Source organism: Wolffia australiana, chromosome 8, assembly GCF_029677425.1.
Source record: "Wolffia australiana isolate 7733 chromosome 8, ASM2967742v1".
Taxonomy (NCBI): Eukaryota; Viridiplantae; Streptophyta; class Magnoliopsida; order Alismatales; family Araceae; genus Wolffia; species Wolffia australiana.
In genome coordinates this window covers 1,702,836-1,774,924 of record NC_135842.1, presented here as the reverse complement: position 1 = coordinate 1,774,924, position 72,089 = coordinate 1,702,836, and the positions used below count along the sequence as shown (strand labels likewise).

The 72,089-nt window shown below is 40.5% G+C and overlaps 3 protein-coding genes across 8 annotated transcripts; 1 reads left to right on the top strand and 2 right to left on the bottom strand.

The window, feature by feature from the left end:
* Positions 1–1,449: 1,449 nt before the first annotated feature.
* ACI1 (ALC-interacting protein 1) lies at positions 1,450–3,224 on the bottom strand. The gene is made up of 2 exons (XM_078579821.1): positions 2,021–3,224; positions 1,450–1,933 (listed from the first exon to the last, which is right to left on the bottom strand). Exons 1-2 carry the CDS (start codon positions 2,478–2,480, stop codon positions 1,662–1,664), a joined length of 732 nt encoding a protein of 243 aa, XP_078435947.1. The 5' UTR covers positions 2,481–3,224; the 3' UTR covers positions 1,450–1,661.
* Positions 3,225–36,734: 33,510 nt separating this feature from the next.
* Positions 36,735–39,108, bottom strand: LOC144706938 (APETALA2-like protein 1). Of its 4 annotated transcripts, XM_078580030.1 has the most exons (10): positions 38,974–39,108; positions 38,294–38,820; positions 38,197–38,222; positions 38,081–38,111; positions 37,906–37,993; positions 37,691–37,836; positions 37,569–37,613; positions 37,284–37,482; positions 37,066–37,206; positions 36,735–37,007 (listed from the first exon to the last, which is right to left on the bottom strand). In XM_078580030.1, the coding sequence occupies exons 2-9, from the start codon at positions 38,650–38,652 to the stop codon at positions 37,066–37,068; spliced, it is 1,035 nt and encodes a 344-aa protein (XP_078436156.1). In that variant the 5' UTR covers positions 38,653–38,820; positions 38,974–39,108; the 3' UTR covers positions 36,735–37,007. The 4 variants fall into 4 exon arrangements, with proteins under 4 accessions (XP_078436156.1, XP_078436153.1, XP_078436154.1 ...); XM_078580027.1 differs by having other exon boundaries at positions 36,735–37,206; XM_078580028.1 differs by having other exon boundaries at positions 36,735–37,206; positions 38,951–39,096.
* A 1,947-nt stretch (positions 39,109–41,055) lies between these two features.
* Positions 41,056–50,794, top strand: LOC144706340 (uncharacterized). Of its 3 annotated transcripts, XM_078579247.1 has the most exons (15): positions 41,056–41,212; positions 41,678–41,777; positions 41,909–42,036; positions 42,115–42,268; positions 42,378–42,487; positions 42,959–43,042; positions 43,121–43,169; positions 43,276–43,367; positions 44,361–44,496; positions 44,815–44,897; positions 44,977–45,335; positions 45,399–46,460; positions 46,690–46,812; positions 46,876–47,445; positions 50,473–50,794. In XM_078579247.1, coding segments are annotated over exons 1-14 (2,943 nt in total). In that variant the 5' UTR covers positions 41,056–41,210; the 3' UTR covers positions 47,337–47,445; positions 50,473–50,794. The 3 variants fall into 3 exon arrangements, with proteins under 3 accessions (XP_078435373.1, XP_078435372.1, XP_078435371.1); XM_078579246.1 differs by having other exon boundaries at positions 44,977–46,460; positions 46,690–46,776; XM_078579245.1 differs by having other exon boundaries at positions 44,977–46,460.
* The last annotated feature ends 21,295 nt before the right edge of the window (positions 50,795–72,089 follow it).

Here is a 72,089-nt window from a genome sequence, read left to right as displayed (position 1 = left end):
AAATATAGATAGAAAAACAGATTTATACAGAGGTAGATAGATAGATAAATATGTGGATAAGTAGATAGACATGTAGATTGATACAGAGGTAGATAGATAAATAAATAGGCGGAAAAGTAGATAGACATGTAGATTGATACAGAGGTAGAGTGATAAATAAATAGGCGGAAAAGTAGATAGACATGTAGATTGATACAGAGGTAGATAGATAGATAAATATGTGGAAAAGTAGATAGACATGTAGATTGATACAGAGGTAGATAGATAAATATGTAGATTGATACAGAGGTAGATAGATAGAGATACATGGAAATATAGATAGAAAAACAGATTTATACAGAGGTAGATAGATAGAGGAATATGTGGATAAGTAGATAGACATGTAGATTGATACAGAGGTAGATAGATAAATAAATTGGCGGAAAAGTAGATAGACATGTAGATTGATACAGAGGTAGAAAGATAAATAAATAGGCGGAAAAGTAGATAGACATGTAGATTGATACAGAGGTAAAGTGATAAATAAATAGGCGGAAATATAGATAGAAAAACAGATTTATACAGAGGTAGATAGATAGAGGAATATGTGGAAAAGTAGATAGACATGTAGATTGATACAGAGGTAGATAGATAAATAAATAGGCGGAAAAGTAGATAGACATGTAGATTGATACAGAGGTAAAGTGATAAATAAATAGGCGGAAATATAGATAGAAAAACAGATTTATACAGAGGTAGATAGATAGAGGAATATGTGGAAAAGTAGATAGACATGTAGATTGATACAGAGGTAGATAGATAAATATGTGGAAAAGTAGACAGACGTGTAGATTGATACAGAGGTAGATAGATATGTGGAAAGGTAGATATATATGTAGATTGATTCAATGGTAGATGGATAGATATGTGGAAAGATAGATAAATGGAAATCTATATTGATTCAGTGGTCGATATATACAGATGCAAATTGATACAGAGGTTGATAGACAGCTATATTGAAAGATATATAGATTTGTAGATTGATACAGAGGTGGATAGATAAGTATATATGCATATTAATACACAGGGAGATAGACAGAAATGTGGAAAGATAGATAAAAATGTGGAAAGGTAAATAGATATGTAGATTGATGCAGAAGTAGATAGATGGATATATATAGATAGTTGGAAAGATAGGTACATATGTAGACTGATATAGAGGTAGATAGAAAGGTAGATCGATAAATAAATAGAAAGAAAGATAGATATGTGGAATTAAACAAAGATAGATGGATAGACAGATAGATAGTTCGAAAAAAAGGATAGATAGATAGATAGTTACATAGATAAATAGGTAGATAGATAGATGCTTTGACACATGAAAAATCCAATAAATAAAATCAATTTTTTGGTAGTTCCATAATCACGAACTCCAAAGCGGATACCATGAATTAATACCACTTACTATGAAGACATTCCGGGCCAAGTGAATATCTTCAACGAACACAGAAAAAGATAGACATATAGATAGATCGTTGAGAATCAAGGAGTTCCTTCAATTTCCTTGGAACGAAGTTTGAATTTTTGCTGCTCCGTTTCATTAAATGCTGAGCACAGGGATCGATAACTCGTAATCAATCTATCATTCTCTTCGCGAGTACAGAAACTTCAGTTCGTCTTCTTCAAGCCAGAACTGAAGTTGCAGGTTTTATGAGCGAGACTACTTCTTGGAGAAGCGCGTCAAGAACGAGGAGGCCGAGCTCGGCGGCGATTTCATGGAGTTCATCCGTTTTGCTTGAAACCCAGTTTGAATTTTGCCGCTCCAACTCAACCATGCGGCTTGCCTCCACCCATGGATCTTCATAACAGAGAAAATCAGCAGTAACTCTCTCAGTTTCTTGGCATTCGCAGTTTCTTGAACTGTTCTTCCTCGGTGAAGCTTCGTCGTCCCCATCTATCAGAAAACGAGAACGAAGATGAAGCTCCTACAATGAAATCAAATAACTAAAAAAACGATAATCACCGGACGAGGAAGGAGTACCCGAGATGGGCGAGCTTGAATCAGTCTGATCTCCCCCGTCCAGATCCACCGGCGAAGAAAGAACCGAGACCGGGCTCGTATTCTGCACGCTAATCACTGATTCCGCCATTAATGTGCTAAACGACGAGCTTTCCTTCATCTTCTTCTTCTTTCTCTTCTCGGGTTTCTTCTCAAGAGAGCTTTGCATTCTTTGGCTGTCTTCTTCGTTCTTGTAGTCGCAGAGATTCAACACCAAGAATTCTCCGGTATCGATGAATTCTAGAGATCTTGGTAGGCCAATTTCAAGGCCCATCAGTCTGGCGATAAGTCCGGGCGGCGGTGGAGGGATGCTGATCTCGAGAGAGTTGTCCATGGCGTCGGATACGCGGCGGAGATCGAGAGCTCCGCAGAGTAGCCGGCGAAAGATCGCTGGGAAGCGGCAGGCGGCACCGCCGTGGGAACCGGACGAAGAAGGTCTCATTCGGGGAAGAAGAGTGAGAAGAAGTTTAAGATGAATAACGGTGGTGGAGAGTAGGAAGAACGTTAGAGAAGAAGAAAAAGAAGACGCTGAAGGAGAGCGTGTGTATTGAGGATGAAGATGAGGGGAGAAGAGTGACAATTATGAAGATGAAAATTATGAAGATGAAGGTGCGGAAGCAGAAGAAGAAGAACAAGAGCGATGATGACGAGGATGACAAGAAGAAGAAGAATGATGATGATGAGGATGACAAGAAGAAGAAGAAGAAGAAGAACGTTGATGAAGATGAAGAAGAAGAACGTTGATGAAGAAGAAGAAGAAGAACGTTATGAAGAAGAAGAAGAAGAAGAAGAAGAAGAAGAACGTTGATGAAGATGAAGAAGAAGAACGTTGATGAAGATGAAGAAAAAGAACGTTGATGAAGAACAAGGACGATGTCGATGAAGACTAACGTTGAAGAAGATGAAGAACGATGCTGAAGAGGAAGAAGAAAGTCGGAGATGAAGAAGAAGAAGAAGAAGAAGAACGATGATGATGATGATGAATTATAACGTTGATGGAGAAGAAGAAGAAGAAGAAGTAGAAGAATATGAAGAAGAAGAAGAAGAAGAAGAAGACAAAGAGGACGTCAAGAAGAAAAGAGAGATGGTCCGGGCCGTTTCGGCATTTTTTGAATAGGAAGCTTCTTTCCACTGCTTCCCGCCCTCCGCCGTAAATTGCAGAGAATTCTTTGATTGAAAATTCTTCCACGTCCCCGGAAATCCACAATTCTGACGATAAAAAAAACGACAATTATAAACATCATAAAAAACTGCTCAGACAGTCTTTAACTCCCCCACCTAACTTCTTCCTCTCCCATTCGCCCCCCTTCCTCATTCTCTTTCAGTCGTTCTGCCTCTGCCAGTCTTACGTCTTTATCATTCCCTTATCATTTTTTTTAACCGCACAGGTCCCTTCCATGCGGTCTATACATCCTCTCTTCATCCACCGCAGATGACTTGACTACGAAGGTGGACAAACGAGACGAACCATGGCGTCTGCATGAAGTTAGAAAGAGAGAGAAAGGGGTAGAGAGAGAGAGGGATAAAGAGAGAGAGAGAGAGAACGGGAGAGAAAGGGATAAAGAGAGAGAGAGAAGGATAGAGAGAGAGAGAGAGAAAGTGAGAGAAAGGGATAAAGAGAGAGGAATAAAGTGAGAGAGAGAGAGAGTGAAAGGGATAAAGAGAGAGAGAAAGGGATAAAGAGAGAGAGTGAAAGGATAAAAGAGAGAGAGAGCGGGATAAAGAGAGAGAGAAAGGGATAAATAGAGGGAGAGAAAGGGATCAAGAGAGAGAGGGAGAGAAAGGGATAAAGAGAGATAGAAAGAGAGAGAGAGATAAAGAGAGAGATGTGAAGAGAGAGAAAGCGACAGAGGGAGAGACAAAGAAAAATAGAGGGAGATGTATAGAGAGAGAACAAATGTGTGGGGAGAGACTGCGGGGGAAGGGGGGAGAGAGAGAGAGAGAGAGAGGGATGATGGAAGAGAGGGTAGAGGTAAAAAAAAGGACAAAGGACAGAGTGAGAGTGGAGAGGAGATATGAGCAGGATTTCACTGGAAAACGCAGATCGTGTTTTAAACCTCATCTCGTCAGGCCGTGTCGGATGTCACCTTCTCTTTGATGGGCAGATTTTAAATTCAAAAGGGAGAGCGGGGAGCGCGAGTGGGTTACGGGTCAGACGAAGATAGTTAGGAAAGAGGTTTTGCGCTGAATATTTGTGGATTTATTGATGGCGTCGAAGAAGTTGGAGTCTTTCCCCCCCCCCCCCCCTTCAGAAGGATAAAACGAACAGATGGCTAAGTGCATCCTCCTCCTCCTCCCGGCCCCCTCTCTCTCTCTCTCTATGTCTCTCTCTGTCTCTCCCTCTCTCTCCCTCTTTCTCTCTCTTCCTCTCTCTCTCTCTGTCTCTCCCTCTCTCTCTCTCTCTCTCTCTCTCTCTCTCTATCTTTCTCTCTCTCTCTCTATCTCCCTCTCTCTCTCTCTCTTTCTCTCTCTCTCTCTCCCGCTCTCTCTCTCTCCCGCTCTCTCTTCCTCCCTCCCTCTCTCTCCCCCTCCCTCCCTCTCTCTCCCTCTCTCTCTCTCCCTCTCTCTCTCTCCCTCTCTCTCTCTCTCTCTCTCTCTCTCTCCCTCTCCCTCCCTCCCTATCTCTCCCTCTCTCTCTCCTCTCTCTCTCTCCCTCTCTCTCTCCCTTCTCTCTCTCCTCTCTCTCCCCTCCGTCTCTCCCCTCTCTCTCCTTCTTTCTCTCTCTCCTCTCTCCCCTCCGTCTCTCTTCTCTCTCTCTCTCTCTCTCTCTCTCCTCTCTCTCTCCTCTTTACCTCTCTCTCTCGCCCTCTCTCTCCTCTCTCTCTCTCCCCTCTCTCTCCTCTTCTCTCTCTCTCCCGCTCTCTCCCTCTCTCTATCTCTCCCTCTCTCTATCTCTCCCTCTCTCTCTCCCTCCCTTTCTCTCATTTCTTTCCCTCCCTCCCTCTCTTTTTCTTCCTCCCTTCCACTCACTCTCTTTCTTTCTTTCTTTCTCCCTCTCTCTCCATATATATATATATAGTTTAAGAGAACATTGACTAAAAATCATTTCTCAGGAGTTGGAAAGATTGTTGTTGCCATTTAGAAATGCTCCCTTCAAGATCAAGCCTTTACCAGTCTGTACATTTTTCCCAGACATTGTGTTGCATCAAGCATGCATATTGAACAGAAAAGGGAAGAAATTAAGTGATGATGACGTTTAAACACAAGATTACGTTCCCTCTTTGATCTTTTTTATCCAGCTATCCAATGCTAGGAGCATACAATGAAGCATCCCCCACCCTATTTTTTTCTAACATACTTGTCAAATTAGTGAGGGTTGATTCCTCCAGAGTGAAGAGCATGTCTGCCCAGAATGCTGTCTCTCTGGATCAGAAGATCAAGATTGGGAGCCATTTTAGCTGTAGGATTGACTTGATCAAGGTGTCACACGGTCAAATCTTGAGCTAGGACTCTTCGCTCGGAATTGACGTGTGCCGGCCTCAGTGCTTGGGCAGAACACTAAGCAGCCTTGATCTCTTGCAGCGGAAGCTCTTGGGATTGCTTAAGATCGCATAGAAGGGGTTAGAGGAGATGGTGGTGCTAGGCACCATCAGTGAATAGGGTCATTGCATTAATATCATCAAGAATATATCGTAGATTACATGGGGAAAGACGAGGGGTGTTACAAGGAACGAGACGAGGCGCCTTGCGCCGAGGTAATGTCGCCACATCGCCTCAGGGCCGCCGCTCCGCGCGCGCGCGCCCACTCTGCCGCTCATCTGTGCGCCGGGCCGGGCGCCACGCGCACGCGGGCGTGACGATCACACACGCCGCCCCTGCCTTGACAATCACACACGCCACCAGCACCCGTGTCTACACTCTGGCGCGTAGTTTGCGCGACGCCGCCGCATTCGACGTCCCCGAGCTGGGCGCTGCGCGCCCAGCATTACCCGCAGGAACGCCACGGGTCCACTATGCCGTCTCGGTGCTCTCGGTGCACCACATGCCTTAGTCTCCTGGCGGGATGCCTCCCGGCCTCGCGCCCCGCACACGCTATGCGCGCGCCGCCCACGCGGCCGCTGCGCGGCATCCCGCACAGCTCTATGCACTGCGCCCGCGGCATGCCGCCCGGCCTGCGCGTCCCGCACCCGCGCACAGCGCTTCCCGCTCATGCGCGCAGCGCTCGATGCTGGCGGGTAGCGTTGGCGCCCACGCGTGGCGCTTGGCGTTGGCGCGCGCGCTGGTGCCGTTCAGCCCGCACGCCCAGCACGCGCGGGCCGTACCTGATCCGTCCCGCCTTGGGCATGGACGGGCACGTGCGCAATCTACCGTGAATCACCACCGGCAGTGGCAATGGCCTAATAGATCAGGTATTTGGATATCGCTATCCATAATGACTCAGTCCTTAGAAATGTCGTGAGCCAAATAAACGAACAAACCTTCCCAATAAGCACGCAGGCCTCTGGGCAAGGAATGCCGCCTAGTTAGGGGCCTAACACAAGGTCATAGTGATTTCTATCTGTTAGAGTTGATTTATCATGATCGGATGAATTATAGACCATCTGATCCCCTTGATCAAAGTAGGAAGACATATTATAATCATGATAAAGAAGTAACTGCGTAATCTATTCCTGCCATTGATTGCATGAATTGCGAGCGCATGCTCCAAGTTGTGCCACATGCCATTTCATGGCCATACATGCAGCCATCGAGTGCCACGTGATCATTCTTGAGGTGCCACCTGTCCACGTGTGTCACACAAGCATGCCACATCATCCCATGTATTATGTGCCCCATTTTTGCCAATTTCGGGCGTAAAATCTAGAAATTCTGATAAAATCCAAAAAGAGTTCCAGAAAATCAAAAGTTAATAACTTCCAATTTAAAACTATTTTTTGCCTTAAATTTTTTCCATCTTAATCCTTAACAACTCTTCTTTCTTCTTATGTCATAATTAAACTTGATTGTTCATTAAATTACTGTCAATGTAGTGCAAAATGAGTGTATGAGTGAAATGACAATGAATGCTGAATTTTCACAAAAACATCATAACATGCTTTAAAATGATATGAGCTATGCCTGGAAGACACTAATAATCATGCATTTATATGCAAAACTTGCATGGCCAACCAAATAGAGGCCTTAAACATTACCTGTACAAGTGGAATATAATATATATGTACATGTATTATATAGACACCAAGAGAATGTTGTTTCAAGACAGAACAACCAAGTGATTTTTTTTCAATTTATCATCTTATGGTACCATCACTAAGTATTTTTAGAAAACCAAATGTTGAAAAATGAAGCTGCATGCTAATGTTAATTTCCTTTCTATCATATAGTATATATCTCTAGATCTTCTCTGCGCATTGAACAATATGATAATACATTATGAACATTGAACTTAGTGCTTCTGATATAATTTATGGACTTTGATAATTACTTCCATTTGCCAATGTGGCCACCATAGAAACTTCCATAACATTGATACTTAGTTAATGTTTTAAGCCAAAATTTTTATTTAAATTCATTTAATATTTTTTAATAAATATATAATTAAGAAGCCATGGTAGCATCACCAATTGCCAATGTTATTTGACTTGTGTCAAAATGTGATAAACTGTGGGAATATCTTAAAACTGCCTTAGGAATTTAATAAATGAATAACTAATTCACATTAAATTTGATGGAGTTAGTATCTTAATCTTCATAAATAAATTTGATCGCTGGTCTTATTTTCACTAGATCAAATCTTCTATTCCAAATAGTTTTAGAATAAAAATTGGAAATAATGGAAATTAATTTATTCTAAAACTGATTTTTTTCAATACCAACGGGCATCATGAACCAGTTAAATAATTTTTTTGATGCTTTGGAGTATGTTTTTATAAATATGGATCAAAAATTAAATATTACGTAGAGGATAGTATGAATGGAAATATTTATTTCTATTTCGGATATATTTTTGATTTGTTATAAAACTTGGGTGTTTTCAATTTAAATTACTTTAAAATAAATGAAATAAATGAATAATAAAAAATATTACGCTTATGTCAAAAAATTTGTCCATCGGCCAAAAATACACATTATAAAATTAAAATTAATTAAAATAAAATTGAAATGTAAAAATGCCGTTTAAAATTTTAACCTGAAATGGTTAATGTGGCAATTGGGATTTTCAAAATAATGACAAAAACTTAAATATTACAAAGATGATAATACTTATGAAAACATTTATTTCTATTTTGGATATATTTCTGAATTATTATAGAATTGGGGGTTTTTAATTAAACGTATGAGATAATATTAATGAATCAAATGATTAAAAAAAAGGACACGTGAAAAAATTTTTCAGTCAGTCAAAATACAAAATATGAAATCAAAAATAAAAAAAATTAAATTGAGGGCTAAAATGTCATTTAAAATTTTAACCTGAAAAAAATTAATGTGATGGCCATGATTCATCCTCACCATGGATCAAGCACCCACTGGCCATTAAATGTTACCTATTAATGCATGGTATCACAAATATTTTCCTCAAAACTAATAAAGAATATGGGAGGATGCATATAAGTTTTATTCCTCATCTCGTTGTTTCCTTGGATGTAATTTCAGTTTCCGTTTCTGACAAAATCAGAGGGAAACTACAGTCACATCAGATTCAAAAAGTAAAACCAGTTTGATTGAGCACTCTCATGTAATTAAACTTTTTTACTCAAATATAAAATTTATTTCGAACGCTTTTATTACAAATATTATAAAATATAAATGAAATGGCATAGTCCCCTAGAAATAAAATAAATTATTTTTAATTCATCCAGAAGCTTGAATCAATTATTTTGATCACTCTATCTTTATAAAGTCTTTGACATCTTGTTAGTGTTAAGTGCATAGAATACAAAGTTATTACTAAATATTGGGTTCTTTTGGTAGTTTAATTTCCAGAAATAAGATTTTTAAGGTAAAGTGTACGAGGAACCATGCATTTTAGTGATTATAATATTATGAGAAATTATTGTTAAGGTAGTATTCATATGATAGAATAAATGGCCTTCGTAGATCTACAGATTTCAACCCTACACACAAAATTCCACTCTCCTCTATCTCAGTCAAGTGAGTTGGTTTCGAGAGCATTCCGCCAGTTTTTGGCAACTTTCACTCTCAACCCAATTCACCGCCTTCGTGCCCTTTACGCCCAGTCATTCCGAAGAACACTTGCCCCCCATTAAACTTGTATGTGTACTGAGTAGCAGAATCTGCGATGGATTGATAAGTTTTATCAGTCCTTGTAGGTTTATATTTAATATATGCATTATTTCTAAGAGTGGTTTCACTTAGCTAATCATTTTTTTATATCGATGAAATGAGGTCATTGATAAGAAGATCTCATCAATGTTTAATCATTTTATCTAATTTTGTTATTTGGATTTATGTGTAAATGTGCTTGGAAGGGATCTAATCCAAAAGAGAAACTAATCTGGTTAATATAAATGTCTTTTAATCATCATAAATGAAGAGTTTTAAAGGGGATTATTTAACATAAATAAAGAGTTTTTAATTAATATCGGTAAAAATGTGTTTTTTGAAAAACTGATGGATCAATGATATGTTTTACCTTCCAACTGATAAACTGATTTTGAGACATTAAAGTATACATATTTTATAGTCATTACATGCATTATTTTATTGATCATACCTCTATTTAAGTATAAATTCCCACTTAACACATATGTTTTTGAGTAAGCTAAAAATCACCCTTCTTAATGAAATTTGTACCTATTTTGTGAAGGTCATACATTCTCCTATAGAACATGTTTCAATATCACTATTTTAATGGAATTCAATGTCACTATCTCGCACAAGTGGGCATTGTACATTTTTCAGGGAAAAAATTTGATAAAAAATAAAGTTAAAAATGTTGTTGGCTAGAGACCAAGAGCCAGCATTTAAGATGGTGCTTGCAGCGTGCAAGACAGCTGCAAGAGGGTGAGGGGAGGGCACTCAAGTCTGTCTGCAGCCGGCAAACACCATCGCGTAGGAAGCTTCCCAAAGAGGTCTCAAAGGCCAAACAAGGAGCTGACAAAGATTGATATTCACTAGACCCAATGTGCACTGAGTCATGGCCCCCACTCACGTGCTAGAGGGGAAGTATTTTGTTTATTCAATTTATAGTTCAATCAAAATTTAAATATTTCTTTAGATTTCAAAGATTATCGATGTGGGATAATCTACAATGTATTTTTTTCTGCACCATACCAGATTAGGCTGACAAACAAAGAAAAGTATTATGACCTATTATGCTTCAATTTTAAGAATTAAAAAAGAAAATTAGGACTAGGCATTGAGCCGCTTTAAGAAATCGAATATGATCTCGGCTGTCTAATCTTCTTAAGGAAGATTTGACAGTGAGATGCATCTTTTATTATTAACTCTCTTTCTTTCTTTTTCAGGCTCTTGGTTGGTTGACACAGACGGAGGGGCCAAGCGGTGGGCGAATCAGTGCTCAAGTTGATGATGAGGCCGTTGACGAGGCTACAACGTGACAAGGATGAGTACACTGCTGTGATTAATTTGCAACCGTCAATACATTCTTATGGGAGTTGAATAGTTGGGGGGAAAATAAATCATCACCCTGATTGTCATCCCCGTCAGCCGAACGGCAGAGGCCAGCAATTGGGGGAGGGGGGGGGGGGACCGCAAACCAGTCCAACGGATCTTGGAGAGCCGTTGAATCAAGTCTAGCACATAGAAGGGTCCAAACAACCTCTCTTGACCCTTTAAGTGGTGATTTTGGAAACCATAAAAAGCATCTCTTATCACAGGAATTGAGGACGACGTGAGACTCTTCTAGTGATGAACGAGGTGAACAAGGAGTGTGGCACTTCTCTGACAATTTCAATTCCTCGGGATGGCACTGGGGAGAATGGATGAAGGCCAAGATCTGCACCATCATGGAGGAAGAAGAGCAAGAATGCACAACAATGTTTGGGGACAATGATCGGTGCCCCTACTCTTGCATGCCCAAATCAGGCAGACTCAGTACCTCCTCCTACACAATCTGGATGATAAACAAAAGTATAACAATATAGACTACATTTGATTAAATCAAGTATTAAGATCAATTTCACAGAGATTCATTATCGTGGTTTTGTTGCAACATTTTATCCAGCACCTAGTGTGCGTTCAAAGATTTCTCCTGATAAATCCAATTTCCTTCTCGATTTTACATAATTTTAAAAAATCCTAAAAATTGATTAAATATATAAACATATATAAGCTACCCCAAAGTATAGTACAATATAAATAATAATATAATTATCTTCTTAATCCTATCTAAGTTTTCTTAGCCTACCCCTATTTATATCTAATTGAATACATTCTGATAATTAGACAATCCCTATTCTCATATCTCTCTCTTTCTCTTTAATTTCTAAGCATATCTATATATACCTATATGCATATAGTCCCTTCTTTCCCCCATCATAAGTATTACTCCCTTCTTTTTATTATTATTATTCTTCTCTTCTTCTTACCTCTTACTAATTTATACACTTTTATCAATTAAATTCTTACACCTCATTAAAAAAAAATCGTATTCAGTATCTAACTAAATATTAATATCCATCATTATTACATCCATCTCATATCACTATCTCAACTCTCTCTTTCACTACTCTCTATCACTACTTACTAGTAGTTATTATTAAATATAATCTTAATTCTCTTTATCTATAACTCAAAAATTAAATCTAGCTCAAAAGGCCAGTCCTTGACGAGACAACCTCGCTCTGGCTATACATTTGAGTGAATTTTCTATAGTTAAGAAATTTATTTGATATAGGCAAACTAAAAGTACAGCGATACTAAAATTAACATCATAATTTGCCTCCATCACCAGCCTATTCCTATCCATTTCAGAGCCCTTAATTAAAGAAATACTTACTTCTTAGAGCATCAAATCATGTAAAAACAGTATAAAAAAGAAAGACATAGATTTCAGCTTCCCAATAAATGCGGAGACATGCTCGTAATATTGATTTTGATGTTTCATGAGGTATATATATTTCAGAGTCTATCATGTGATAAGAATGAAAAAGTGGGTGTTAAATACATGCAAAAAAATCATGCATCCCATCAGAATGGGAAGGCCCATATCATGCATATTCTTGAGTAGTCTTAAAATGGGAAGGCCCAAATCGGTTCTGGAGCTTCACGTCCACCATGTGCCTTGGATCCATAAAATATGGGCTGACAGTCCCAAGAAGGGTTGGATAATCCTCACCAGCATTCACCACTAGATGTGAGTATAGTGCATCCGTGAGGTCGGGCAAATAATGGGACAGAAATTCATCTTGGGACGAAAAATGGGATGAGTTTTTTGTCCTTGGATGAAAAAATCAGGACGGTTTTTTCATCCTTGGACAAAATATCCATCCCATATTGAGGCCTCAGACGAGGGACGGTAAGGGAAGGATGAAAAGTTTGGTGGCATTTGGATTTATGACAGGCTACATGATTCTGGTAGCATTCATCCCCGGAGTCTTCTGTTGGAATTCATTGGCAGTGGCCAACCATTGCATATATGGTCAGTGAACATGTCCATTAGATAACATCTGAATCAAGAGCAGCATTAAAAAGGAAAACAGATTAATGATTGGTGGAAGCAGGTGACAAAAGGTACTAGAAACATGTGACTTTCATTTTTTTTGCAAAGTTATTCTATTTCTTGTATTATTGGATTTATGCAGCTTTCTTGTAGTGTGTTTCAAATCTGTCACTTATTATGTGTCTTTTATTATTTCTATTTTTTCTTTTGTCATGTTGCTTGCTTATCAGGTGCAATTTTCATAGCAGATGAGCACTTGGACTTTATGAATCTGGATGATAGGATAATTGGAATGTTTTGGGTTCTCTCATTTACTATGGCGTAGAATGGATGTGATGTGATTGTTAATTGCCGATTTCACCCTGTAAAGGGATTGTCAATTCGTTGCACGCTGCAGAAGGAGCTTATGGCATCGTCAATTCAAATCATCGGTCATCGACTGTTGCACAGAGAGTCCGATAGGGAGAACGGAGAATATGAATTGTATACGATTGAACAAAAACTAGAAAACCCCTATTTCATGACCTATTTTTTTGTCCTGAATGAAGGACATGAGGAGTATAACTTAGACGGGACAACTTGGGCTAAGTCGGGATGCAGATGAACTTTATTCATATTAGATGAACCGTTGGATGGGATGGTTAGGGCGAAACTCCGAAAATTGAGACATATGATGGGTCGATCTTCATCTCGTCCCATCCATCATCCCCATCCCTATGATCCAGAACCATAGGTGTGAGGGGGGAATCGGATGGTGGATGCCGTTGCGAACTATGTAATGTATTATGCTCCCGCACCCATTCAGTCTATACTACTTGGTAGGATCTTCCCTAGAGGCCCAAGGCAGCCATCATTTCGAGAGGCTTGGCCTCGCAACTCTCTGCACATGCTTGACTCTTGCATCTGATGGCCCCCATGAGTGGTGTATCACGTGGAACACTAGAGGCGGGAGTGCACGACATCCCCCTTGACGTTGTACTCTTGATGAGCACAAACATACCACTTGCTCCACGTATCCCCAAAACTTTGGGGGACGCGAAGGGTATGAAAGTGGTTGAGGTCTCCATTGAGACATACAATAGATTCATCCAGTTGGAGTCCAGATGATGGAGGACCATCCAGTTGATCGAGTCCAGATTTGCCACCAGCCCCAACGTGGAGCATGAGCTGATGTGAAGAACCCGCACTTCCACTATCAGGTTTGAAGTGGCATTTGCACCATCTTGGAGCGTGCCGTGTTGTCTTTTGTTCTTTTCTTTTTCATCGTCTTTGGATTGTCAGGAGGCCCCTCCTGCGTGAGTATCGGCCTCCTGCACGTGTTTTTTTATTTTTAATTATGATTAGTTGCCATCTTTAGGGGGAGGAAATCCATATTGGACTCCTTCTCCCCCTAAAGATCCCTTTTAAGAGGGATCCCAATAGGCTTTCCCCTTCAAAGGAGGCCCAATTGGGCCTCCCACAACTGCCATTCCCTCTCTATAAAGAAGGGGGAGGAAATCCATATTGGGCTTCTTCTCCCCCTAAAGATTCCTTTTGAGGGGAAGCCCAATATGCTTTCCCCTTTAAAGGAGGCCCAATTGGGCCACCCATAGCTGCCATTCCCTCATTATAAAGATGGGGAGGGGTGGACGTGGGAAAGAAGGCTTGTATTTTGAACCAGTGTTGCAGTTATTGTAATGTTCTTTTTTTTTGGAAGGATTAGAGTTTATATCGCATTCTTCTCTAAGGAGAAGAAGAACGGCCCATTCAATGCATTTTGATTTGAAGAACCCAGATCTAGAGTTGGTAGAAGCAGTTGTTTTTTTTAATCGTGCCTTCTTCCCTCTCCTCCAGGAGGCGGATCTCGTTTTGACCAGTGTGATCAGCTACGGGGAATTATTGTCGGTGACTCTCTCCATCTCTCAAGCCAGAAACGTCATCAAGGTATTACACAGCTCTTCTTTTCTTAGTCAATAGAGAGACAACATCGCGCATCTTGTTCCTTGTTTGCACGATCATGACGATTTTAAATGTCATTGTTGATGCCTGATTCTGAAGTGCTGACGTTGGGATTCCGGGCCGTCGATCACGGCAGATTATTATAGTATTCATGGTCGATTGTCCCTGTTTCATAACTCATTCTGTTGACGTCCGGTCCAACAGACTTGTGGCGACAACTAGAGAAACTTTTGTCGAATTAGATCGCATGCACTAGCGAATTGAGTCAACTTCGTCATTTCTTTTTCTCATCACTTTGTGCGTTATTCAAATCTGCCGAAGAATGAATGTTTGAGCTCGTTGCTCTTAACCAGATTTGCCTACGTGCCTCTGACCACGTGGTGGTTCCTTCTTGGTGATTCTAGTCTTCCTTTCATGGTTATTTGTGGTGATTCCATTCTTGAAGATTCCATTCGTTCGCCCCTGATTTCACTTCGGAGACTCCTTTGGAAGATGCACTTGATCAGCACATTGAGGCCTGAAAGATTGCCTCGTGCAATTCTTCTTCTCCAACATCGCCTCCGCCAAACATCGCCAGTCGTGAAAGAAGCTCTACAGTGATTATTTTCTTTTATTCTCAAACCCCTGGGAATCTCGACCTCTTGTGCTTATCAGATCAACCATATGACGTGGAATAATGCCAAACTGACGAAGAATTTAGGACATCCCGGTTTCGATCATCGAACTGCCCTTCTGCAGCCAGAAGTCGCTCGGCCCCTTTCCAGCAATCGCCTTGCCCGAGACCATTGCAAGGGAATCATTGTGAGCAAAGGTTCTCAATCCTATCAACAAACGGAAGCGTAATTCTTATTTCAAACTCTCGCGTCAAGAGATGCAATCCTCTGGCAGCTTATGCGATGTAATACGAAGTTGCCGGGATCAATGGCGCGTATTACAGCACGAGAAAGGGGAATAAAACAATCCAGAAATGATATGAATGCAATTGTAAAATAACTCTTTGACGAAGATATGAGGCAGCGGTTAAGCCAGGTGAACGATTCACTAATGTTCCGAGAAGAAAATGAGTCACGGGCAAACTCTCAATGACCCGTTAGACCAACAAAATAATACCCAAGACGCAAGGGGTTGTCAGCCCAAGAGCGTCCACAATTTCGTTATCAATGATTAATCTTCTACCACAAGAAAATTCCTAACTCTCGACATAGGAGGTTATCCTATATGCAGCAAAGGAACATATAGCAGATGACGACACTGTAGAACATAATAATATTGACAACAAAGGGGAATTCGAATGGTACCTGGCAGAGGTATGGGCGAGAATCGTTTACCCACTGAAATATTGGCAACAAATGACCTGATGACGTTCGTCAAGGCACAGATGCACGGGTCGCAGAATGGAGCACATTGTTGATGTGCATAGGGAAGATGAGTGACATTGAGAAAAGCAGCAATGAACTGCACGACCCAAGGTGCAGTGCGGGTGCCCAGCGAGGGTGACACATGAGGTGTTGAGGTGCAGTGGTGGGTGAGTGGTGTGATACTCAGTGTGGAGATTGATGCAGTCGGACAGCGCTAGATGTGCGGCACGGTGAAGCATGGCACTGCGAACACGGTGCGGAGGGAGCGGGGAGGCACCTGGCATGGCGCGATGTTGCGGGCATACGGTGTTGAGCGTTAGCGCGTACACGCTGGAGGATTGCCAAAGGGCACTTGGGCGTGTGCATTGGTGGGACGGTGCAAGACCAGTTCGATGTTGGGAACATGGATTCCCAAGATCAGCATTTCTTGATCGGTTGGTAGCACTAGAGGCATGAGTGAAGGCGCAAGAGGCTTGGGGTGGGAAGTGATGGCGGTGGCACATCGGCTGTGGCTATAGTGGAGGCGACAGCGACGACAACGGAGTCGATGGACCAAGAACTCTGATGGGATGGCGAATTGGCGTGATTCAAGAGGAGTCTCGTGAAGACACCTCTTGGAAGAGAGAACCTTGGTTTCCTGATAAATTTTGAATCAAGAAAACTGTATTCTTGAAGGAAGGCGAGCACTAAGGACGATTGAGTGTGGGATCTACAACGGCACCTCCACCCACGGAGTGATCTCAATGCAAGGGATTGTTGCCGGTGACAGAAGGACCCACAAACTCTTTTGCATCCAGACTATGACTGCACTACACAATCTGGAAAGAAACTACTCTAAAGAATAAAAGAACTTCTCAAATCTCAAATTGACAACCTGTCTTCCCTTGGGCATGCCTTCCCTTCATATAGGGGGGGAAGACTGCCAAGTGGCCGACAACAATGGGAGAAAACGTCACGTTGACAAGCATTACAAAGATGAAAAAAGGAAATAATGGACGAGGCCCAAAACATAATGGATTTGCTCATCTACATCGATGGTGTGGACATTCCTAGACGAGGATCGTCTCTCGCTACCTTGACCATTCGAGCCCATTACAAGGACCAGTAGAAGAGATGGATAGGTGTCGACAGAATGTCGTGGGAGCGGAGGCAGATCCACGACACCAGTATAATCAAATTATCAACGGATGCAGTCTGGACCAAGTCGGGTGATGAACGATAATATTCGGCAATTGTTGTAGTCCAAAGGAAGCCTGATCCAAAGGAATAACCAAATCTGCGCAGGATGGTCACCGTAAAGATCAATCTCTGATTGTATGAGAAAAAAAGAGAGATGGATCGTCGGGAAATCAAAGGACGACCATTCGATGCCACACCAGGAAGTCGTTAAGTTTTCTGACCTCGTTAGTCAGCGAACTGGCAGCTAAACCTGTTGAGGAATCTTGAAAGTCTTGAAATCGTGAGACAAGAAGAAGAATAGAGAGGGGAGAAGGAGAGAAGAGAGAGTGAGAGAGAGGCAAGACGAGTGGCAAGATCGTTGTTATTTTCCCCCAAAATGTGTATTACAGTTGGTTGCGTATTTATATCACTCATATAGTCTAAATATAGTAGTTACCGTTTCTATAGATATATCCGCGAATACAACGGACATATATTTTCAAATATGATTTGATCTGGGCCGTTATAATAGGGTGGGTGCACCGATCGGGACCATTGATTTGCTCTCGGTGCACCCCTTTTACAACGTTAGATTTTAGATCTAATCTGAGCCGTGATAACAAATGGGTGCACCGATCACAACCATTGATCGGTGCTGTGGACCCATTAGTTATAACGGTTAGATTTTAATATGATCCTGACCGTTATAACTATCTTGGAGTGAATCCTGGCCGTCTATAGTGTATCCTATCCGTCTATGTTGAATCCTACGCTAGATTTGAACTTAAATTTAATCCTATTGTCTAAACCTCTAACGAGTATATTTTCTATTCCATTTTTACTATCTAATCTTCTTTAAGTCCTAACGCTGGGTCGTTGCCAAGTTTGAGACTCCTCCCTCAACAAAACCAAGAGTAGATTGTTTGGGGCGTTGGTTCCCCTTAGTGGTGAAATGGAGCGAAAACACATTGTCATTGTACGTACCAGTGACCTGAGAAATATTTCGAAGATGTGTAGGGCAATCAACACAGTCGATCGAAAATTTGAAGATGCCATGAGAAGTCCAGTAGACATAAATCGATCAAAAATTTTATAGCCCCCAATCAGAATATCAAATAAGATCTGATGAATGCTAGATAGATGTCGAGCTTCAGTACAGGTATTTTTTGAGAGGGGTTTACTCAGATTCAACCAAGACAATGATAAGGATTGTGAATTGTTCAAGGAAATCTGTGATCAATCGTGATGCTCAAAGGTAGAAAATAATGCCGCCTTCCTCAATAGGTGTTGAGCTTGGTTGGAGCCGAATCGCACGGGTTGACCGTAAATGAAAATAGCTAGTGCAAGATCAGACAAATCACTTGAGTTGTCGTTAAATGAGGCAGGCAATGGAGGGCCTCATGAACATATGAACAAGCAGAGAGACACCGATCGAGCTTCTCTAGCAGCTTCTCAGGTGTAACCGCTCCGATTAGATGAGATTCACTTCTTCAAGAAACAAACACATCAATAATTTCTTCTAGGGAAGTAAGAAAAGCTAGAACAATTCACAATCCTTTTTCAGCAAAACAAAAAAAAAATCTGCCAATTACTAATCAGACCTGGAATTTTCAAATGACCAAGCCCTCCTCCCACATCCACCCCTCCGCCTTCTTTATAGAGAGGGAATGGCAGTTGTGGGAGACCCAATATGGCCCCCTTTGAAGGGGAAAGCCTATGGGGCTTCCCTTTAATAGGGATCTTTAGGGGGAGAAGAAGCCCAATATGGATTTCCTCCCCCCTAAAGATGGCAACTAATCATAATTAAAAATAAAAAACACACACTGGAGGCCGGTACTCACGCACGAGGGGCCTACCGACAATCCAAAGATGATGAAAAAGAAAAGAACATAAAGACGGCGTGAATGCTGCTTCAAACCTGATAGTGGAAGTGTGGATTCTTCACGTCGGCCAGGGCTCCGCGTAGCACCTGGTGATGAATCTAGACTCGACCAACTGGATGGTCCTCCATCAAACAGTATCACTATTGTATCTTTTTCCTTTGTGTCATGGGTGTGGGAGAGTGGGGTTTGTGTGTAATTGAGATATTTACGCTCGCTCCACACATGTAAACTCTTTTAAACACTCAACTTACATAAATGAAATCCCTTGTGCTAGAGTCCAGAGCATGATTGGATCAATCTATGAGCACAACCCTTAGGTTGGTTGTACCTTGTACTGCATTTTTGCCAATAATAATAATAATATAATTTCTAAGTGATGAGATATAAATATCTAATAACTATATAACGGTGATAGGTGAGAGATGGAGAGTTATGGAAGTTGAGAAGGTGGTAGAGAATAATACAATGTAATTAATGTGTAATTAAGTATTATATGTGGCATTTAAAAGGTTTTGGAGAGACTTAGTTAGTAGGAATGAGAGATGAAAGAGAGATGAGGAAGAGAGACAATGGGTGATGATTTGGTAGTAGGAATGCAATAATTACTTACATTCAACTAAGATAAACACCTGCATTATCCATGGAAGCAAACACAAGGGGAAAAAAGACCCAAACCTACACACAAATGCTGATTTGCACCATTCATAGGCCGGTGATCCTAGGCTTGCTCCAATCACGATCCTTCACTTGGTCTTGCTTCCACAACACTCTATGCATCAAAAAATGAAGAAAATGAGCATTGCACCTCTCCCTCATCCTCTGGTGGCCTGCTTCTAAAGAGAGAACAAAAGGCCAAAAGGAGAGAGAAAATGTTGGTTCTTATAGGGGCTAGTTAAGGTTAGAGGGACTCTTTGGTCATTTTGAAAAGTTTTAGAATATTTTAAGTTAAAAATCATTATCATACTACATCAAATGAAAGAGAATATTACAAGGAAGCTGCCATCTTTCAGCTCAGTCGGAGCTGTGGATCAAAAGTTATTAAAGTTTCAAGTTGGAGCATTTTGGGGCATTTGATCAAATGTTCCACCTGATGTGACACGTGTCATGACCTAATTGGGCATGACAGTGTCCTCTTTTTTTTAATTATGGGGTGCATTGGATAATGGCATGTTCCTTGGATAATGTTGTCTACCTTTGTTACCTTGCGTAACACTTTATTATCCATTGGATAAGATGATGTACCTTTGATATTTTGCGGTGCGCTCTATTATCCAATGGATAATGCCACGTACAGTGAATATTTTGTGGCACACTCTATTTTCCATTGGATAATGGTGTGTACCTTTGATACTTTGCGAAGCACTCTATTACCCATTGGATAGAGCGATGTACCTTGGATATTTTGCGGATAACTCTATTATCCATTGGATAATACCATGTACCTTCCATAATTTGTGGTGCACTCTATTATCCATCGGATAATTCCATGCACCTTGGATATTTTGCGGAGCACTCTATTATCCATTGGATAATGTCAAGTACCTTTGATACTTTGTGGGGCACTCTATTATCCATTGGATAATGCCAAGTACCTTCTATACTTTGTGGAACACTATATTATCCATTGGATAATGTCATGACCTTCTATACTTTGTGGCACACTCTATTATCTATTGGATAATTGATGTACTGTTGGTTCATGTAATTTTTGGTAGAAAAAATATAAAAAATTGCACAAAACCCCCTGAAAAACTCAAATCTTCATATCTCTCTTATTTCAAGTCCTTTTTACTCCAAATTTTCTCCATTAAATCAAGAGTTCATGATGACACAAAAACGAGCATGACGGACAAGAACACGAAAAACACGAACATGATAAAAAAACGAACAAGATGAGCACGTGCTGACAAAAATCAAGACGGTGAAAATGCGGACGTTGCTTTACCCGGGGTATTTGAACCCGTGTATCTTCACTTGTGCCTTGGTGTGAAAGTCGGGTTGGACGCAAACCGGTGGCGTCGTTGATGATAGAGATGGTGGCTCTGAAGATGTCTTCAATGGGGTAGGCTGGTGCGCTCCATCAAGCGGGATGGTGGAGGTGTGCTGAAGGTGAGTGATAACATGCATTTTAAGTACCTTACATGATCATATTTACCTATTTATCTGCATTTAATTACTTATATTTGCATGTTATCAATCTTAAAATAATTAAATCTGTTCTTAGAATGATTTGTTGATTTTACTGCATTTTTATGGATTTTCTAACAATATATTCTAAAATAATATTATTTTTGAGATAGAAAATGATTTTTCTGGAATTTTTTGACATTTTATTTGGAAAGATATGATTTTTCTGAGTCAAAAATATATATATATATACGTATTTTTTGGGCTTTTATTTTATTTAATATGAATTTTTAAATGTTTTTGGTTTTTTTTTTGGCGCCGGGTGACGTGGCACACTCACAGCCACTCGTTTAAAAGAAAGAAAAAGAAGAAAGAAGAAGGTGACGTGGCGCGCTGTCGCGCCGCCACGTCGCTCTCCGAAAACAAAACGTGTTTTGCTTCTTTTTTCTTCTTCTTTGCTTTGTTTTCTTTGACTTTTCTTCAGGTACACGTGGACTTCGAAAAGCTCACACGCGAAAGACGAAAAGCACGGAATGCAGAGCGCTTTGACTTCTCAACGGGCACGGAAAACGACGCCGATGACGAGGAGAGAGAAAATATCAATGGCTAGGATTTCTTCAAATTGAAACGGCCATAACTTTTGATCTACAACTCCGATTTAGCTGAAATTTTCAGCGTTGCTTCGTCTCCCCCTCCTCTTTCTATCCATACCCTCAGATCTATAAATAGAGGCCTGGATCATTGTAAAATTCATCTTGAACTTGCTTCCTACTTGTGTAGGCTGATTGAAAGATAGTGAGTTTTGAGATCCATCAAGAGTGTTCTTGGTGTCCTGAGTGTGTGGGAAGAAGCATTGGAGAAGAGGAGGGGCTTACCGGCACTCGTAAATTGCCGTGATCCTGGCGGAACATAAGGATCTAAGGTAAGTGTCATCGCCTTACGTTGTCTCTTTCCCTTCACTATATTTAACATAATTAGAATTTATCATCATACTTGCACTCTCATTTCACTCGTGTTTCTCGTCTCTCCATCCGTGCCATCATACCCAACCATTATCCTCATTTATACTTTCGTTCATCTTCGTGTCCGTCACAATCATTTACTCTTTATTTTAGTTGAAATAACATATACATTTAGTACTTCTTAATCAATATCACTAGCTCATATCCTTGAATCGTGCTTTTGTCGATCTTCTCATAAGAACATCACGAGTTAAGAAAGTAATTCCTTAATCTTCGTTCCCTGTGGAGACGATCCGTACTCATCCCTAACTAAATATTTTTAAGTACGGTTAAATATATTTATTGAATAATCTCAATCACCAACGACAAATTTTAACCCTAAAAGTGAGATTATCAGTGAGCACGACATAGCTCGACAGACGGCAGAGTCGCGGTGCTGGAGTGTGATGTAGGAGATAGGTGAGGACGAAGAGGGAGAGGAGTAGTAGGGCAGCTCAAGCAAACGACTGAGTTTGGTAGCAGCAACCTTCTGGTGGATTGGCGCGTGCGAAGACGTGCAAAAATTGCAAGCGATAGCAAGCAACTCGGTGGTTGAGCGCGAGTCTGCACCGCGGTTGGCGATAGCAAGCCAGCGTGATGGCTCAACGGGCAGCAGGCGCGACTACTGGATAGCCGTCCGAGTAAGCAGAGTGTAGGTGCGAGTGGCCTTAGAGGCAAGAATGGGGGGCCGTAGGAACGCGTGAGCACTGTCGGGTGGGCGCTAGGGTGTCGTATAGCCACGTTCAGTGGTTCGCACCAGTGCAGGAAATATTGTGCGATCACGCAGGGTGACTAGGGCTCATGACGTGCGACCAAATAAGTTCAACGTAATTTTCCTTAGGATTTGAACGTAGGTTAAGGTCAAATAAGGGAATATAAATTAAATCTATTTTATGATTTTTAATACAGTTTTAAAGAATCAAAGAAATTTTCAACTCGAATACATTTGAAGCACGTGGATGGACTAATGACCACATGTGGTGTGATATTTTAAAGCTCTCACCCTATGACACCTTTCATTGGTGTAATTGTACCTTTTTTAGTATAAAACAACAAGGAATATTTTCAAAGCCAGAGGTAGTTGATCCTTATTTTCATGTCTAGGTGCTCTCTTATCTAGGAGTTTTCTTAAGGATTTTTAAGCTACTATTATAAGGAAATACAACCTTATGCATGAAGTACTCTTACATAGTAGAACCTATGGTTGACCTGCACAGGCCTATGTCAGATACACACCAATTCATGAGAATGGGGGTGGGGTCATAGGCTAGGTTTGACTGGAGGCAAAGTCTTCAGGTATACCTGAACATACCATCAAATGAGGAATAAGATACCCATTAGAGTTAAAAGTCTACAAAATTAATTGTCACCCTCTATTGCTAAGAGGTGCAATAAATGTGATTCATCATAAAAAGCCATTGCAATTGATTTAAAAAGGATACAAATTCTAATGTTGCAAGAGGAAACACATGCCACATCGAGCAATCATTGGGGAATATTTCTCCTTTTTTACATGAATGACACACATCAGTGTGTCATTCACTAGAAATGGAAGAAGAGGGAATATTGTGATGTGGCAAGTGTTGATGTGCCAACATGTCACAAGGATTAAATAATGATATTTACATAGTTATTTTTCTTTTATTCTGCACAAATACATTTGTCGGCACTTTCAAAGCTAACGATTGCAGAAGACGAGGCGATCATCCCAATCATTAAATATATTGGATATCTCACCTGCTGACAAAAATGAGGAGGCATAAGCACTGATGATGAGGAGAGAGAAACATTGGACGATTAGGACTGCTCTAACTTAAAAGCTTTATATCTGATGATCCATAAGGATGATTGAGCTGTAATTTTTAGGGAGGATTTATGTTGAAACCCTCTTTCCATCCATACCCTACTAAATATAGGCATGAATCATTATGAAATTTATCTGTAAACTTGCTTCCTACTCATGGGAGTTGATTGAAAGCTAGTGAGTTTCTGAGATACGTCAAGCTTGCTCTTGGTGCCTGAGTGTGTGGGAAGAGGCAACAGAGAAGAAGAGGAACTTACCTGCACTTGCAAATTTCCATGATCCTGGCAAAATGTAAGGATCTATGGTAAGTATCCTCGTCTAATGTTGATTCTTCTCGACATCATCATTAGCATAGATCAATTTCATAGTCACATTCAACAATCTCCTCATATACATATACTCAATATCCACATCTTACCATTTTATGTCATCATATTATTGTTATCTTACTCGTTTGACTCTCTCTTTACATCACTCATGTGCATTTTCTCTCAATTATTGTGATTTCATCCTTGCTCTCGCCCGATCTTCTAAAACCTAATTGTCATTTTCTACGATCTATTATCCAATATAATCATCTTAATTATAGTACCAATCATCAGTGTCTTACCTCACCTTTTCACTTCACTCGACTCCACATTTTCTACATAACTAATATGATCACATTAATCACTATTTTAAGAATATGAAATCCTTAAACATTGTTCCCTTTGGAGACAATCTGTACTCATCTCTAGCTAAATTTACTTAAGTGAGTACATGAATGTACTCATCCCTAATGAACCCATCATGCTCTTTAAGCCTTCTCACATTGGATGAAACATAATTGTCAAAGTATTGGTATTTCAGCATCATCATCAAATGACAAAGACTTGGCTTCATTTCAACATAATGAATCTATTAACATCATTAGCATAAAACACCTCATTAGTAGTGTGTGCTCATTGGTATGTCACAAACTCATAATATCGCATCTGACAGAGAAGAGTCACTCTATTGGTGCACTTGTTTGATGTTAATGGGTGTTGTTATGTTAATGATGTTGATGAAGTCATTCTGTTGCAATGAAAACAAGTCTTTGTAATTTGATGATGAAGATGATGAAATACCATTTCTTTGAGAGTGATGTTTCACCTAATGTAAGAAGGCTTAAGGAGCATGACGGGTTCATTTGGCTTATCCATCCCTATCTCTATGAATCTTTGTCTTTTTAACCCATATGCATTTCTTATGTCATGCCCACATTAGCACTCTATAAGGTCATGCCACCTTTCAAGATTAATCTAGTATTATTATATTCTCTCTTCTCGTTGGGTTTCCCCTTGGTGGTTGAAAACTCAAAATTATGGCATGTATTATTTGATTTTATAACATATAATATATAGCTTTTTACTCAGTGAATATATCTATTTAGTAATGTTAAAGGATCACCTCCATAGATATTAGTGATTAGTAATTTAATACTCTTTAAGCTGTAATAAAGGTGGCGAGAAGTGGTATTTATAATGTAAGAGATAGAGTAATGACAAAAATGGTGAGTTGAAAAGGTGACGGTTAGAATTTATTGAGCCTATGAATGGTTAGTGTGAAAGATGGAAGATTTGTGATAGTGATGTAGAAAAAGAATGAGAATGGGAGACGATAAAGATGGAGTGGAGAAATGATGATGAGATGAGAAGGGAGATAGAGAGAAAATATTATGAATATATAAAAAATTAATATTATATGTTGAAATTATTGGTATGATGATATGTAAGAGTTTATAAAGTGGATAATATCTTGGATGTGATTTGAATGAAGAAAAGAATGGATCTAAGATAGATAGGTGGTGAAGAAGAAGAAGAAAAAGGTGGTGATGAAGAAGGGGAGAATGTAACGAAAGGAAACAAACCTAGGTCCTCATGTTCTTCCAGGACCTCAGTAATTTTCAGATGTAGGTGAATGCCTGATGGAGGACCATCCAGTCAAGCACGTCCAGACTCGTCACCAACCACATCACGGAGTCCAAGCCGACGTGAAGAACCCACAATTCCGCTACCAGGTTTGAGAAGCTACATTCGCATCGTCTTGGTACGTATCGTGTCCCTTTGTGGTCTTTTCTTTTGACGGCTCAATCCTCATGTATGGACCCCTATTTGGTTGTGTTAGTTTCTTATCGTCGTCTTTGGATTGTAGGGAGGCCCCTCCTACGTGAGTACAGGCCTCCCCCTCGTATGTGTTTGTTTGCTTGGTGTTCTAATTGTATCTTTTAGGGGGGGTGTGGGGTAGAGTCCATGTTTGAATTCTCTTTTTTCCCTAAAAGAACCTTTTAAGGGAAGCCCAATAAGCTTCTCCTAAAGGGGCCCATTATCCACCCATAAATGCCTCTACTTTACTATAAGTAAAGGGGGGAGGGGTGGACTTGGGAGTCATGCTTGTTGTTTTTGAAGATCCAGATCTGAATGCTGGTTGTTGGAGTTTTTTTGAAGTTGTCTTTTTTGAGAGAATTAGAAGATTTTGTCTGTTCATGTCCTATAAATCTAGCGAGTATCAAGTTGCACCCCAGGGCAAAGGACAAGTCTCAAATGACACGTGATCAACCATTAAGTCTCCTACAGGCATCATGAAGCGAGTCAGACCGTTGATTCCTTCCCTCGTCCTCCACGGCTCTCTCGTTGCCTACCGAAAGGCTGAATCTTCACCAAACATCCTCAACATCTTAAGGCCCCTAGACGTTCTTCTGTCAGATTTGGTCAACGTTTGTTACCCGGAGTTCTTTACTTCTCGTTGGACTCGTACGTTTTCTGTTCTCGAAGACTCTCAACTCAGCCAAACCGTCAGCAAGACAATGATCCGATCAGACACCCGTTTTCTCATGATTGACACATGCGCCAGTCCGATGGCTCATCTGATTTGATAGAGTCATCTACTTACTGCTTGATGGCCGATCTCCATAAGTGATTACTCGGAAGTTGATTCCTATCGGCACCTCTATCTCATTACGATCAGAACGCGTGTCAGGGTGTTGGTCAACGGTGCTACTCCTCTGGTCGAATACTCTGCTCGAACAAATGAAGCTCTAAAGCATCCCACAATCAATACAAATTCAACTATTGAGATTGTCCCCCCCTTGGCCTTCTACTCCAGCTTATGAGTGGCCTTCACTTCATCTCTGGACTCCGGGTCAAGGTGCAGGTTATGTCCTAACTCCTCTCTCCTATTTACAATATTATTACTATCTTCAGTGCCGTCCTCGTCTACTTTGTTGCCTCGAGAGTTTCATATGTACAATAGGATTAGCCAGAATACATGTGTCAAGAATATTCCCTCAACGGTGTCGGATCAGTGTCACTCATGGTGATGGGCGTGGACGCGCACAAATGGTGAACGTCCCCCACTCCTTCAGCCTTTGAGCCAACCACTCAGGTCATTGGGTGCTTATCCGTGACATGGCTCTTTGTGTCTTCTATCTGTCCCAACGTCCAAGATCTGTTAGTTTCTCGTACTTCTCATTGGATTTAAACTATCGCATCTTTTAATTCTGTTACTTCCTGTATTTCCGTTAGTCCCCTGTGGTGTGACACGAGCTGCTCAATCCCCGCACGTTGTGTTACATCAGTGCCTCGTCTTCTCTGTTGCCTCCCTTTAATCATCCATGACACCCGTGGCACCTTGATGGATCTCCCAACTTAGACTCTCTTTCACTAAGCCCATCAATATATGAGGAAACTTGAAAGATATTATTTTATAGTTAGATGCCACCCCTTAAAGATCAGAGGAAATTGATAGAGAGTGGGGTATTTAGTTTTTTGGAAATTGATACAAAGCTGGCCTCAAAATTTCAGCTCAGTTAGTTTTTTGGATTGCTGGCATCAAGATTTGAAACTGGCACTTTATGGGCCATAGATTTTCTTTATTTTCCCTCTCTCTTTATCTGAGCTGCTGCAACATCATCTTGTAGTTTCATGTCCTTATTATCTCAAATGTTACGATCAATGATTGGTCTCCATTTTTGCATAATCAGCAATCCTCTTTTCCTCGTATGATGCATATCCAGAAAACAGATGTTAGATCAGCATTTAATGCATGATGGGGTATTTTTTGCGAATGTCACTGCAATGTGATTTATTTATCGGTCAAAGTCTCATGGACACGAGTGTGCATGCATTTTGGGCTTTTTAGAGCATTCAGCACAATTATTATAGTCCCCTTTTTATTAGGACACAAATTCCTTCCCATTAACAATAAACACATATTAGTTCATGATTGGCCATTATGGCACATTTTCACAATGATTCATGCAGCTTATTAGTTTGTAGCGTATGAAACTTTGTTGTTATGTACTAAATTAGATAGCAACAACTGGCTGAATCTAAATAAAGATGGAAACACCCATTAAAAAATTCCCAAAAACACATTATAATGCATAAAAATCTAAAATATATATAATCTGAATTTTAAAAAGTATCTCTATAAATATAAAGTCAGAAAATTCTAGGTAGATATATTCCAAGGTATATAATTACTTTATTTGTCAACATGGTGTCTGGAAATTCCATAAAATGAACCATAAAATTTTAAAAGTTGGAATATCATTCTATAAAATATTTACTCGCTTTAATATTGATAATAAACATATGTGATTTTTTTAATGAAACTATACATAAAATTTATAATACTAATCTAATAATGATCATGTTATTAGCGGTGCTCTCTTCTAGGTCGACAAGGCTCGTGTCTTTGGCCTACCTTCATCTATTTCCTTTGTCCTCAAATGTTTCTATATGGTTCATTACCTAGTTCATTTCATGGTTATATTTATTTCCTACCAAAACTAATTGATTGCTCTTTTGACACATCAACCATGTGCCACAAGCCAAAAACAAATTAACATACCAATTAGTATTGGTTTTTTTATACCTATCAAAATCTAATTTTCACTCAAGATATTATCAAAATCAGATGGACAGTCAATTCATTTTAAAAACAAGTAACGAAATAGTAAAATGGAGCTACATGGTGCTCATCACAAAGGGCATATCAAAATAGTTGGTATGCACAAATTTTTGGTGTCTCAAGTTAATGGTACATGCTTGATAGTCACAAAAAATACTACTTTAAATATTAAATTTATGTATTATATACATTTACTTTCATTGAAATATAAATGCATGTTAGTGAAGCTTAAAATAATGTATTACATTGTAGACTAAATTTTCTTGTACGTTAAAAACTCTCCAACTTTAAATCCATCAGTTAGTTTAATATTAAGAATATATATTGGATTTATTTAATTACTTATGGTTTTATTATATTTTAAACTGTTATTATTTATTTTCCCATCTTTGCTATTTTTTATGGAATGTTTTACGCTAAAATCACAAATAAATTATTTTTCAGAGTTTTAACAAATAATTTTGGGTTTACTTAAATATTTATAGAAGCTATTATATTTTTGGGATGGTATTCGAATGTCACCCGATTGTATGGTTTATATGGAATTTTATGACATTAAAATAAAAAAAGAAAATAATTATAAAAGTAAGAGTTTTTTGGCAAAAAACACGGTGTCGGGTACGGCCCACCCAAGGGTTGTGCCCATAGACCAGTCCAGCCGTGCCCTGGATGCCACCCAAGGGGGTTTTATATATTAAGTGAAGTATTTATGAGCGTTTGTTGGAGTGGAGCAAGCACAAATGTTCCAATTAAAACTAGACCCTACTCACCCACGCCCATGATGCAAAAAAGAAAAAGATACAAAGTGATACCGGTGCAGCTCTCAGAGAAGGCCTCGGGCGCCCATAGTGTGCTCGTGTCTCTCAGAGGTGGTGATGCATAGAGTATAAGCAGTCCTCGCACCACCATCAGATATTATCATGGAGGTGCGCATAGGGTTCAGCACTTAGGGATTCGGAGGTACAAGTACAAATTCATATATAATTTATTTAAAATTTTTAATTTTTTTACTTTAAATTTTGCAAAAACGTTTGCACCACAGAGGTAGTACGCAAACATGGATAAGGAGGAGAGAGAAAATTGGACAATTGAGAATGATTCACGTTCCACTTGCAATATCTAACAATCTAGGAGTTTCAGGCTAAACATTTGAGGGTTTCTTTGTCTATCTACCACCTATCCATCCATAGTCTCCGATCTATAAATATCACCATCTTTTCTAAAAGGCACTCATCAATGTTTCCCCTATTTATAATCAGTCAAATGATGTCGGACGTCATCAATGGTGTCATCCAATGGATAATTCCCTAACGGGAAATGTATCTACGTGATGACGTGGCCTAGGCAGATGTACATGCAGCCCTGACTCATGGAGTTTCACCGAAGTTCGAGCTCTGGGGTGAACGACCGGTGACAGTGACCTTCTGACCCTCGTCGGAGCGACGACGCCGTGATGCAACACGCCCACGGCCGGGATCGATCGGCGCGTATTGCAACACAATAACTCGGCTAACTATTTACAGTGAACGGATGTTGAGTGCCGTCGCGAACGTTGAGATTGCAACACGGCCGTCGCGAACGTTGAGATTGGCTCTTCTAGTTCGCCAGGGCAGGCTAGTAAGGGGCGGGCGCCCCAAATGCCGGTGAGTGACTCGAGACCTACGGATGGGTGCTCTGGTCAGGGTTCCCCAAATGCCGGTGAGAGTGACTCGAGACCATCGGGGAAGCCTTCACCTAGAAATTAGTTATGGGCGGCTAATCACTATTGGAGGGTTCCCACCCAAAGGCCGCCTCAATCAACTACCCCCCCCCAACTAAGGACGTAGGTAAGGAGAACGCATAACGGTGAGGGGGAAGCGAAAGAGATAGGCACGGGTTATCGGAGAGGGCGGCTCACGTGCAGTCGGTACAACGAAGAAATAACAACACCACAATAAGGGGGTTTGCAGGCTGACCCGTGGATCAAGATCCCGGCGGTCGTGGTGCAAGGCAGGTCCCCGTAAACCGAAGGTCAACTCGAGACTCCTCGGTGGATGGGCAGCTAGCAGCGCCCACGGGGTTGACCACCGTCAACGAAGTCCGGGGAGGGAGCAGGAACGATATGTCGGATTGGCCGGCGTTGGTTACCGACGACTCCCAGCAACATGCAATCTCCCGGTGATGGAGCTCGGGCAGAAGTGATGTGGCGGCACTCTGAAATCGACGTTGATGATGGCGTTAGCACGGCGGGAGCAAAGATAGAATTTGTTTTCCCCGCGTGAAGAGAAGGATAGAACAAGCAAGCAAAGAATAGAGCAAGTAAGATCGAACAGGAGCAACAAGAAAGGCACGATTACAATGGGCGAGGGCGTGGGAAGAGAGGAAAGAATAGCGGCGAGGGGTATCAACGACGGCGGGGGGGGGGATGAGGAGATTAGGGGGGTGGTCGTGAGAGAGAGGGGCGAGCGGGCAGGTGTAGGGACGTTCGGTGGGATTTCGGTGGGCAAAATCGTGGCGGGGGAATGGGAAGGGGTTGTCAGGAAAAAGAAGCGGGGAAGGGAAGATCGAGAGGAAATACGGAGAAGAAAGAAGGGGGGGGGCGCGTGGATTGCAGGTAGGATAAAGGAATCGGCGGGAGGGTGGGGGAGTGCGGGGAAGGGACGGGAATACGAGGAGTGAAGGGCCGATCAAAGGGAAAAAGGGGGGAGGGGGAAGGGACGCCGACGACGGCGAGCGGGCGGAGAAATCAGGAAGGTTCAACGGCGAGGGTGGAGAGAAGGGAGAAGAGGATTGCCGGCGATGGGGAAGAGAGGAGAGAAGAAGGAGGGGGTCAATGACGGCGACGGAGAGTTGGGAGAAGGGGTTTGCCGACGGAGGAGAAGAGGGGGAGGGAACTCTCAAGAAATCATTGTCTTCTTCTTCAAATTCCCTAAACAAACGTAGGGCATCGGGGAAGGGGATGCCCTAATCCGGCCTCTTGGGGCAGCGTTTAAACTAATGGCGCCACCCCAAGGCCGGCATCAGGCCTTAAAATGCATGGTGAGACAAACGTGGAACCCCCGAATACACGTCCTTAAAATACACGTCGGTAGCTCCATAAAACAACGACAAAAGACGAAAGCAACATAAGTTCATGATAAGTAAAGAAAATAAACCTCAGCGTCGGCTCGGGTTGCGCGGTGAGGAGGCTTGCGGCCTGGTACTGGTTCGCTTGGATGGTCCTCCATCACGCCGACTACATCGTCGAACATAATATTTTTATTGGCGCTCAACTTGTGGTTTTCATGATATAATCTCTCACCTAGACTAGCCCGAAGCGGTGGATTGCAGTGAAAAGATATATTGGAAGACGTAATTTAACTAGAGAGCAAGGAGGACGACAGACCTCATCGGTGGCGATGTCCATCGTAGATGTATTTGTCGATGCGCGGAGACCAGTGCAGACAGGTAGGCGGAAATGTGCCAGAAGCGAGCATGGCGTTGCTCAACAAGCGATGGAGTCGCAATGCGTGGGGTGAAGCCTTGGAGTTGGATAAGATTGAGCTGGAAGGAGGAGCGACGTATGGCAGCGCAAGCGTGCAACTGTGGCCCAACAGGTGCGAACGGACTGATAAGTTGGCACGATTGACCAGGGTTGGAGCGTGCAACGACAATGTGTCTGGTGGTAGTGGCAATGTGTACTTGACGGCAATGTCTGCTGGGGCGCAGTGGGCTGTGTGATATTCAACGGCTGATACAATAACCAGATCAACAACGGCGGTTGAGCAAGGTTGCAAGAGACCAAACATGCCTTCTTCCTGGGATGTCGATGACGGTACGATATCTGCAAGGCGACATGTCTGTAGTATAGCTACGGACAGTAGCCGAGCAAGGATGTATCATGAAAACACAAAGAAGGGACCCGTTTTTAAAGCACAAAGAAAATAAAACTATGGAAATTAAACGACACGAAGATAAAACAAACAATGCAAAATACAATGTTACAGATGCGACACGACGAACACGGCAAATGTGATGTGACGAATACAAACACATAAAAATGAATATACGAAAACAGGAAAAGCAATGAACACGATAAGCACGAGCCGCGGAAAGACAAAATGTTCAAGTCGCGCGGACGTGCTTTACCCGGGGTATTTAAACCCAGGAGTCTTTAGTGTTGTCTTGGTGCCGGTCGAGCTGGACGCGGACCGGCGGGGCTGACGATGATGACGAGGGTAGCTCCGAAAGACGTCTCCTGAGGGCCAGGCTGGCACGATCCATCACACTCTTTAATGTTTTACCTAGTTTTAATCAGTCAAGTGATTTGCTTATTCAAAATCTCGTGTGGGTCCCTGCTTTAGTCTCGAGAGCAAATGATTGAAGGAGTGATGGTTTCATCAATAATAACAAAGAGAATGCACCACTCAGCCAGTTTTTCATGTGACAACAAAGCTAACCTGAACCTCTTTTTTAGACACACAACTTGTCCATCACCCTAGGTTATTGTTGAAGATGATGCCCTAGACTTTCACCATCACGCATGTCACCACCAATTCTGTCGCTCACCTGCATAGATCGGCCTCCATCTCCATCGCTGCCAATGATGGTAAATCCATACTACTTGCTCACTCCTCCACTCATGACACTGTTACATGGTCTTGCCAATGATGCGTAAGGTATTTAACTGTAATTCATAGTTATTTCTTTGTGTTTAAGTTCCATTAAAATTACCAAAACTATTTTGTAAAACTTAAATGAAAATAGGAAAATTATTTTCTCATCACAGTGGAATTATTTTGAATTGTTTTTAGTAGTTTTATATTAAATTAAATTAAGCTCTTAAAATTATATAATATCCTTAAAAATATAAATTAGATTTAAAATTAGCTTATTAAATGTAGATTTTACAGTTTCTTCCTCTACGCTATAAGGAAACTTATAAATTATTTTGTATAAATCAGAAACCTTTAACAATTTACCCCAATTTCTGATTCATCAGTGTTGTCTTTTGGGCTTCATGCAGATGAAGTAAAAATTGTTCTTTCCCACTGTATATTTTTGAATTCTGGTAAATACTTTTTTATTTAACTCTTTCATTCTCGCTTCTGCCTAGTGTGATGAGGCCATGAAAATACTTCTCTTTACTTTTTTCGATGCAATTTTTTCCTTGCTATGTATTTCTTACATAAGAAAACCTGATGGCTCAGTAAATTATTTTTTTTCCAATAACCTATTTTGAGATGAACCTTCTTCAGAAAATTAAATTGTACTCTGTTCGTGAAATACCCAGGTGAGCTGATAACCTGTTCTATACATAACGCTTCATCCTTAAATATCACAATCATGATTGCCCCTAATAGCAAGAGCAATCATCTTCTGATGTACTATATTCTTTGATAATTTCAATTGTATGAATGGTTCACTGTGTTTGGAATGTTGTAGTTATCATACCATGAGGTGTGTACAATATATGAATGTGAGTATCATTGATGGACTAAGAGCACATCCGCTAATATTATATTGCGGGAAAAGTATGCTTCAGGACTGTAAATATATGAGAAATTAATTTGGGAGGCGTACTCTCATGCTGAGTTTGTGAATCTCTTTCAACCGCTGAATGAGAAACAATCAATCAGGAATGAGATATTGGAAGATTTCCCAGGCCCAAATTTTCAATCTCGGATTTGACTTCAGACAATATATTTGAAAATATATCAACATTAAAATGGGTAGATGCGTTGCGTGGCTGACGTTTTTTATGGAATTAACTGTCTCTTAAGACTAGGAATGATATAATAAATAACCGATGGTGGCCGTGGAAAAATCCTCCGGAAGAAAATATAGCCCGTTAATGCATAGATTAGATCTATTTCTCTGTAAAGGAAAACTAGCCTTTAAAAGAAAAATAAATAAGTGGAAGTCAATCATCGCCAGGGGACTGATTTGATCCCCCGGCGAGAAGACAGATAAATATCGTATTCATGCATAGTTTGAACAATTCGCTGAAGAAATACAATTTATTACACGACAATGATATTTTGTTTTTAAGGTCCTTGCGATAGATTTTTTGGCCAAATTAAAAGTCGTCAAATATTGATTATAACTCTACTTTTGTCATTGTAAACTCACGTCTATTATTTAATGTTTGAAGTAACATGTTACATTTATTGTCCTACAAAAGTTGGCCTCATTATTTTATTTTTACTAATTTGTACAGGGTTAAGCTTCTCCACATCCTGCAAATCCAGAAGAGAGTATTTCATAATCGAAATATCTGATAGATGGATTCTTGAAAAGAGATGATCTTGGGTGAGGGATAGTAAATGTCAATTCAATTAAGTTATATAATTTATTTAATTAAAATGACTACTGTTTCTGCAAATAATTCAAATAACAAGTAACACTTTTAATCTCCTGCCCCACTGGAATTGTGTTCAAATCTAAGCTATTAACCAGAAAAAAACGTGGTATGAGATGCTGATTCAAACAGATCTTTAAGTGTGAGTTGGGTCTCTCAAGAGATGGGTAAAGTTATCAGGAAATCAAATTAACTTTATTATGGAGTTATAATATTTGACTGAAAATCCTCTTTCACTTTATTAAAAATTTCTTAGCGTAAAAATTTTTATGAGGCCATATTTACAATTGTCCCACATGAAAGGATTACCAGTGTGAATTTTATTGACAGAGATACATCTCTATTGCTTATGTTTTTAATTTGAAAATGTTTCTGGAAAAACTACAAGACACCATTGGAGGGCCATCATCTTTGTCGGACAGTGGGTGTAAAAACCACTCAGGATGTTATTATATCTGCAATTTAATACATGATTGTGCATATTTTGTAGGATAATATGGAATCCAATTGATGAACGAGTTTATCTATAGAAGGCACAATAAATAAATGGGGATAGCTGTACATGGAGAATGTAAATAAAAATAAAACCTACGCTTGCTATGATCTAGTTAGGCAGAGGAATATATGAGGGCTAGACCAAGATCAATGCTTGCCTGAAGACAATGAAACAATCCAGCTGAAGCAGCATCAGTTCCACATGGAGAGGAGGTAGGGTTTCACTTTCACTAGACAATGACCCTTTTATTCCTTATTCTCATGGCCTATTTTTATTTCTGGGTCACATCTTAGTGTGCACTCCATCAATAGAATACAATATAAATTATATAGTAATGCAACTTAGTGGTCATCCATCTAAGAATATATGTGTGAGCGTTACCACATAAATTTAAAACAGTAAAGAGGAAACCCCACATAGTATAAACTTCAACAGAAGCAAACATATTTTATAACTGCAAAAAATGGTTGTGTACAATTTCAATCCCATACCGAGCTGGGTACCCATAATCTTACATCTACACGTTTTTATTTCCGAAAAATTAATTTGCCTTTGAAGCAAAAACGTACACTACAATTTTGCACTTTTAGCACTTTAAATACTCCATACAAATAAATCTTCATTATGTGTGCAAGCATAGTGCATGTGATATTTCAGCTCTAGCTTGAGGGGGGTGGAGCTGTTATGATATGGTATTTTTTGGTTAGGTGGTGTCTGGTCTCCATAGAGGAACAAGATTAAGCAATTGGCAAGGAAACAGACAGCTCTAAAAGTATGAATTTTTTAACAACTTCATAGGCTTGGAGTTCAATGATCTAGTTATCCACACATTTTTTTATTTCATGAAATCATAAGCGTGTGACATTATTAACTTCCATTTATCACTTTGATCAATAACTATGGGCCGAGTCCGCAGATCAGCAGCTATTTTTTCTTTAAATATTCGGTTGAACTAACAATCTAATGATCAAGTCGATGTCTCTGAGTCAGCATTTTCTTATTTATTAAATCTGCCTCCCGATCACGTCATTCAAAGGAAAGATAAATCAGTGCTAATATTTTAATTTCAGCTCTTCAAATTCTCGAAAGTTGAATCCGAAAAATGAGAAATAAAAATTTCTGCCGGAAAGGGATAATATTGTCTGGAGGAAGATATTTTTGCCGCGAAATAAAAAGTCGGCGACGGTGACAAATAAAACAAAAAAAGAGAAAAGAATAAAACAGGCCACGTCACGGCTTTTTTGTGGCGCGGCGGCACGGCGGACAGGGCTTGACCTTTCGACGTTAGTTCGGCCGTCAGGTCAATGTCGCCGTCAACGTCGATGGGACAAAGCTCAATTATTGTCCACTTCATGGAAAAAACTGAAAAAAAACTCTTTTCATAAAAAAGCCAGGCAATTTTAAGAAAAAGTCCTCGTACTTATTTTCTTTTCCAATGGAGGGCAGATAAAGGCGGCAGAAGTCGGCGCTGAATGACGGCTGGCGGCGCCGCCGGCGAAGCGGAGAATCCTGATGATGCTGCGGGCCACGTCCACACGACGGGGAGCGTTGACTCCGGAGTCTTCGCCGCCGGGGGAAACGGTCAACGGCCGGAACTATTGATAAAAAATAATAAATTTTAAAAACCAGGGGTTTTACCTCAGTTTTCTGGAATGGATTTCCGGAATGAGGTTGGGAGATTCTCAAGTCAAGGTCGAGGTCAAGGTCAACGGAGGAGCTTCCAAGGTCAACGGCGGGGTTCCGCTGGTCAACGTCCGGGTCTCCTTCGTATGAGCTCGGCTCGAAGTTCGTCACTGCCTCTCGCCCGTTGCACTTGATGGCCGCCTTATCGTACGCCCTAATTTATTTTTTTTAGAAATGGAATTTCAGAAACCAGAGAAGAAGAAGAAAAAAACCCGTTTTCAAATTCATGAATGTTCTTACCTTGCAGCCTCTAGCTCGCTGTCGAATAAGCCAAGATATATGTATCTTGAAGAGAAAATAATTCGAATTAGAAGGGTGGGTTTTCTTAAAACGAGAAGATTAAATTTTTTTTTGGAGCCTACTTCTTGCCGAGGAATTGACCCATGCGAGCTTCCCATCGGCCGCACTTATGGAGGGTCACTCCCCGATATCTAGAACTCCCTCTAGAGAATCCGGTGCTCTGGCGGCGAAGAACATGAACGAATTCTTCCTTTGAGAGGTTTCCCATCTAGGAAGACGACAAAGAACAGTCAAAGAACAGCCAAGAACGGTCCTTCAACTCGCAGCCAAAACTCACATGTCTCAGATCTTCGTCGTAATCGCTGAGATTGAAGTTTATGTCGGCATCCGCGCCCCGGAACTTGATCGCCGCCCGATCGTACGCCCTGAGATGCAATTAATTAATCTCGGTCAGAAGAGAATTTCTTTTTTTTTCTTTCTTTTTGATCCCGATGATTTTACAGTGTTCTAACCTTGCCGCGGCATGAGCGGTATCGAAACCTCCTGAGAAGTAACAGAAACAAGATAAAAAATTTGTAGCAAAAAAGATCTGAAGCGGTTAAATCAAAGAACAGGAAAAGATTCTCACCGAGATAAACTTGTTTCCCGCAGTCCCTGATATATACACACAGTCGTTGTTCGTCAAACTCGAACAGAAAAAGTTAAAAAATGTTCGTAGGGCGTACCAGATGTGCGATTCCCATCTGCCTGTTCTTCGGTAGAAGGTGACGCCTCTGTACTGAGAACTCCTTGAACGGGGGCCTCGCCTGCTCTTCTTCGCTTGCTGCTGCTTAATCATGGCTTGATTTGAACTGGAAAAATCAATCCAGCGAGAATCTACTCCGAGTTCGGAGGGGGCGGTCGATTCCCTCAACTGAACTGCTTCCACAGGGAATAGTTCCCTAGTGAGAGTTGTACGACTGGAAGATGAATCATCATCGCCAGTGTTGCTCGAGCTCGCATTCAAGACTGAAGAAATGGAGTCGTCATCGGCCGACACGCCGGCCGACACCGATTCAGCAAAGAGATTAAGATCCAGCAACATAGCGCAGATCGGAATTCTTTACGCCGATCTAGCAACAGGAACACTTCCGGAAGAAAAACCAGAGGAGGTAGACATATTTGCAGGAGAGCGCGGAATCGTTCTTGCGAAACATTCGCAGTGGTCGATCACGCGGAGTTTGAATCCCGGAGCATGAACAATTGTTTCTAACTGCGAACAGAAATTAAATCAAAATTAAGGAAGAAGAACAGCTGAAATTCAAATCCGATCGAGATCGCACAAGAACAAAAAACAAAAAAAAAACAAAAAATCCATCATCTTGCAATAAGAAAAAACTCACATACTGTCTTAACGCGATGATACCTTGGATGTGGAATGCAGAACAAACGATCAACAGTGAAAGAATCGCAACGTCGTGGAATTTAGAGAAGGTGTAGAACGTGCGACGATGCGACGGAGCTTCGACCAAATGCGAACGCGAGTTAAATAAGGAGGAGCGAAGGCGTTAAGTAGACATTTCTGGAAAACAGACGAGGATAGAGTCACCTCACCGGCTATCGCCGGTCTCCCGGTCATTCCCTTTTTTCGCGGATACCAGGTGGAATTAGCAGAATGCCCTTTTTGTTTGCATTTATGTCCTTCCCCAGGAGATTAACCGTACCGCGTACTTAGCCGGTGACGTGGCACAATCCTAGCGAACCACTTCCTACGCGACACCCTCTCTCGCGGGCTATTTTTCCATTTAATTATTAACATTAATCCGACCACCATCTCCAACCATTCAATTTCCAGTCTCGCTGCGGCCGCCGCATTAAAAAAAAATTTGGCTCTTTATTGTCTTATTTTTATTAAGCCAGCATTTCGACGTTAATAAAATCTGTGGATGACACGCGTCAGATAAGATGCGGACCAGCGAATTTTTTTTTTTTTTATGTCAACCACTAACGAGCTGCTTACCCTTACCCCCAGGGAATGACGGTTTTGGTCTTCGTATCAGTTTTTGGCAAAAACCTAAACCTACATTCAAACTTCTGTACGGGTTTTTGATCGAATTTAAGTTGACGTCGAGAAATCAAAATCAAAATCAAAATTAAATATAACCAGTTCGGTAACCCCGCGTGACAATCACTAACCTACGGTCTCAGTTCGATCCGGTTTTACCAAAGTTAAGAATCGGGCCCGCAATGTAGAGATTTTTAGCCGGTCCAGTCGGGTGGTGGGCCGGGGGATGACCGGGGTCTGCCGGTTGCGGCAGCCCACTGCGAGCGGGACGTTTCACCGACTGGACTCGAGTGTACCCCACCAAGGATTAAAACATCCTAGTCTCTTATTATGTTTTTTTAAAACTACCTAGTGAAAAACAACAAGAAAAGATGACATTCTAGAATATAGTTCCGGATCGTCCGGGACGTGGACGATGGACGGGACGGGATGAAGATTGTCCCGTCCAATGACCAGAATCAGTGTAGGGTCGCGGGAGGGATGGTTTTTTCATCCGAGACCTCCGGACAGGATGATCTTTTCGTCCGAGTGCACGAGAACCGTCTCATCCGTTTGTATTGGGACAAATTTACGTCCCGGTTTTCATCCACCTTCGCGGACGGGACGATTTTTTCGTCCTGGGAGAAAAAACTGTCCCGTCTATGGCCCTCCACTAGTATAGTTCCGGATCGTCTGGGACGTGAACGATGGACAGGACAGGACAAAGATTGTCCCGTACGACGTCCAGAATCAGTGCAGGGACACGAGCGGGACGGCTTTTTCATCCGAGACCTCCAGACGGGACAATTTTTTCGTCCGAGTGGACTAAAACCGTCCCGTCCGTTCATCTTGGGACAAATTTCCGTCCCGGTTCTCGTCCAACCTCGAGGACGGGGCGTTTTTCCTACCTGGGAGAAAAAACTGTCCCGTCCGTCCCTGCACTAGTATAGTTGCGGATCATCCAGGACATGGACGATGGGCGGCACAGGACGAAGATCGTCCGGTCCGACGTCCTGAATCAGTGCAGGGACGCAGGTGGGACGGTTTTTTCATCCGAAACCTCCGGACGAGACGATTTAACCTCCGGACGGACGGGATGTCGACATCAAGAACCATCTCATCCGTTCGTCTCGGGATGAATTTTCGTCCCGGTTTTCATCCAACCTCGCGGACGGGACGATTTTTTCTTCCTGGGTTGAATAACCGTCCCGTCCATATCCCTGCACTATATACTCTAGAAGCAGATAGGGTTGTTTATGGGCCTTATGTTAGATGGGCCGGATGAGTCGGCCCGTTAAGAGGGATTCAGGTTAAGTTATCTTGGGGTGGGGGAGCAGCAGAACCGTCACGACGCCCACGGGGAGGAGTAGGATAAGGTAGAAATTGATGAGGTGATTAAAGGCGAGGGATTAGAGAGAGATTAGTGATAATTTTTGGTTAAGGAAAATTAAAGGGGGGGGGGGGGAGGTCTTGATATCGACGACGTTTCCGTGGCTCGGCTTCTTCCGCTTCCTATATCTCTCCTCGCCCGGCGCTCTCGACGTCCCTCCTCATCCTCAGATCGAGCGGTTCCCTTCGATTCCTCGGATTTGCGTCTCCGGATCTCTTCGGCTTCACCAATGTAAGTTCAATCGAGGAAAATTTTCAGTTGTTTCTTGCCCTAGGTCGGTTTCGTGATCCAGATTGATGTGTTTTTTCTGTTCCGGGCGAGTATCTGCCCTCCCCCCGCTGTCGTCGGTTTGAGGCGGCTTTTTCTGCTATTTTCTGTTGTTTTTTTGCTATTTTTTGCTTGTTCTGTTCCCGCCTGGCGGATTGCGTCGGTTAGGGCTGGGATTTCGTGTTCCAAGGAGGATCCTTATCGATGCGGTGGTTTATTTGCGAGATTTAGGGTTCGGCGCTCGGAAATTCAGGACTTTCCGTTCGGTGGCTGTGTTTTTTGCCGTAGGTGCGATGACGAATCGCGTTGTTTGTTATCCGCGGCTTGATCTTCGAGGCAGCGGAATCTGTTTTCTTTTTCGCGAGGATTAATTTCAATCAGGACGCATTTCCGCGGAAATTCTGAAATCGCGTGCATAATATTTCTCAGGACTACGATGAGTGACGACGGAGAAAGGAGCTGCCCTCTCTGTGCGGAGGAGATGGACTTGACCGACCAGCAGTTGAAACCGTGCAGATGTGGCTATGAGGTTCGTAAATTGAGATCATTCTCTTGAAAAGTTTTAAAAAAATCGGTTCGGTGTTGAATTTTTTTACTCAATTCCAACTCTTTTGACATTGATTTTCAGAAATTTGACATCGGTTTTGTCTCTCCTTTTAGATTTGTGTTTGGTGTTGGCATCATATAATCGAAATGGCTGAGAAAGATGTCACAGACGCGCGGTGTCCTGCTTGCCGATCCCCTTATGACAAGGAAAGGATTGTTGGGACGGCGGCCAAATGTGAAAGGTGAGACGCGAGTGGCTGTTATGATTAGAGTTCGTTCAAATTTCTTGAAATTTCCAACTCTTTGATGCTGTCTTACAGAGTGGTTGCCGAAGTAAATGCTGAGAAAAAACAAAAGCCAAAGATTAAACCCAAGATATCTTCAGACGCACGAAAGCATCTGAACAGTGTTCGTGTTATTCAGAGAAATCTAGTGTATATAATTGGGCTCCCGTCGAATATGGCTGATGAAAACGTACGCTGCATAACTCTATCCCCTCTCATTATGGCTTTTCCTCGTGAATTGTTGAATTTTCTCCCCTTAAAAGATTACACATTTAAGTTTTGCGTCGTCTTTCGAGCAGTTGCTTGAACGCCGGGAATACTTTGGGCAGTATGGTAAAGTTTTAAAGGTGTCTATTTCGCGGATAAATGGAGGATCTCAACAAGGATCAAATGCCAGCACATTTAGCGTGTAAGTGATGCTCTTAATTCAACGACTAATTTTTTTTCTCTGCTCAACAGAAACCAAAAGCTGTTGGTTCTTTTTAAGTTCTATTGACTTCATTATCCTCAACTTCTATACAAGTAATCTAATAATAGTTGTTATCGTCGCATGCTATAAATGTCGTTAGCATTTTTTGACGGAAACTCTTCATACACTATGAACTCTTCTGTTGATATCCCCTCATTGCGACTTAACCTATTTTGATTTTGATATCGGGATGTCAAGCATCGCTCCCAACATATATTTCTCCATTGAATACTAGGATTAATGGAAAGAAATAATTTCGAAACATGTGTGTATGTCTTTCGAGTTATTTTCATTGGAAAGGGTATGGATGTTTACCAGTGTAATCTAATGAACTGAATGAGAGTCTTTCATTTTTCGATGCAAACTATTATCTTGTTTGGTTAACTTGTCTTGCTCATGTACTTGCTTTAGGTATATTACCTATGCGAAAGAGGATGAAGCCATTCGCTGTATTCAAGCTGTTCACAATTTTGTTTTAGAAGGCAAACCATTGAGGTACATCTTCGTACATTAAGAAGTTTCTTCTTCTCTCCGAAATTTTGTCCTTACTCAACCTCTTCCCAACGCTATTAGGGCTTGCTTTGGCACTACGAAATATTGTCGTGCTTGGCTGAGAAATATGGTGCGTGTCTATCTGGTTCTTATTCATGCCTTGGTTCAAGTAGTTTTATTTGGACTCTTGATTATTCTATCTTCAGATGTTTTGAAGGGTTTCGATGTGTTTGCAGACTTGCAACAACCCGGATTGCTTGTATTTGCATGATGTTGGTTGTCAAGAAGATAGTTTTACGAAAGATGAGGTTATATCGGCTTATACAAGGTGATTGTGGTGTAATTTCAATTTGATTGATATATTTTGTCTACATTAAAATTTAAGTTGGGGTTTAATGATGGATCTTATCGACCTGCAGTGCCTTTTAGTTTTCTTTAATTCTATTTTATTATCTCCGTTTGTCATTAGTTTCACCGTTTCTTTGGCGGGTATTGTGCAAATCAATTTTAATGGGATTTATAACATTCCTTGTTGTGATCCCTTGGTTTTCTCGTTGGATGCTTTTTATGACCTTCAAGCAAATCAATCTCCCGTTGGTCGTTTGAAAGCTGAACAGGGTACATAGAGAAGATGAGGAAAAAATATCAATTCTTGCAGTTCTATCTTTACGTTTTATGTTTTTTTTTAAGAGCTCAACTCTCCTGTTCTTCAGGGCATTCATTTACTTGGTTTCCTTGTGGAAGCCATTTGAAGGCTGACAGATAACAAGATGTTACGCATCTCTAGACTGCATAGTTATCAAAATATTATCAGCTGATTATTTTTTTTCAATATTGAATTTTATAAATTTAAAGTATCTTTTATATTCTATCCAATGGTAACTCTAGACAGTATAAGGAATGTCCTTCATCAAGGGTTGGTTTATTTGTATTTCTTTTTGTGTTTATTCTGTTTAAGCGGGTTCCTTGTGATAAGTGACCCACATGACTTATTTTACGGTCAGTGGGCCACACACTTTGATAGGTGGCTTATATGCATTGTGGGTCCTGTCCAATACCTTTGTAAGCTGGCATTTAACCTGCTGATTCGACATTCAAAGTCCCTAACAGGACAGGTTGGAGGGGGGGGGGTGTTGGCGCAAACTAAGAGTAGGAGATCGTCTGTTTAAAATGAACCTATCAGTAGTAGATGATATGTGACTGAGGCCCTTACAGTGACCTTTTCGAATTATTTATTACCCTGTTTAGGTCCCCGTTCAATTTTGTTTTGATGCCTCAAAACCTCAATGTTGATGGCTCAGTTAGCGTTGTACTTTTACAGGAGTCGAGTCCCTCTGACAGGTTCTAATTCTGGTACCGCACCACGGCGTATTGGAAGTGTACTACCTCCTCCAGCTGATGATCTGTTGGCCTCTACATCAGTTCCAAATAGCAAAATCGTGATTAGGGCTTCAAATGTGAGAATGATCGATGCATTTGCCCCCAAAAATTTTGCAAGTTTTATTTTTATTCTTGTTTCTTCTTTTTTTTCTAATATTTGTCCTAGTTGGCCTACGTTTCTTGATCATATAAAGTTTATCCACTGAGTAAAATCGATGAGTTTTTATTCACTATCCTCTCCAAAATTAATGTTTTTCTAATTTTCACTTAATTCTTTTTATCTTCTTTTCTCCTTATATTTGTCTCAGTTTCCTCTATGTACCTTCGTTCACTTGATCACAATGAAATATTTATCTGCTGGTTATATTGATGGCTTTCTACATTGTTCTCTTCAGAATTCTGTATCCCTGCCTAAGTCATCTCCTCTGGACATTGGTGGAACTCGGAAGCCTGCTGCTCTTCCCGCTGCTGCTTCATGGTATGTGTTCCAGGAACCACCGAACCTCATCCGGCCATCCCTTTAATATTTTTAATCTCTCCTAATGTTTACTTTTCAGGGGACCTCGCACGAATCTGAATGTGAATTCTTCAAGCGCGTCATCTGCGCAAGGCATCTCTAAGGAAAAATCTGAATCATTCCTTAGTTCTTTAGTTCCTCCTTCAGCCGGTGCAAGCATACCATCCGCTAAGGAGGGTCAGAATAATAGAATTCGCTTGAATGGCAGATGCAGGCCGGCCCTGCAAGCCTTTTGTTCTTCTGACAAGGATTTGCATGCGCGTACTACACTTTCATCTCTGGATACTTCGAATGGCCACACTTCATCTGCTTGGTCAGACGATGATATTGAGCCTGGCAGTAGCCCTGATAAGCCCTCTGCCGGGATGGTAGATTCCGTCCCTGCGACTTCAACAAAAGGTGCGTCAGCATGGTATGAAAATGCATATGCCCCCGTAGATATATCTGATGAAGATCGTGCAGGGCAACCTAATTCATCAAGGGCTTCGGATACCTCCAAAATTTTTGTTGGAAATCACTCTCAAACCCTTTCCAGCGCGTCAGCAGATGATAGCATAACCAATGATAATGCTTCTTGGGACGATGACATGCCGGGAACAGGAGAGAGTATTTTGGGTTCCTCTAAATCGTGTTCGGCGCAGGCATTTGCTTCTGATCCTTATTTGCCTTCAGAAGCTTCCGCCAGCAGATCAGAGGGAAATAAAATTGGCTTTTTATCAAGTTTAGATTCTAGACTTGATGCTTATTCAGCAAGAGTTGACGGAAATATGCCTGTTTCCTCTTTCCATTCATCAAAAACACTGTACTCGGAGAATAACTCTTGCATTGATTCAGTTCCAAGTCTTAATAGTGATTTTAGAAGATCATTCGCTGAAAATGGTGGTGGAGATCCATACCCAAGAAGATCTTCCGGTGGTCTGCTCGCAACTCCGAATCCTACTCGCTTACCTTGTCCTTCTGGGAACGCCTTCCTTTCAGATACTTCTAAGAAGGGTGAAGTGTGCGAGTTAGCCAATGGAGATTCTCGATGTCAAAGTGATGACCACTTGTCTAATGGGCATAAAGAAAATGGAAACTTAATGGAGTACCCTAAATATTCAGGGAGATTGCATGATTCGCAACCAGGAAGACATACAACGTTGGACGGGGGAGAAAGCAACATAATTTCCAACATCTTGTCCATGGACTTTGATCCGTGGAGCGATGCATCGGTTTCTTCAACCGATTGTTTTGCTAAGTTCCTGGGTCAATCTACTGAACAGAATGGGAGACTGAAAAAGACAAATCTGTGGATGGGTCAAAGCAGTAGCAACGAGTCCAGATTTTCATTTGCCAGACAAGAAAACGAGACGTCTTTCTCCAAACTATCACTCGGTGAAGTATCACATGTAACGCCCTTCAACAGTTCAGGGCTACATGGGTCGCCTCTCTCGGAAATTCAAAACGGTTTTTCATCTAGTTGCACCAGATGCCCAGGGCCATTCGGTGTCAGCCAGTCTGCTACTTTGACCGAGAAATCTGTCGGTAAGTTTATGGCAGTTATATTAATCATGAACCTCTTTATTCCATTGCAACTCATTTATTTTCGTTTGTGCTTTCCATATTCATTTTTGGCTCTAATTCTTCAACAAATTTTGGTTAAAGTGATCATGTTTCACAAGCTTCTGATATAGGATTCTTTTTTCTTCAATAGACTTAAAGAACGCTTAGATTTCTCGGATTCTTTCTTAAACTGTCTGTTGTATTTTCAAAGCAAACCCGAGGACAAAGACCTTGGCGCCACCCGGATTTTCTGCCCCAAGCAGATTTCAGGCACCCCCTCCAGGATTTTCGTCGCTGGGTAAATTAGATCAAACCTACGATGGCTCGTTCTCAGGTTAGATTCTGCTCTATATTCTATTATTTGACAATCTCCTTTAATTCTTGTATTCATCACCAGAAAACTATATGATGGGAGGGCCGCCATTGATGAAAGACCGTCAGATTTCATCCGCGGGGTACAATGGGGACATTGAATTCATTGACCCTGCCATCTTGGCTGTGGGTAAAGGGAGACTGCAACACAGGATAGATAACTCGAGTTATGCTGACATCGACCCGAGACTGCAGCTCCTCATGCAGCAACAACAACTGTCTGTCCCTCATCAAGAACCAAGATTTGTATCACTTAATGATTCCAGGAATCTGCATCAGAATCTTCCCTCGCTGTCTCATTATGGGTTGATGTCCCTTCAGCAATCAAGAAACTCGCAGTGGGAGGCCTGGAATGGCATGCAAGGGAATTCTGCTGCGGATATAAGTGAGATTCTTAGGAACAAGGCTCTTGGTGCTAACAGATTCTTCTCTGGGAGCGAAGAGACGTATCGGTCCAGCCTTAATCGGGGGGACTTCGGAATCTGATTCATGGGTCAATATCGTATGTTTGAAGGGTCGCTTCACCATGCTGATAATTCAGAAGAGTTGCAGTTCTTTGACAGCAAGTGTCTTTTCGTCAACCTTGCGCCCTCAGGTGATGGCACTTTTCAGTTTCATTTTTTTAGTAAAATCAGCTTCTCTTATTTATTTATTTAAATTATTGAAGAGCCCCTAGAATATTTTTCATTATTTTAAAATGCCAGTCCACTGATTTGTTTTCTCCTTGTGGTCATTTTTTGGCCTGCCATGGAAATTTGATGTTATATACTTGATTATGGATATGCTGCATGTAATTAAAGTTTCAAAAAATAATAAATATATAGAGATGCTGCAAACAGCTGTTTTGTTGCGTAGTGAACCAAAAAAGGCGAATATTTTTCATTATTTTAAAATGCCAGTCCACTGATTTGTTTTCTCCTTGTGGTCATTTTTTGACCTGCCATGGAAATTTGATGTTATATACTTGATTATGGATATGCTGCGCATAATTAAAATTTCAACAAATAATAAATATATAGAAATGCTGAAATCAGCTGTTTTGTCGCGTAGTGAATAGGGAAGGACACGGTCTGACCGAAGTTCGGTCAGACCAGACCGAACTGGACCGTCGGTCAGCCTTTTTAGGGCTGACCGAACCTTCCGGTCTGGGTCCGGTTCGCACCTCGAACCGGACCGAAGACCTCTCTCCCTCTCTCTCTCACTTGCTCCCTCTCTCTCTACTCCTCTCTCCCGTTCTTTCTCCCTCTCTCTTTCGTTCTCTCGCCCTCTCTGCCATTCGTTCTCTCTCTGTCGTCCTCGTTACTTCTCGCCTGCGCTTTCTCTCTCCCTCTATCTCTCTCGCTTTCTCTCGTTGTCTCTCCCTCTCTCCCACTCGTTCTCTCTCAGTCTCTCCTGTTCGTTCTCTCTCCCTCTCTTTCTCTCCCTCTGTTCCAGTCTCACTCTCCCTCTCGTCTGCTCTCCCTTCCTTTCTCCTTCCCTTTCGCCCTCTGTACGGTTCTCACTCTCTCCCTCTAGTTTTCTTTCTCTCTATCCGTCTCTGTATCTCATGCTCTCCCTCTCTTTCTCTCGCCCTCTCTCCTGCTCTCCGTCCTCTCTTCCTCACTCTTTCACCCGCTCTTCCTCTCTCTCTCCCTCCCTCTCCCTCTCTCTCTCTCCCTCTCTCCTCCGGTCTTACTCTCTCTCTCTCCCTCTCTCCATCCCTCTCTTCCTCTTTCCATTGCTCCCGTTCTCATTCTCTTCCACTCATTTTCTTTCTCTCTATCCTTCTCTCTATCTCGTTCTCTCCCCCTCTCTCTCACCTTCTCTCCCGATCTCCCTCTCCTCCTCTCTCTATCTCGTTCTCTCCTCTCTCTCAAGTCCCTCTCTCCCGCTCTCCCTCTCCACCTCTCTCTATCTCGTTCTCTCCCTCTCTCTCTCTCACCCTCTCTCCCGCTCTCCCTCTCCTCTCTCTCTCCCTCTCTCTCTCACCCTCTCCTCTCTCACTCTCTAACCCTGCTATCCCTCTCCTCCTGTCTACCTCTCTCTCAAGTCCCTCTCTGCTCTCCCTCTCCTCCTCTCTCCCTCTCTCTCAAGGCCATCTCGCTCTCGCCATCTCTTCCTCTCTCTCTGTCTATCTCACCCGCTCTCCTGCTCTCCCTCTCCTCCCCTCTCTCAAGGCCCTCTCTCCCTCTCTCTCTTCCCCTCTCTCTCAAACTCTCTCCTGCTCTCCCTCACCTCCTCTCTTCCTCTCTCTCAAGCCCTCTCGTTTTCTCTCCCACTCTCTGTCACTCTCTCTCTCTCTCTCTCTCTCTTTTTCTCTGTCACCCTCTCTCCTGCTCTTACTCTACGCCTCTCTCTCTCTAGTCCTCTCTCGCTTGCCCTCTCTTTTGCTCTCCCTCTCTCATTCTCTCTCACACACTCTCTCCCTCTCGCAATCTCTCTCTATTGAACTCCTTCCCTCTCGCCTGCTCCCTCTCCCTCTCTCCCCCTTACTTCCCTCTCAGGCTCTCCCCCTCTCTCCATCTCTCACTCTCTTCCTCTTTCCCTCATGTACTCTCTCTCTCTCTCACTCTCTCCCTCTCTCTCTTCCTCTTTCTCTCTTGTACTCTCTCTCTCTCTTCCTCTTTGTCTCTTTTACTCTCTCTCTCTTCCTCTTTCTCTCTTGTACTCTCTCTCTCTCTCTCTCTCTCTCTCTCTCTTCCTCTTTCTCTCTTGTACTCTCTCTCTCTCTCTCCCTCTTTCTCTCTTGTACTCTCTCTCTCTTCCTCCTCTCTTGTACTCTCTCTCTCTCTGCCTCTTTCTCTCTTGTACTCTCTCTCTCTCTCTCTTCCTCTTTCTTTCTTGTACTCTCTCTCTCTCTCTCTCTCTCTCTCTCTCTCTCTCTCTCTCTCTCTTCCTCTTTCTTTCTTGTACTCTCTCTCTCTCCCTCTTTCTCTCTTGTACTCTCTCTCTCTCTGCCTCTTTATCTCTTGTACTCTCTCTTCCTCTTTCTCTCTTGTACTCTCTCTCTCTCTCTTCCTCTTTCTTTCTTGTACTCTCTCTCTCTCTCCCTCCCTCTCCCTCTCTCCCTCTCCCTCTCCCTCTCCCTCTCTCTCTTTCTTCTCTTTCTCTCTCTCTCTCTCTCCCTCTCTCTCTCTCTCTCTTCCTCTTTCTTTCTTGTACTCTCTCTCTCTCGCTCCCCCTTTCTCTCTCACTCTCCCTCTCTCTCTCTCTCTCTCTCTCTCTCTCTCTCCCTCTCCCTCTCTCTCTCTCCCTCCCTCTCCCTCTCTCTCCCTCCCTCTCCCTCTCCAGTTTAAGTTTTTGGTAAAACCGCACCGAGACCGGACCGTGTCCTTCCCTAGTAGTGAACCAAAAAAGGCTGAATATTTTTCATTATTTTAAAATGTCAGTGCACTGATTTGTTTTCTCCTTGTGGTCATTTTTTGACCTGCCATGGGAATTTGATGTTTTATACTTGGTTATGGATATGCTGCATATAATTAAAGTTTCAACAAATAATGAATATATAGAAATGCTGAAATACCCATTGACGACTAACCAAAAACTTAACATTAACGTTGAGATTCAAAGCATTTTCCAGTTTTTTCCAAGATGTGGATCTTGCTCAGGCTTCTTTTGACACTGTTATTCTCTCTCTTTTCAGTCTGGCCATGCAATTCTTCTCTCGGATGGTGCTTAGCATTTTCTTGGTTTAGTATGGGGTTATACTAGAGGATTACATGAACAATGCCCATAAAATTATCGCGTTCATTGGATGTTCAATCTGTAAAAGAGGAGACAGTGAGCGTGAGAGAGGTTGGAATTTATTTCGAAACGAAGAGGGAGAAGCTGAGACTCTTGTGCAGAGTTAGCTGCCACCTTAGCAGGATGCTATGTGGCCATTAACTGGTTGACTTGGAACTCGAGTTTGATGCCCAGTTTGAGCCCTGGCTTTTATAAAAATTTTTTAATATGGTTTTGTGAAATGGCAATCAGGTTTCGGGTTAAGACGCAAGGATTATCTCCACTTGAGACTTTCTTATCGTGGGGCAGGTATTTATTTAAATTCTTTTGGCTTTGTTAGAGATATATTTCTCCTGTAGTTTGTCTCATGAACACACATTACAAGTAACTCCCGTTATTATGAAGGTTGTAAGGAGGAGGATCTGCGTAGAATTTTAACTTATAGATTTTGGAATATCACTTTCCTCTGCCAAGATTGGATCTACTAAATGCATTAGTGGATAAAAAATTGCATTATTTTCAAGGTATGGTCATATATACTAGGAAGATCACGAGGAAACCATTGAATGATTAGCTTTTCCAATGCCTGGCTAACTTTCAGTATGTTAAGTATCTATTTTTTTCTGATATGTCTAGTCGTGGCACATATGCATAGATAGATATCAATTCCGGTCGCAGAAGCTTATTGGTTTGAAGATGAATGGAAAAGAATCATCTTTTTTGAGAGAAGAAAATCAGTTGATAATCGTATTACAGTAAGTACTTGGTCATCTTGTTTACGAAATCTGGTATTTTCCAAAAATTATGGGGGTTTATCAAGAATTGCAAAAACCTCTACTATAATTTTCCATACAATTGTACATTTTTGAGTTGAAGAGATAATTAGATGTTTGTACCTATATGATAAGATGAAGACCTTGTCATCAAGGTTCAATACCGGGCCACTGATGGAGGCAAATTGCAGTGTTTATGTTAATGTTGATGTGAATTTTACATGGAAACAATGCATTCAAATCGGATATTTATGAGTCGAAGGGATTATAAGATGTTTGTACCCATGCTAAAAGATGAAGACCTTGTCATCAAGGCTCAATGTTAGGCCACTGATGAAGGCAAATTACAGTGTTTATGTTTATGTCGTTGTGAATTTAATTCACCTTGATCAAATTAAATTTTAGTTTTAATACTCATTCAGATATGAACAGTGGTGAGTGAAGTCATCTCTAAAAGGACTGGTCTTTAGAGATTGATGTAATGCTCAAGTTAGGATTAAGAAGAATACAATCAAATGGATAGAAGAGTTGCTTATTATGTAATACAATAAAATAAGGGATAAAATAATAATAAAGAGTATAATGAACAGTGAGAGGATCGGTAGAAATAAAATGCAAGTAGGTGGAAGTTGAGATGATATAATGAAAGTGCTACTAAGTGAAGGAAGAGAAACGACTAGACAAAGAAAGGTCTATAAGGTATGATATTTTTATATCATTATTATGATTTTACTTTTTAAAGATTAGAGGTAGTGAATCAGTAAGAGGATGAAATATGTTATGGTATTTTAATGAAGGGATAGACTAAGATAGGTAGTAGAAAAGTTGTTTTAAATAAAATTTTAATTAAGATATAAGAATTAAAGCTAGAGATAGATTAATGAAGTTAATATTCTTACTAGGTGATGTGTTTGGCATGATTATTTATTTGGATGATAGGAGAGATACATATAGTATTTAACGGACAATTAAGATTTAAGGCAATAGTGAATAGGTGTATTATATTTTAAAATAAAATATAAAAGGAAGAAAAGAGAGGAAAACACATAAGAATATCATAGACAATAAGAATATATTAATTAACCATATGTAGATTAATGAGGTGAATGTAGATTATATATCTGATAGGAGTTTAAGATCTAGATGGACCATCAAATGTATTCTAACTTTTAGGAGAATATAAGAAATTAGGTCGAGAGAGAGGAATGGATGATGATTGAGAAAAATGAGTGGGTTAAGAGTTAATTATATGTAGTAACAGAAAGTTAAGGGGTTTATTATCTCAATAGAATCTGATACATATTGATTTGTGAATTTAAGAAAGATTTCTGATAAACAGAATCATAACAGCACAAGAAATCCCCTCTTAATTGATCACATCTGTGATTTCTAGGCTGATGGAGCGAGACATGTTGAAATGTTCATGTTAGTGGTCGTTGTTATTTATACATCATCGTTGTTACTCTGTTCCAATTGCATTTAGAGTGAAAGGGAGCCAAGGAGGGATGGGAGAAGAAGGTTGGGAAACTTAAGGATTCTTACTGGGGTGAATTTTTTCAGGGTCTTCTCCTATTAATATTTAAAGGGATTTTTTTCATAAGAACCCTGAATTTTAAATATACCTTGCGACATCCAAAAGACCATTTGTGTGTGAGCCTCTAAGCCCATGTATCAATCAATTTAAAAATTACAATGGCCTAATAACAATACTCTGAGTTTCCAGCCTATGGGTGCACGCTACACCTCCTGCTCTAGAAGATACAAAGTAGTATAATAACTCTCATAGAATTTTACTGGCATCAGTTACCATGTTCTTATAATACGTCATCTGCTTGAACCTCCTAGGTAGGGTGATACTATCAATATCTGTATCTGATACCCATTGTCAGGTATCGTAATATCATAATATCTGTTATCCAGAAAAAAACTGAAAATGTGTCCGATAACGATAAAGTATATTGATAATGAATAATGATAAGTGGCTTCTAACTGAATTACGAAATCTGATATTGGAATAGAGATAATGATAAGGGATACTAACATCGTCAAGGAGATTACAATATCGAATATAATTTTGTTTTCATAATCGTGTTATTAATAAACTCAAATTTGGGCAAAATTTATGTCATTGTGAATTCGATTTTGATCGATAATATTTATAACCTTTACTCATGAATAATTTATCTAGATAACGATGAGCAAGGATCATCTCCACATGGAATGGATCTTAGGGAAATAACTCTTTCAAAGTGTGAATTGTAGAAGGTGAGACGGATTACATATAGTGTAATAGATAGTGAATGGGTGAAGATAGTGATAATGATAGAAGTAGTGGTAATTTAAGAAGATGGGACGAGTATTGGATTAATAATGACCGCTATCGAGCGATTAGGACTAGAGCTTAGGGTGAAGGAAGATATGAACGGTGGTGGATAGATGAGGTTAGAATTAATGATAAGAAGTATCTACTTTAGGGTTTACTAACTTAGGGCTTAATAAAATAGAGGAGGATGGGTAGACGAGACAGGACGAGGATGATGGTTCAAGATGTGGTGACAGGGTATTCAGAATAAGGTAGAATTTTTGGATCTTCATGATAATAAAACTTCGATCAGGTGAGTTTTAATGGTTTATCAACATTTTGAATTTAATGAGTAATTAATCCTTCTTGATGCAGGTTACTAAAGAAGTTAAAAGAGTACTATTATTTGATTTTATAAATAATAATATTAAATATTTTTATTAATTGGTTTGAAAGAGTACTAAAGTAGTTTGTTTTAAAAAGGAGGGCCTTTAACCATTCCTCCTTCTTTACTTTTTTGATATAAAAGAAAAAATTATAGATATAATACCTTTTCAGCCCTTTAGGGTAAAGGGACTACAAAAGTACGCTTTTTTTCGAAAACGTGATCACTTTTTGGGCGCCCACTCTCTCTCCAAAATTTTGGGGCTCACCTTGGGATCTGAGATCTATTCTTGGTTGATGGCTTCAGGCTTCAAGAAATTGGGACGTTGTTGGTGGATTGATTCAGCATTCGCTCCTTGGGATCTGCATTCATAAAGATTGGTGAGATTGTTTCATAATAACTGCTCTTGATATTTTCAAATCCCAATTCCTGAGATATTGGTTAATTGATTCAACTTGTGATCTGTATCTTGAATCGAAATTCTGATATTAGTAATTCAGATTAGTCATCACTCATTTTATATTTCTTGAATCTTCAATCTAAAGTTCAAAATTGAATATTTGAATCTGAATCTACTATTCTGAAATCTGAAGTTCTAAATTGACTTTTCTATTTTTGATCCCTGAAATCTAATAATTGAAAGTTGACATTGATTTTCCTAATTCTATTCTAAAATTCGTGATTCAATATCTTGATGACTGAACTGATTATCCAGATTTTAAATCATCGGTTATCTACTCTGAAATGCATTCTTGTTAAATTGACTTTGTGATAATCAATCTGTTGTTAATCATTCATCTTATCCATATCATATTTGCTTAACTTCATCAAGTCAGTGCATTCATATAATTTGATCATAACACATAACTTGATTCAATATTACCTGTTAGTTTTTGAATTTTATCATTTCGTATCAATTCAATTAATCTGGTTGTGACCATACTCTTCAACTGATTCTATTTGTATTTGTTAATTTATTTCAATCATAAATTTGATTGAAAAATTGATCATATTTTTTCGGTCATTGATTTGATAATACTTCATCTCATCTGGTGTACCTAATTTTGACTTGATCACTTCTGATTAATTGATTAATACATTCAATCATAACCTTGATTGGAATCGACCAACATTGTTTTTCTCTCTTTAAGTAAATTGAAATCGATCACATCCATTATTCTAAATTGATCACATTTTATTATGGATCAATTTCAATTGATCATATTTGATGTTATAATTGATTTAATCATAACTAATCACATCCAGTATATCTAGTTTGATTTGATCACATTGTGGTCAAAATTTAATCAATCATTAAAATCGACTTGATTTTGACTTTATCAATTACTTTTGACCATTCATAACTGATTGAATACGATGAAGACAATTGAAGTAAATCAATATTATTATTAGACTTTATTTGATCACACTGAGCTTATTAGCTTTGACTTGAATTATTGAATTGAATTTGAATTTCCAACAGATTTCATTCTACGATTCTAATTTGATTGAAATTGATTAGTAAGATTATGTATTTGATCCATATTACATTAGATAATATCAACCTGAACTTGACTCAAAGTGACTTATCATTTTGCTACTCTGAAGTTGATAGTCTAGTGTCTTTTGATTGATTTAGTTAGAATATATTTGGACTGAAATTGGTGAATCTAAGAAGTTAGTGTGTTGACCAAGGCTCAAGTAGGAAAGATTGGGCTTTTATCTATTGCAGGTAGGTGGTCACTGAGGCTGAGAAGATTAGCCTGGCTCAGGACAAGGAGACTGGACATTAGGAGCTCCGTGGTGCTGTGGAGGAGACGTCTCAGTGTCCTTATTCTTGACTTAAGTGTAATTGTAAGGCAAGAGTGACGCTCACCCCGCATATAGTGAATTGCGGTTTTTTTATAGGACTTTCACTGGGCCTTTAAGCATGTGACTGTCCTGAGATCTCAACACGTCTAGGACTTTCACTGGGCCTTTCAGTACAGCTGCATTAAGGGCAGTTTGGTGCTCCCAAACAGGGTAAAATTCTATGTTAAAGTGAGAATAGTGGTTAATAGACAATATTACACAAGGAATCTTAAAAAGACAATCAGATAACATAAATACAAAAGTAGACTAATTCACCCCCCTCTTAGTCAACATTTGGTATCAGAGCTAGTACTTGCATTATTGACTATTAGTAGTCCGCAAGTCGTATAGAGATGGGAGGTGATCATTATACTTTATTCCCACCTACATTAGATGGCACTAACTATGCCATTTGGAAAGTTAGGATGGAGGCCTATGCGATCGGAAAGAAGCATGTAGTATGGAGTATGATGGTAAAGGGAATTAAGAAACCATTTGATTCATATACTCTAGAGGAATTTGAACATAATGGAGCAGCTAGAAATCTTATATTCGGTGATGTGAATACTGACATTTTTCATCAGGTTTCAAGCTGTGAGAGGGCCAAGGAAATATGGGAAAAAATTCAAATTTCCCATGACGGGACATCACAAGTGAGAGATACTCAGTTGAGCATTTTGGGGAATGATTTTGAATTATTCAGAAAAAATCGAGGAGAAAATATTTATGACCTAGTTGGTTGATTTAATGCATTAATCAATGAATTAAAGGGTTTGGATAAATACTATTCATTACTAGAAATGAATAGCAAATTACTTAATTCACTTTCTAGTGAGTGTAAAATGAAAGTAATAGCTATTGAGGAGTTGAAAATTTTAAGGACAACATCCTTAAGTGAAATTGTTGGATCTCTGATTACTCATGAACTGAATGAAGCAAGAAGAATCGGTGCGTCCACTTCTTCCTGTGAAAATAGTTCAAAAGCTCTTAAGGCTGAACCAAATGGGTCAAAGAATGGAAGCCTTAATGAATTATGTAAGAGTTTGAATTAGTTGATCAACTTAAAGGGATCAAATCAAGATCCTAAAGATAATAGATATTCATCAGATGAGGAAGAAATAGCTATGATATCTAGAAGGATTGCAAGATTAATAAGGAAGACAAGATTCAATCAAAAGAATACTAAAGTTTGTTGTGAGTGCAACAGGCCAGATCATTTCAGAGATGATTGTCCTGAACGAGCAGCAAATGAGAAGAGCATGGGAAATGTGCACAAGAATTCAAAGGACAAACAGAGAAAGAAGAGAGCATTTAAGTCAACTTGGAGTGAATCAAGTGATGGCTGTTCATCAGAAAGAGGAGAGGAAAAGGCAAACCTATGCATGATGGCAAAGACAAGATAAGGTATGATTTCTGTTGATGATGATGCCTTAGATGAATCTGATGAAATTGTTTTAGAATTAATTGAGAAGTACAAGAAGAACAAAACTAAAGCTAGGAAATATAAGGAATAAACTCTTCATTTGAAATCAAAGCTGTCTTTGATTAACGATGAGATTGAAAGTTATAGTAACTTAAATGATGATAGTTCAAAAATTCTGAATGAAATGAATGGAAAATTAAAATTACTTTCGAATAAGAATGATAAATTAGTAAATGAGAATTCAGCATTGAATTCAGAAAATTCTTCATTAAAAATTAAAGTTGAAGAATTAAATGATTATTCCAAAGCTTTCATAGTCAACTGTGAATTAAAAAAGGAAAATGAAAATCTGAATTTGAGAGACTGTTTGGAAGCCAGAAAACTTTGAATATGATCATACATGCTCAAAGATCATCCAATAGGAAGGATGGTTTAGGATTTCAACAAATTCAAGAAAAGCAGATTAAGGATAATACCTAAATTTCAGTTTCACTTCAAAAGGTTGACGAGTATAAACATGACAAGGAGATTTCAAAGTCATCTGAGTTTAATGAATATGTGATGCATGTTCAGGGCTACAAATACTCACACAGTATGGATCTTTCTGAAAATATTAAATTTGTTGATAAGACTATATCTGATCAATCCAAGAAGAAAAAATCTAAGATTTGTTATGAAATGGATTATGAGTTAATTATGAACAAGAACTATAGGTATTCTCATACTCTCTGTCATGATGATGGATCGACTTTTGTTGATCAGATTCAGACAGAGGATACAAGTAGATATTATAAAGATGAAAGGAAATTTGTGTCTAGAAGGAATTCTTCTTCTAAAATGCATGATGCATACCCATTTTTTATTTCTAGAAATGTTAATGATAATCATGCACCATATTATTCTGACTTTACTTATGGTGGGTGCTATCATAAAAATAGAAATTTTTTTCAAAACTTAACAATGAGTGATAATCCCAAATTTTGATTTTTAAATAATGATTTTAAGACTTGTTTATATTATCAATGAGTGAGGATCTGAGATTATTCAACAAATAAAATTACCTCACTAACCTAGGGTAAGTAAGGGTCGAACCACAAGGAGCAGGTATTTCAGTTTAATTTCTATTTCAATTCAATCAATATTTGCTTTAAGATTTAATAGATTTAAGATTTCAATTTTTACAACAAGAATAAAGATTTAATTATCTTAATTTTTGATTTTCTTGATTTAAGATTAATTAATTACAATTTTAAATTCAAACCTCATATAGATCTGGACTTAGTCCAAGTCCAGATCTCTATGAGATAACCGCTGCACAACTATGTGCAGTGCTGTGCAGCGGTGCACGGCTGCACGATGCGGCTGTGCAGCATCGCGCGGCTGTGCACTGCGGCTGCACAGCGGCGCACGGCTGCGGCTGTGTGCTGCGGCTGCACAGCGGCGCACGGCTGCGGCTGTGCGCTGCGGCTGCACAGCGGCGCACGGCTGCGGCTGTGCGCTGCGGCTGCACAGCGGCGCACGACTGCAGCTGTGCGCTGCGTGCGGCTGTGCGCTACGTCTGCGCAGCGGCACAAGGCTGTGGCTGTGCGCTGTGGCTGCACAGCGGCGCACGACTGCGACTATGTGCTGCGGCTGCACAGCGGCGCACAACTGCGGCTGTGCACTGCGTGCGGCTGTGCGCTGCATCTGCGCAGCGGCACAAGGCTGTGTGCTGCGCTGTTGTGCACGGTAGTGCACTTCACTTACAGATGCAGTACACTCACACAGAGTTGTGTCTGAAAACACAACTCTAAGAGTGAAATTAACAGGAATTGTTGGAAACTTTGGAAAAAAATAATTCAATATTTTCCAAAACAACTTAACCTGTCTAAAAGTGATTTTAACAAGAACTGGATTCTAAGAAATCACACATACCTTGTGTCATGCCCCTTCACAGCTAGGAAGTGATCCTTCTTCTTGGAATCTTCTCAGCTTTGTCTCCTCACTTGGCTCAATTGCTCATCAACAACAGAGGGTCTATAGAACTTTGATTGCAAACAACACTCCACTCTTCCAATAAAAATTCTAGACAATCCTAACCATTGTTTTTGAGAGAGTATTTATAGGATCTCTTCTCTTTAAACTGCTTGGATCATTTGAATGGTCCAGCTTGACTTATGATCGCCATTTGACTTGGTTCATTTTTATGCATAACTGCCATTTTGACTTTGTCCAAGCGCCCCTCCTGATCCATAGCTAATCTTTGACTTGGTCCAGGCGCCCTTCTTGATCCATAACTGATTTTTTTGACTTGGTCTTGGTGCCTTCCTTGATCCATGTATATTATCTCCAACTAAGTATCTGTACTTATTTAAACAAAGATGAGATCTAATCCACTTGATTCATAGAAACAAGTGGGGTTAGTCAAAAGAAACATATATTGAATAGTAATACATAAAAAACTCATCATTATATATGCTTAAATAATGACAAAATTATATTTATCAATGAGATGGAAGGTTGAACCATCATGGGTTAAATCATATTACCACTAACTGTTAGTGTGTGTGCAGGAAAGTCAAAGGATGTTTGGTTCTTGGATAGTGAATGTTCAAGACACATGACTGGAGACAAAGAAAAACTATCAAACATAACAAAAACTGAAGAGGGCATAGTAACATTTGGAGATAGTAACACTGGAATCATCAGGGGTAAGGGTGAAATTTCTTTTGATAATGAAGTTATTATACGTAACATTTTTTTTGTTCATGGCTTGAGAATCATAACTTGATCAGCATTAGTCAACTATGTGATAATCAAATGATTCTGGAATTTCATTGTAATGGTTGCAACATCTACGATGAAATCACACATGAGTTATTGCTTAAGGGTGATAGGAAAAAGAATATGTATGTTGTAGATTTAGATATGATAAAAAATTCAAGAATGTGTTTGATTGCAAATTATCTTGATAATGATATTGAACTGTGGCATCGAAGGTTGGGACACATTAATTATAAAAACTTAATCAAACTTCACAAGAATAAGTTGGTCAGAGGTCTACCTCTAAATCTGAATACAAAACATGAGATCTGTGAAACATGATTTAAGCCAAAGCATAGTAGATCGAGTTTTAAACTTAAGAACCTAATCTCCATGAAGCAACCTTTTGATTTGTTACACTTAGATCTGTTTGGTCCTAATCAAGTAATGAGCTTAGGTGGTAAACTCTATTGTTTTGTTATTGTTGATGATTTTTCTAGATTTACTTGGGTTTATTTTTTATCTCATAAGAGCAAAACATTTGAAGCTTTCAAAAGTTTTGTTCATAAAACTAAAAATCTTTTTGAACATGATATAAAGATTATTCGTAGTGATCATGGTGGTGAATTTGAAAATGATATAAATCTTTTTGAACATGATATAAAGATTATTCGTACTGATCATGGTGGTGAATTTGAAAATTCAGACTTTGATGATCTATGTTCCACCCTAGGTATTACTCATCAATATTCCTCTCCAAGAACACCTGAACAAAATGGTGTTGTTGAGAGGAAAAATCGTACCCTTGTTGAAATGGGCAGGACAATGTTGAGGGAAAATTCACTCCCTGAATATTTCTGGGCTGAAGCAGTCAATACGGCTTGTTATGTTTCTAATCTTTTTCTTATTAGGAACATTCTTAATAAAACCCCTTATGAGATTTTGAAAAACAAATTCCAAATATTACATATTTTAAGTCTTTTGGTTGTAAATGTTATGTTTTGAATAATGGCAAGGAAAATTGTAGTAAATTTGATTCTAGAAATGATGAGGCAATTTTTCTTGGATATTCTGAAAGTTCTAGAGCATATAGAGTTTTTAACAAAAGAACATTAATTGTTGAGGAGTCTATATATGTTAAGTTTGTTGAAATGAGAGTTGATAGGAAGGTGATAAACAATGAGGTTATTGTTCATGAATCAATATCAGATGAATCATATTCATCAGATAATCATGATGATGAATTAGGAGGAAAGGATGACAACACTAATTCTCTTCCTAAGCCAATTAAGGTTGTCAAAATTCATCCACTTGAAAATATAATTGGGAATCTATGTGAGGGTGTTTAGATGAGGGTGTTAGAACTAGGTCTCGTATTAGTGAGGACATACATATTGCATTTACCTCACAAAAAGAGCATAAAAAGGTGGATGAAGCTCTTATAATAGAAGAATGGATCCTTTCAATCCAGGAAGAGTTGGTTCAATTTGAAAGAAACCATGTATGGGATTTAGTTCCAAGGCCAAATGGTCATAATTTTATTGGCACTAAATGGATTTTTAAAAATAAAGTCAATGAGCATGGACTTGTAGTTAGAAATAAGGCTAGGTTAGTTGCACAAGGATATGTTCAGGAAGAAGGCATTGATTATGAAGAGACATATGCACCTGTTGCTAGAATGGATGCCATTCGTCTTCTTTTATCCTTTGCATGTGCAAATGATATTAAGCTATTCCAAATGGATGTCAAAAGTGCATTCTTGAATGGAATAGTTAAAGAAGAGGTATATGTAGAACAACCTCCAGGGTTTGAAAATGAGAAGCCCCTAGATTGGGTGTATAAATTGAATAAGGCGATGTATGGACTCAAACAAGCACCTAGGGCTTGGTATGAAAAACTAAGTACTTTCCTTATTGATCATGGATATGTTAGAGGTAAATCTGATACTACTCTTTTTATTAAGAGAAAGAATAAGGATATGATAGTATTTCAGATTTATGTTGATGATATGATTTTTGGATCAAATAATGAGTCACTATGTCAAACCTTTGCTCAGGAAATGCAAAATGAGTTTGAAATGAGTTTGAAATGAGTATGATGGGAGAGTTGAATTACTTTCTTGGATTGCAAATTAAACAATCTTGGAAGTTGGATGCTTCTTAGTTGTTGATTTAATCAAAAGATTTCTCTCTCCTCGTGTCCTTGTTAGCATCGTTTCTTTTAGGGTTTTTTCTTATCCTAGAATTTAATGTGAGGATTGTCTCAGATTCTTCCTCATCATCTATCACCAATGGCTCTCGTCGCATCACGTATCACCTCAGGAAAAAGACAAAATGATAGAAATAACAATATATTTATTATAGTAATGTTTAAATAGCAAAGGGATTTGTGACATCACGTCACATTAATGAGCACCACATCTGATGCCGGACATCGTCAGTGACGTCGTCCGACTGGTAAAATTCCTACGGGCATTGAAACTACGTGATGTAGTGTCGTAGGTGGATGTCCGTGCAGGCCCCGAATCATGGGGTCTCGCCGAGCTCCTAACTCTGGGGCGGGCAACTGGTGACCATGACAGTGACCTCCTGACCCTCATCAGAGCAACGATGGTGACTACGACACCGAACAGAATAATTCCGTAGTCGCTCACACATAACAAGTGGGATCGACCTATACCTAAGAACTCACTCAAGTCGTAGTTTTCTGAATATGAACTCTTACCTAATCTAACCCAAGCGCGATGGACTGTAGTCGAATATATATTGAAGAAGATAATATAACTGACGAGGAAAGGGAACGACATAGCTCATCGGTGGTGTCGCTCGTCATCGGTGTCTTCGTCAGTGTGAGGGCTGATGTAGACGCGTGTAGAGAGAGCGTGCTGGAGATGGCAGGTTGTCACTCGATGGGTGGCACGATGCGGCGCAGGAGGCGACATCAGAGGTTGGAGGCATAGAGAGAAAAGAGCAGTGGCGAGGTGTCTCAAGTGAAAGGCTGAGCTCAGCAGGCGTGACCTTATTGTGGACTAGTGAGAGCGGAGACATGCAAGGTTGCGAGCGGTGGAAGGCGGCTCGACGGCGGAGTGCGATCCGGGTAGCAGCCGGCTGGTAGCGAGCTGGTGCAATGGCTCAGTGGAGCAGCGGACACTGCGATTCGAAGTGGCGCACGACCGACCAGGTGACACGTGGGCTTGACAATTTTGGCTGTGGCGTGGGCACAGGCAGCTGCGACAACAGCTGTGGTGGGTCGCGAAAGTGCACGCACGGCAGCGCATGCGGCCAAGAGCAGCGCTTGGAGGCACGTGTAGGACTGGCGGCATGCGAGGGCCCACGTGCGGTGGTGCGAGGAATTGTGAGTGACGTTGAGTCACGCGCACACGGCTGTAGGGCACACATTGGTGCGCGCGCAGCGCGTGCAATTTGCAGACAGTGTACGAGGTGCACGTGAACCTGATGGCCCGCAGAGGTGTGTGCGGTGGCGCATCTTGGCCAAACAAGACATGGCATCATGCTTGCCCAATGGTGTAGCAAGCGCTAGTCAGTAGAGCAAGGGCGGTGCTCGGCGAGGTGGCAGGTGGCATTTTGCGATGTCCGGCAATGCTCGGGCTCAACCGGCGCCATTCAATGATGCAGCAGCCGTGCTCAGAAACTCGCAGGGTGAGCCCGATGTCCTAATAGGCAGAATGCGGCCGGTAGGTTGCGATCCGCGCAGGCGCCAACTCGGGGGGGGGGCAGCCTTGAGGTGGGCCTTTGGTGAACGCACCAGCGTATGGAACTGTCTGACGGCACAGGTGCTTCAGCGGTGCGTTGGTCCACTCGGGCGGTACAGCTACATGGGCGGCGGTGCGAGTTGCACAAGGGACAGTCAGGGACGGAGGTACAGGGACGTCCATGGGCGTGGATGGCAGCGGCGCGGCACCCTTTTCTCCCCCATCCCTTTCTCTTCTTCTCTCCTCCTTCCACTTCCACTCCTCTTCTTCCTTCGTGAGACCAAGAGTTGAACTAAAAATACTTCAAAGAAAGATAACTTCTGGTATAATCAGTTCGGGCACCATCGTGTCCCTTATATAGTGGCACGATGGCCCTTACAAAGGGCACACTATCCATTGGTAGGGGTCCTAGTGCCCTTACGAGGGGGGGGGTCTTATACATAGGGACCGCCCTTTGTTTTTAAAACAAAATAAAACAAAGATGACCTCAACTTGATGACACAAACGACACAACACATGACGAATATGAACACAGACACGACGAACACAAACACACAAACATAGTAAAACGTCGAACAGAACAAGAATGTACCGAAGAAAATCAAAATGTTTGCATGCATGGACGTGCTTTCACCTAGGGTATTTGAACCCGGGTGTTTTCACCTTTGCCTTGGCATGCCAGACGGGCTGGACGTGAACAAGTGGGGCAGTCGATGACGATGCTGAAGTCTCCGAAGACGTCTCCGATGGAGTGGGCTGGGGCACTCCATCAACATCAACATCCTCTCTTAGATTCTCCAGTGAGATAGTGACACATAGATGCCATGTGTTGCATGACACATCTTCGAGCATATCCGTATTTGACTAGTAAAAAATAAGTGTGAATAAAATAATGATTTTAAAATTCAAATTTGCCTCGGCTTACGCATCACATTTGTTATAAAAAATACCTCCTTTTTTTTACTGGGCAATGTCACCTCTACGGTAAAAGAATTCAGAGAGAGAGAGTCCTCAACATTTAATGCCATTATGACATCACAAATCACGATGCCATAACAGTTTGCAATTAATGATTATCTAAAGCTAATCATGAACGAATAAGCTTGGCACTGATCACATCCGTAATTCCTTCGTTCCTCGAGCAAGTTGTCTGGAGCTGCTCATGTGTGCATCGTCTAGATGTATCAACGTGATCCTTAGCACATTGAATCTTGTCTTGATGAGCTCCATTCAACCTCCATCGCTGTTATTATGCCATCTCGATCGCATCGCAAATGGAATGGAGTTATGGGGAGAAGGAGAAGGCCCCTAAACAATTCCTGCATGGATTTAACCTAATGGGTAGGTTGTGTCTCCAATGCGCGGGGTACCAAGCTGTACCTCATGCTCTAGAAGATGCAAATGAGTGTATATCAACTCACTCATGGAGCCTATTCATCATTGGTCACCATGTACGTATAGTCCCACATTCACTTCACACTACTAGGATGACTTTTGGTATGGTCAATTGTCAAACCCTAATATCTTTCAAGTTAGTACTAATGCATTTGGAAATCATTAGAGAACTCTTCTTTGATATTTCACTTCCTTGCCCAAGCACTTGACCACATCATCTTCTTTGAGCTGTCTCCTCTTATACTGAGAGAGGACGATCCCATCTTGAGCACTCAATTTTCTTTGTGAACTTCTTGCTCCACCCAAACTAAGACTGTTGAGAATCCCATGATTAAAAACTCATAGGTCATAGTCAAAGTATAATTGTTCATTCACAAGTTATCTTTGGTGTCTCGGGTTTAAGGACTACTTACACAACCATGATGTGAATCAACCTGATTGACAGTTTGATATAATATTATTCAGGGATTCGTACGGATCAATTCAGTGAACTCTTTCCACTAAAGAGAATCCATTATTTATCATCAGCGGGTCCACTCTAATGGCTACGGGACCAACCATACTAATCATATGAGTGATAGTAGATGGTGCTATTCTATCCAGATACTTTGGTGTCATCCTCAAGTATCCTTTAAATATGAATATTTAGAACACATGATTAAAGACTAGTGATTTCTATAATACAATCTCGTCATAATTCACTAAGTCTAATCATGTATTCATGGACTTCATTATAAGCATCACACGTGAACAATGAACAAGATATGGAATGTGTGATTGGCTTGTTGGCCACATATATATATTTCCATCATAATAAATATAGGTCTAGAAGACATACCCAATGAAGTGCATTTTCTTAGAGAGATAACTGAAACTAGAATCTAGGGAAGGTGGGATCGACACCAGAAAGTGTTTCATCTGTAGAGCCATCTGTTGCTACTTTTGTATGCCTTATTGAGTGGCTCAAATATTGGGAACACAACGTCATTAACTTGACATTGGACTCAGGCAACCATCACCGCAAAGAAGTTGTAATAGCTTCAAATTATGCTATCAACCCACCTGACAGAATAAGCATCAATTCCAAGGGAAAGCGGGCATCCACGCTTAATTCCATGTTTCACCGCAACACCAACATTTCACTCAGACACGAGTGCCTCAATACTAGGAGCCTCTAGTTGGAATTGCTCATAAGTGAAAATAACATGCCGATAAACTCAAATTAGTGGTTAAGATTATGTTGTTGTTTATTGAGACGATGTGGATGAAAACAAAGGGAAGGATAAGAATTGTATCATGAATGAATGATACCACAAAGGGAAAGGGGAGAATATATGGGAGTAAAGTGTATCATAAGTAATTAGGGATAGTGGGGTATAGATTGGTTCCTATAGGGATAAACAGTAATGGTTGAAATGGTCTAAGGTAGACTATGAGAATAGAGGAAGAGGATTCATATATAGGTTTCAGAGATTGGTTAATTAGCTTGAGAAAAAAGTGATCATGTGCTTTAAAACTTGAAGAAATGATCACCTCTAACCCAAAAAAGATTCTAATTAATGGAGATCCTACCATTTAAATAGACTCAACAAGTGAAAAGTGGTATGGTGGGTAGTTCCCTCAGTACTCAACCTAGGAAAAAAGTATTTCAACCCTTTGATTTCCATGTATGTTCCTCACCCTATCAGATATCTTAGTCATTCAGGAGGAGATCATAGGTCTAGTATCATGGCTTATACCATCGATAAGAGTACACAATCCGCTACTAGAGCTTAACTTCTATGCCCATACTCCTAGGACTTAAAGTGGAACAACTTTCCAAGATGGGGTTAATTAAATTGATGTAGATATTTTTAAAAATAAAATTGAATGGATTCATGAATTAAGAAATCATTACCAATCTTCACCCCTAACTAAAAATCTTCATTTTCCATAATGAAATAAATAAAATTGTACGAGATGATATGTCAAATCATGATTCTTATGCCCATTAGTTGATGTTATTGTTCTTGCCTTGGATCATTGTGTTCAATACGCTTGCCTCCTCCTTATTAGTCTCCTATTAAACCAAAAAAAGTCTAGGAATATAATGAATGATATCAAATGGCTAGTTGAATATCCAATTATTTAGAAACATTTTAAAAGTGAATAAAATATGTAGAGAAGAAAATATACACATTAAACTTACTTTGAGAATGCAATATTAAATCCCTGGTTCATCATGAAGGTCTACGACAGATTCCATAGGTTAAGGTTCAAGTTCCAGATACAGCTTCAATCTTTGTCCCATTTCTTTAAATTGTTGACCTGTTTTTGGATTGGAAATCAAAACAGCTCCATATTCTCCTAAATGGTCCATCCCATGTTCTCCTAAGCTTCCCTAGAAGCAATTTTAAACAAGAGTTTTAAAGCCAAACTTTTTAATTTTCATGAAATTTTTTTCTATTTACTTTGCTATCATGAAAGACCTTCAATTTTGCTTTATAGATTACCAAATTCTCTTACCCTCCATTTTTCACTCTTGCAGTTCTTGAAGCTGCAACATACAATTCTTTCCTCATCTTCTATGGTGAACTTTAACTTCTTAATTGCCCAATAAGCTCCATGTTCCATATCAACATGAAGATGACATGTCTTTCTAAAGATGAGTCTGTAAGGGGACATTCTGATGGGTCCCTCATAGGCTGTTGTATACGCCCACAAAGCATTAAGTAGTTTTTCAGTTCAACCTTTACCATCCAATCCTATTATCATTTTCATAATCTTCTTGATCTCACTATTACTTCAATTTGTCCATTATCTTGAGGATAGTGTGGAGTGCTCATCTTATGATGTACTGCATACATCTTAAGTAAAGACCTGAAATGAGAATTCTTAAAATGGGATTCATCATCACTAACTATTGCTCTTGGACATCCAAATCTCGAAAATATATGCTGCTTAAAATATTTCAGTATTAGTTTATGATCATTTGTCTAAGTGGTAATTGACTCAATCCAATTAGACACATATCCACATCCATCAGTATATACTCATGTCCAAAAGCTGATGGAAAGGGTCACATAAAATCTATGCCGAATAAACCAAAATTTTCAATTTCTATAATTGGTCTTAAGGGCATGGCATCATTATTTTTAAGATTGATCATGGACTGACATTTTAGACAACCTTTGTAAAAATTATATGAGTCTCGAATAATGTAGGCCAAAAAGAACCCGCATTGAAGAACATTTGAAGTTGTAATTTTCAATCAAAAATGCCCACCACATAAAGATGGATGACATAAATTCTAAGATATTTCTATCTTCATTTTCTGCGACACATATACTCAAAATTGATCAGCCCCTAAAGAAATAATTCAGGGTTTTCCAAAAAATAATATTGGACCTCTCTCATAAATTTATTCTTTTCTTGCTCGGTCCAATCATATGGGGTTCTTCATGAAACCAAATAATTCATTATGTGTGCAAACCAGGGGTTTTTTATAGTGCTAATCTTAAGGATATGCTCATTAGTAAAGGTTTCAACAATCAGAATAGGGTTACTAATTTTTAGAATGGATAAAGGATCAGCTACAAAATTTTCAAACCCATGTTTATCCTTAATTTCTAGGTCAAATTTGTGCATTAATAAAATCCATCTAATCAGCCTAGGTTTTGCATCTTTTTTATTCATTAAATACCTAGTAGCTTTACAATGACAAAATATAGCTATCTTACCACCTAACAAACATGATCTAAATTTATCTAATGCAAAATTGATGGCTGGCAATTCTTTCTCAGTTTTAGTGTAATGTACATGAGCATCTCCTAAGTTCTTGTTCGCACAGTAGATGGCCACTGGCTTCTTTTAAATACGTTTACCAAGAACTTTCGCTACTGCAAAATTGGAAGCATCACATATGAGTTCAAAGGGGTGATTACGGTCTGGAGTTTATAGGGCTGGTACTTTCACAAGAGCTTCCTTTATTTGCAAAAAAGTGTAGGATCGGTGCTTTCCCACAACATTAATTTTAAATTTCATGGGAATGGGAAGGTTCTGGATCACCTCCACTTTTGCCTTGTCCACCTCTAACCCATGGCTGCTGACCATGTACCCCAGTACTATTCCCTCTTGGACCGAGAGTGGGACTTTTTCCAATTGAGCACTAGCTGTTTCTCCATGCATATCTGCAAAATATTTTCTAAATTAGCCAAATATGCATCAAAATCCTGACCAAAAACAGAAAATTCATCCAAAATTTTTTAAAACAATCTCCTTCTAGTTCCAAAACCGAAGCAGTCATGCATCTTTGAAATGTAGCTGGTGCATTACATAGTCCAAATGGCATTCTCCTAAATGGGTAAGTAAAAGCAGTCATGCATCTTTGAAAGTTACAAATGGGCATGTAAACGTGTTATTTTTTAGATATTGAAGGTGAATCTCTATCTGATTATATCCTGAATATCCATCTAGAAAACATAACTAGTTGTCTTGTTGATGGAGGACCATTTGGAAGATCAAGCCCAGACTCGTCAACAGCCACGTCGCGGAACCCAAGTCGACGTGAAGAACCCAAATTTCTGATATCAGGTTTGACAACGGCTTCCTATCGTCGTTTATTTTGTGCATCACCATTTAGTTCCTGCTAGTATCATTTCCTTTAACTACAGGGAGGCCCCTTATGTGTGTACCAGCCTCCCCCATGATCATCATTTTTTTTGTTGGTATTTGTTTTGTTATTATTTTGATCCTTAGGGGAGAGTCCTTGTTTGGACCCCTCCCCTAAGGTGACCCTTTAGGGCGCCCCCCCTTCCCCCTTAGGGGGGAGGGTGATCATACGATGGAGATAGAGATCCTTTGAGAAAGAAAAAAGAAACCTATGTTGTTGCACCTTGGGGGTCTCCACCCTTTCCCTCCCTAGAGGAGGGGTTCTTTCTGCTTTGTAAGTTAACTCAGGAGCTGAAGTGGTTGTTGGATGTCTTTGCGGCTCAGTTGCCGCCAACCACAGCCACCAGGCAGCCCGGATGTGCACCATTTTTATTCTCCTCGTGCCCCACCAAAGTTGGAACCGTAGCAGCCCACAAGCACTTGTCATCGCCGGTTGCATCGCTAGAGTGTCAACCCCGCATCTAGTACCCACTACCACCGATGAATTGTCATCAGCTTGCGCCATCAGCTCGTGCGTGTTCTGCTGATCCGGCATCGTTGCTGCCCAACGCTGATAGCTGCAAACCTGTGACTCGATGCTTGGAGGCCATCAAACGATATCAACTGTCAACGCCCTCTCCCTACAGCCGTTAGTCGACCGCGGACGTCACTCTCGACCTGCGCGGATGCACACTACCCACAGCACGATTTTTTGCCTGCTAGTGTGTCCGTCTCCGGCCATTATCGACCAGCCAAGAACTCTTCTCGGGCCATCCCCAGTCGCAAGATGCCCTGCTGTCTGACCGTCCCAGCGGGGGTACCTTCTCAAGCTGACACCGCTTGGTTGGCCATCCACTTCCCCTACTCTCTGAATGTCTCAAAACACCGACTCACACTGCTGCTCATGCCTCCTACGTCAGGAATCCACGACTGGCTGAAACCTTCCTCTTGCCACCTTGCGAGAAGTTGGTTCCTCTTCCCTTGTGTTAAGTCGAAATTTAAATTCCAATTTAATCGTTGTATAATTCCAACTTATACAATAAACTCACAATAATTTGTTTATTTGACTTAATAGAACTGCAAATGGTGAGTCCAAGATCGAACACAAGGAGGGGAGTGTACTTAGATTAGATCCATGTTTACAGGTTCACGAGTTGAATGGCAGAGTTAATCTCGGATTGATCATTTAAAACTGCTGACATTCACTGAAATTTACTGGAAAACAATAGCGGTGATAATGCGGTTCTAATGCTAAAAAAAATCCAAACTATTCGATACTTAAAATAAAAGATTCGTACTGCCCGGTTCGACACGGAGACTAGAATACCATGACCGCTCAGGCACCTCTGGTTACCTCCTTCTTGGTGATGCTCCTCGATTCAACCTTTCATCACTACTCCACACCTTTCGCCTGGAGCTTGGCGGGTTCACGAACGTGAATCGGAGCTGAATGATAAAGAATCTCAACAAGAGGACGAGCATTTTTTGTTCTTCTCTGCTGCCTTGCCGATCCTGTCTGCAATCCCGAATGCCGCCCTTTTTTCTCTGCTTCCTGCTTTTTTTCTTTCCTTTCCCGCCTCTCTTCTTTCTTCCCGGTCATTCAATTTTTCCGCCCACAAGCAGCCGTTGGATCTACTTCGACCAGCTCGGGCCGCATATGTTGCCGCGCTTCTTCTTGTATAAGTGAGACATTGAGCTATGTAAGCTTAAGCAAGACTGACACATCCCTCTAAGTCCTACATTATGGTTAGCCAAGAAGATTTTAATCCAAAATAAAATGCCTTTGTAAAAATCGAGTTAAGTAGTTATAATTTGAATATTTATCCTCATGCCACTCCCCTTATCACAATGTTGCCGATATGCGCTTATGTTGGCACTTCTGTTCTGGGTGAGCATGCTGCCTGCAAGCTTGCTACCCTGCTCTATTCGCTTGAGAACCTACTTTTACATTGCGGCAAACAGAAGCTTTGTGAAATAAAACACCATCAGCAAGTTCGAACTTCCAATTCTTCTAAAATTCATGAACCTGATCAGCCATAGTTACTTTAGTAAAAAATGATGGAAAACTCCGACTATTTTATGCAAACGCAACCTAACTTGACTCTCATACTAATCTTTTGTCCTATATCATGCATATTTCCATGTTAACACCTTGCCATGGGATTTTTACAGACGCCGTTGCCTGATCGACTCCCCATGGCCCGTGACTCTGCCTTCCCTCCCTTTTGTGTGATTATAGGCCATCGACCACCCCTTTGTGGGCGTTCATGGCTGTGCACCACGCCACTTTGATCGCCTAGCAAACATGGCCTTGTTTACGCTTCT

What these genes read in the sequence shown, in the direction of transcription:
- ACI1 (XM_078579821.1), bottom strand. Translation starts at nt 2,480, where the DNA reads ATGAGACCTTCTTCGTCCGGTTCCCACGGCGGTGCCGCCTGCCGCTTC. An exon ending in TTCAAGCTCGCCCATCTCGG is followed by an intron (nt 1,934 to 2,020) that starts GTACTCCTTCCT and finishes GTTTTCTGATAG; the next exon opens with ATGGGGACGACGAAGCTTCA.
- LOC144706938 (XM_078580027.1), bottom strand. Translation starts at nt 38,652, where the DNA reads ATGTTGCTGGATCTTAATCTCTTTGCTGAATCGGTGTCGGCCGGCGTG. An exon ending in AGATGGGAATCGCACATCTG is followed by an intron (nt 38,223 to 38,293) that starts GTACGCCCTACG and finishes TGTATATATCAG; the next exon opens with GGACTGCGGGAAACAAGTTT. An exon ending in AGCGAGCTAGAGGCTGCAAG is followed by an intron (nt 37,483 to 37,568) that starts GTAAGAACATTC and finishes AAAATAAATTAG; the next exon opens with GGCGTACGATAAGGCGGCCA.
- LOC144706340 (XM_078579245.1), top strand. An exon ending in GTGCTTGGCTGAGAAATATG is followed by an intron (nt 43,170 to 43,275) that starts GTGCGTGTCTAT and finishes ATGTGTTTGCAG; the next exon opens with ACTTGCAACAACCCGGATTG. An exon ending in CTACGATGGCTCGTTCTCAG is followed by an intron (nt 46,813 to 46,875) that starts GTTAGATTCTGC and finishes ATTCATCACCAG; the next exon opens with AAAACTATATGATGGGAGGG.